The sequence below is a fragment of the Phyllobates terribilis genome, unplaced genomic scaffold (assembly GCF_046119375.1).
Source record: "Phyllobates terribilis strain yellow unplaced genomic scaffold, ASM4611937v1 Scaffold_4__5_contigs__length_816908805, whole genome shotgun sequence".
In the NCBI taxonomy this organism is placed as follows: Eukaryota; Metazoa; Chordata; class Amphibia; order Anura; family Dendrobatidae; genus Phyllobates; species Phyllobates terribilis.
In genome coordinates, this window is record NW_027362764.1 from 463,051,753 (window position 1) to 463,123,841 (window position 72,089).

Here is a 72,089-nt window from a genome sequence, read left to right on the forward strand (position 1 = left end):
CCTGCCACTTCACCGGCTAAAATGCGATGTGCCTACCCGGTGGAATTCAACTCTGCACATGTTGCAGCGACTGTGGCAGCACCGACAAGCCCTGGTGCAATACGTTCTGACGTATAGCCTGGGCCAACGAGATCCAGAGGTAGGGCAAATCACGCTGGAGGAGTGGTCTCAGATCAGGGACCTATGCACCCTTCTGCACAGTTTTGAAATGGCGACGAAGATGTTTAGTGCTGACGATGCCATTATCAGCATGACTATTCCGGTGATTTACATGCTGGAGCACATGTTAAACAGAATTCGGAGTCAGGTGGTGGCACAAGAGGAGGTGGAGGAAGTAGAGGAGGAGGAGTTGTATGCGGAAGGGCTAACATCTGTAAGGTCCAGACGGTCGGCAGCACCAAGGCGGCAGGCATGTGAGGGTGGGGGAGATGGTTTTACCAGGGCGCATGGTAGCAGCCAAACTAGTGAGGAAGGTGCAGGAGCCCAGGAAGAAGTGGAGGACGAACTGATGGAAGACTCATCAGATGAGGGAGACCTTGATCACATTTCTGTTGTGCGAGGTTGGGGGGAGAGGACAGAGGAAGGAAGCATGATTGTTACCGCGCCACCAACACAACAGGGACTTGGTGCTCCTGGATGCGCAACACACATGAGTGCCTTCTTGCTGCACTACCTGCAACATGACCCTCGAATTGTGAGAATTAGAAATAATCCTGACTACTGGGTTGCCACACTGTTAGATCCCCGGTACAAAAGTAAATTTGCAGAAATTATTCCTGCCATAGAAAGGGATGCACGCATGCAGGAGTATCAGCAGAGACTGTTGCAGAATCTTACATGTGCTTTTCCACAAAATACCAGTGGTGCACGTAGTGAATCTCACAGTTCCAACTTGCCAACCGTGGGACCGTCAAGTGTTCAGCACTCAAACCGTAACAGAACCACAGTATCTGCTGGTAACATCAATTTTGTGGAATCATTTCACCACTTTTTTAGCCCATCCTTTGCAAGGCCACAGGAGACAAGAAGTCTGACACATAGTCAACGCCTAGAGACGATGGTACAGGAGTATCTCATAGTAAACATTGAAGCCATGACTGTGTCACTGGACCCTTGCTCTTTTTGGGCTTCCAATCTGGATAAATGGCCGGAGCTAGCCACTTACGCCTTGGAGATCTTGTCATGCCCCGCAGCCAGCGTTCTGTCTGAACGTGTGTTCAGCGCTGCTGGTGGTGTGCTGACAGATAAGCGCACGCGGCTCTCCACTGATAATGTAGACAGACTCACGTTCATAAAGATGAACAAATCATGGATCCGAAACGACTTTTCTACCCCTGTGTCATCCTGGGGAGAGTAAAAGCTTGATGATTGGTTAAAATCACACTACCAACCGTTTTAAGCTTTCAAATTACTAATCATGTTTATCTGTATCTTGACTGGAAAATAATTTGGGCTTTGTAGCAGTGTGCAGCACTGATCCTATTAGGCCATCTATACTAAAGCTTCACCAGATTTAAAATTAAAAATAATTTTTAGCTGCATCTAGCCCGGAAAATAATTTTGGGGCTCCGAGATGCGCAAGACACATAAGTGCCTTCTTGCTGCACTACCTGCAGCATGACCCTCATATTGTCAGAATTCGAAGTAATCATGACTACTGGGTTGCCACACTCTTAGATCCCCCAAACTTTTCGATCAACCTTTTCATTTTAATAAAGACCAAAAAAATGGTCATTTTTGAAATTATAAGCATTAGCAGGTTGTTAGAAACTGAAATCAAACAGTTTTCAACTCAAAACTTTATTCTAGGTGATGTTACATTTTCACATAGGACCCCTTGTTCGAAAGGAGCTTCTGAACTCTCTCGTCCATTGAATTTGTCAGGTTTTGGATGGTTTCTGCTTCAATTGTTTTGCATGAGGACAGAATACCCTCCCAGAGCTGTTGCTTAGATGTGAACTGCCTCCCGCCATCATAGACACTCCTTGTAATGATGCTCCAAAGGTTCTGAATGGGGTAGAGGTCAGGGGAGCATGGGGGTCACACCATAAGTTTGTCCCCTTTTATGCCCATATCAGCCAGAGATGCAGATGTTTTCTGTGCAGCATGAGATGGTGCATTATCATGCAAAAAAATGATCTTGCTGTGAAATACACGGTTCTTCTTCTTGAACCATGGCAGGAAATGCTGTTTGAGAAAATCCACATACATTATGGAGTTCATCTTTAGCGCCTTCAGGGATCCTAAAGGGGCCGACAATCTCTCTCCCCATGATTCCAGCCCAAAACATTACTCCACCTCCTCCTTGTTGGCGCTGTAGCCGTGTTTGCGTGGGGTGTCCATCAACCAGCCATCCTCCACTCCATCCATCTGGACCATCGAGCGCTGCACGGCACTCATCCGTGAACAAAACAGTTTTGAAATCAGTCTTCATGTAATGTTTGGCCCACTGGAGCCGTTTCTGCTTGTGTGAAGTGGATAGAGGAGGTCGACAGGATGGCGTATGCACAGCTGCAAACCTCTGAAGGACCCTGCATCTTGTTGTTCGGGGGACGTTGGAGGCACCAGCAGCTTCAAAAACTTGTCTGCTGCTATGACAAGGCTTTTTTGCCGCTGCTCTTTCAACCTGACGTAATTGCCTGTAGGAAAGAGTCCTCAATTTGCCCTTATCAGCACGCACACGTGTGTACTGTGAATCAGCTACATACTTCTTGATTGCCAAGACACTTCATCCTGATCATCGCACAATGTTGATTGTAGTCATGCCTTGACCTAAACACTCCACAATTTGTTGCTTCTCAGCAGCCGACACATCCTTTTTCTTTCCCATTTTGGCAGAAAATGTAGGCTGCTTAATAATGTGAGACAGCCTTCTTAAGTAGTCTTGCCTTTCATTGGACACACCTGCCAAACTAATTAGCACAGGTTTCTGCAATTGCTTACAGTGATATAAAGAGCCCTGACACACATCACCATCAATGAGTTTAACTGACAAACAAACAAATTCTTCCCTTATCACTCCTAAACACTTTTTGCATAATAATTTGGAACACAGTGTACTTGTGCTTTTCCACAAAACACCAGTGGTTCACGTAGTGAATCTTACAGTTCTAACTTGCCAACCGTGGTCTGTATGGAGTTGTTCAATAAAGGGCCCAAAATTAAGATAACATAGATGGGAGAGGTCTCTATGAATAGGAATTCCTAAGTATTTGATACCCTGTGAGGGCCAGGCAAAGGGAAAGTTGGACTGGATGGAATCCTATATGGATTTGGGGAGGGAGACATCGAGGGCCTCAGACTTCGCTGCATTGATTTTAAAATTTGACCATGTAACAAAGTGATCTATTTCAGCCATAACAGCATGGATGGATATATGTGATTGAGTGATATATACTAGGACATCATCAGCAAATAGAGAGCACTTGTACTCGGTGCCTCCCACCTCAATCCACCTAATATTGGGGTTATGGCGAATTGATGAGAGCAGGTGCTCCGTCACTAGGATGTATAAGAGAGGGGACAGAGAACATCCCTGCCTTGTCCCATTGGTGATTGTGAAAGGTGATGAAAATGTTCTGACGCGCCCCCTGGGCCTTGGGACACCCGGAGCCGGACCCTTTTTGGTGGATGCTGGTGGTTGTAGTCTCCGTGGCGGCGACCCGGTTCCGTGGCTCAGGGCGGTCAAACCAGTGGCGGAACTATTTATGTGGTTTTGATGTTTAAATGTCCGACTACGCCACCCGTGGATTGCGGTCAGAGTGAACCGCCGCTCCAGGGCAGACCGCTGAGGCTGGTGTTGTGGGTGCAGCAGAGCGTAGCATAACTCCCCACGGGAGGAGTATAGCCTCAGGGCAGTGTATGCGGAGGATGGGGGTGATGGTGCAGGGCAGCAGCAGTAACGAGACGGAGTAAGTGATGCAGTCCAGGGCCTTTACTCACAGTTCTTATTATCCAGACCACGTCTGCAGGTAACGGCTGCCCACGTCGTACTGTGCTCACCAGGTGAGGGGCTCAGACAACTCCCAGATAACTTTGGAGCGCTTCACAGGACCCCCTTTGTCTGTCCTTTGTCTGGTCTTTCTTACCAACCCTTCTGTCCTGCTGCCTCAGGCCTCCTCTTGGTAAACTTGGCGCCAGTTTCCCTGACCCTATGTGGTGCCTTCCTAGCGGGTGTAGCGAGGGGCTGCGCCACATAAAATGTCACAGCCTCCTGTTTCTAGCTGAGGGTCGTTTCCTGCCTCCACTAGTTTCGGGGACCGGTCTCCCCCTTTGGCCTGACCCCTCCACGCAGGTGGATTCGGGCGTGCGGTGGCGACTCGCCCGTCCGCACCCCTGGGATCCCTTCGTTCCTCGTTCCTGGAGCCTTCTCCGCTCCTCTTCCTTCCTTCTCCCTCTTCCAGGCCTGGGCCTCTGTTACTAGGCCCGCCTCCGGAGCAGAGCTCATGCAGAGCCCCTGCTCCCTGCCACTTCTGCTCAGACTTCTCTGCACTGAACTAAGATGGTGCCCACCTTTTATACTCCCTTCTCAATGCACCCAGGAACTGCTTCCTCCCTGCTCCTGCACTACAGGGTTCCCCTTCCTCAGTGTTCCCTCCCCCCACTCCAGCCAGGGACAGGGACTGTCGTGCCCATCTCAGGGGCATATTGGTCGCCCTGCCCCACGGCAATGTGGTGTAATGCATGCAGGTGTCGGGTCCTGATCCACACTGCATCCTTACCTGAGAGTGAGATATCACACCTCTGGGTGAGGTGCAATACCTCTGTAGCAACCGAGCCCTCAGGGTGCTACAGTTCCATTTATCTTCAGCCTAGGTGACGTATTGCGATACAGGGCCGTGATTTTGGCTATAAAAGGGTCCCCTAGACCCCTACCCCAAGCTTTTTAAGAGAATCATATATGGCGTGCCAGGAGACTCTATGGAATGCTTTCTCAGCATCCAACGAGAGTATCTAATTACAAATTTTTAACTGCATCTAGCCCAGAAAATACTTTGTGCCTAGTAGCAGTGTCTGCTAGTCAGCGGATTATCCCGGCTGTTAAGCAAGCTCCACCACCTGTAGTTTGGACACTTAATTTTTTCAAAGGAAATGCTTCGGGACCATGGGATACTCAGTGAAGAGCATCAGGAGGCACCCCAAGGCATAGGAGCTGGGACTGGCAGTAGGATGCCTTGCGGTGGACAGCCGAGCTCGATCCTTATAAAAGCTTTTTAACTGCAGCAGCTTTAGTGGACTCTACTGGAGCTGGAATTACGCGGCTGCTGGCATGAGACTTGCCCTCCAATAGATCCTTGTAAATGGATTTAAAGTGTATTCATTCAAATTAGAGAGACAATTTAAATTAAAAAGCTTAGAGCTGCCTCCACCACAGGGGGGCTCGCTCGACCCACCAGCGGACAGGCACCAGTATTGGGAGAGGGGGGCTGGCCGTCAGGGTTCACCGCGGCTCTGGCACAAACCCGGCGACGCGGAGGTGGCACGGGCAGGAGCGGACTGAACGTGTCGGCTTCTCATTTTTTGGATTTTAGAAGGGCATGACATGCCTATATCTGTGTCTCCCCCTCCTTTTACTCCTCCACCTCTTTTCTTTTCGCATGACTATATGTACTTGTCACTTTTCCATGTGTTAGTTGTGTCTTCTGAGCAGTTTGTCAGCTTTTGGACAACTTTGAAGGTGTTTTCTATGTTTTTCTATGTGTTTTTGTTTGCCTGCCATTGGTTTTAACGGTGTTCGAAGGTGTTCGACGAACAGTTCGACGAACAGTTCGGCGAACACACGGGTGTTCGACGAACCGAACCGAACTCGAACACTACGGGGGAGGCTCAATACTATTAGAGACATATAATAACATGTAACAGACTGATAGGTATATTGATAAGGTTGATAGGGATTCATTAAGGGTAAAGATATAGACCTAAAATGCCCCTAAGATGACCCTAAAAAGCTCACCCTACCTTGCAGTGGAGGTTGGCACCCTAAATATGCAAAGTGGTGGCCCCGTTCCAAGTTGACTGGCCCTTATTGGTCCTATTATATATCCTATCAGTAAAATACAAACACATGCCAAACAAAAAACTCAGAACATATTGCATCTTCCCCAGGCCTTAGGATCTCCATCCAAAAAAATTAAAGATAACAGCCTGTAATTACTTAATAGGCACAATAGGCATCTTCCCCAGGCCTTAGGATCTCCGTCCAAAAAGAAAACAAGGACAACAGCCCGTAATTACTCAAGTCACAAGACCACAATCAAATGGTCAGTTGCCCACCAAAAATGCATATACACCCAAATAGTATGACAGTATTAAAGTAGTCAAATGTTCACTATATCATACCTAACCATAGCATCTATTATTTTAACAACAGTGTATACACAGCTCAATAATATATTGCTCAAACCCGAGGCAGGGCCTGTAACCCCTGTCATACCCATGGCCCTACCGTACATTCCGGGAGCGAAGTGGCTCCCCCAGTACAGCGGCAAACCAGATATCCTGTCTGGATTTAAAAGGAAAATATGTGGTATACTGGACATGTACTCTATGACAGGCAAGCAAAGAGCCGCTGTTGTATTGGGACAATTGACTGGTGCTGCGGAGTGAGAAGTAGAAACCTGGTCGGCCGCAGACCAGAAGTCAGTGTCCGCAATCTTTAAAAAGTTACAGACTGTCTTTGAGAATCATACTGAGACAGACCTTCGGATGAGGTTCTACAACTGCTCGCAGCAACCGGAGGACAGTGTTCGGGACTATGCCTGGCATTTACAAGGATCCCTGCGAGCTCTGAAACAGGTTAGTTCAACCAGCATCGATAATGAAAATAAAATGCTGAAGAAACAGTTTATCCGGGGACTGAGGTCTCAAGAGGAGAGCAGGACTGTGCGTTGGTGGTCCCTGGATCATCCAGATGCCACCTTTGACACCCTTAAGGACATGGCTATAAAAGGACTGCAGCCCCTTGAAACAACTGCTATCCAATGTTACCAGGGTGGGGCCACCCCAGTGCCTGCAGCGTCCACCTTTTCCCCGGTGGCTGCTGAAGCCAAGGTTCCAGCAACGTCCCCTAGTGAGCTGGACAGCCTGCGCTCTGAAGTGCGCCAGTTGAGCAAAACCCTGACCACTGTACTGAGTGCCCTGCAGCTGCGGACAGAGACCGAGGAGGAAGGAAGGATCCTGCTAGCCGACAGCCCTGAGGATGTCCCCTGGATGAGAAGGAGGAGGAGGACAACGCCACCCCCTGGGAGGACCAGCAACCAACGCCACCCGCCGAAAGATCCTGTCTGGCACTGCTGGCACAAGACAGGTCACACCATCCGGAGCTGTCCTTTAAACGAGCAAACCCTGGGGCCAAGGGCCGACACCCAGGAGTAGACCCCTCAGGCCCATCAAACTGGTACCGCAGGTTTGTGGGAGGAAGACCTCTTCTGTCCATCATGCTGGATGGCCTCGCGGCACCTGCTCTGCTGGACACAGGATCTCAGGTAACCATCGTGCCTGATGTCCTCTACAAAAGGTTATGGTCCATAGACGAATTTCACCCGCCAGATCCCAATCTTTCCGTTTATGCCTCAAACGGCCTCCCCCTTAACCTAGTCGGGGTAAAGGATGTGGCAGTAAAGGTGGGAAGAGTGGAACTGAAGGACCAGGGACTAATTGTAGTAGAGACTAATTCTGATGATACAGACTTGTATATGGTACTTGGCACTAACATTGTTAGTAACTGTATGGGAGAAGTGTTGTTCTTGCTCCAACAGATAGCTGAAACTGCCAGACCAGGGCAGGGAAGGGCGCTCCAGAAAGAGATCCGAGCCCTTATGTAAAAGCAACAGGTAAAGCTAACAGGCGGTGAAATTGGTAATGTACGGGTGACAGACCCGGTACCCATTGTGATTCCCCCGATGAGTGAAAAGCTGATTTGGTGTAGAGCAGCAATAGGTCTCAAATGACGGAGCTACCAGGCGGTAGTAGAGCCCCTTAGCTTGGAACATAGGCCTACACTCTTGACTGCCAGAGGGATAGTGGATGTACGCAATGGGAGGGTGCCCGTACGCCTCCTAAACTATGGGGAGGACGAGGTTATATTACCACGCTACGCCACTGTTGCCAAACTGTACACAGTAAATAACAACTCCATACACACAGCGGAGTCCTTAACCTCACCAGACGAAGTGGAGGATAATGACCCGGGAACCCAGGTGGAGGATTGGTGTCAACAGCTCTATGTTGGGACAGACACCACTCCTGCCCATCAGAAGCAGGGTGTACACCGAGTGGTTCAGGAATACTCGCAGGTATTCAGTAAGCACCCACTTGACTTTGGGAGGATTAAGGGGGTTTAACACCATATCCCCACAGGTGACCATCCACCCATCAAAGAACGTTACAGGCCTATACCACCAGCACACTATCAGAAGGCGAAAGAGATGTTGCATGACATGAAGAAGGCAGGGGTAGTAAGGGACAGTTGTAGTCCCTGGGCAGCTCCCCTAGTTCTAGTCAGGAAAAAGGACAGAAGCATGAGAATGTGTGTAGATTACAGAGAAGTAAATCGCATTACACATAAAGATGCATACCCTTTACCACGTATAGAGGAATTCCTGGCTGCCTTAAAGTCTGCAAATTACTTCTCCACCCTTGACCTCACTAGTGTGTACTGGCAAGTAGCTGTTGCTGAGGAGGATCGGGAGAAGACGGTCTTCACCACCCCGATGGGACTCTGTGAGTTCAATAGTATGCCGTTTGGACTCTGCAACGCCCCCGGAACGTTCCAGAGATTGATGGAGTGCTGCCTGGGACACCACAACTTTCATACTGTACTACTATACCTGGACGACGTGATAGTGTACTCCAAAACGTATGAGGACCACTTGAAGCACCTGGCGGAGGTATTTGAGTCGCTGTCCCGGTATGGGATGAAGCTGAAGCCCTCAAAGTGCCACCTGCTCAAGAGAAAGGTACAGAACCTGGGGCACATCGTTAGTCCAGAGGGAGTAGCACCAGACCCGGAGAAGGTCACTGCCATCCAGAAATGGCCGGAGCCGAAGAGCCTCAAGGAGGTACGTCAGTTCCTGGGACTAGTCGGGTATTACCGGAGGTTTGTGAAGGACTATACTAAGAAAGCGGCGCCTCTGCAAGACCTCCTGGTAGGACAGTCCCCCAGAGGCAGAAACCCCCCGTTCCAGTGGGGTAAGGAGCAAGCTGAATCCTTTAATGTGATGAAGGAGATCCTGACCGGCGAAAAGATCCTAGCCTACCCTGACTACAGCCAACCGTTCCTGCTGTACACTGATGCCAGCAATGAAGGAATAGGAGCTGTACTGAGTCAGAAGCAGAATGGCAAAGAGAAGGTGATCGCCTATGCAAGCAGGAAGCTCTGCCCGACCGAGAGGAGCCCAGAGAACTGTAGCAGCTTCAAGTTTGAGTTCCTGGCCCTGCTCTGGGCCATCACCGAGCGGTTCAAGCACTACCTAGCCTCCAGTAAGTTCACTGCCTTCACTGATAACAACCCCTTGACTCATCTAGAAACAGCCAAGCTAGGAGCCATGGAACAACGATGGATGGCTAGGCTGTCAAACTACCAATTCACTATTAAGTACCGGGCAGGCCGCAAGAACGCCAATGCCGATGCCCTGTCCAGGATGCCTCACCAGTCGGACACTGAAGAAGTGGATGACCTGGAAGAGATTGAGCTACCTGCCTTTCATCGGAATGGAATGGTCCACGAGCAACGAGCCTCCAAGAGGCCTCGCGGTAAGACGTTAAACCCCCTGCCTCACCACAGCTGGAAGGAGACCCAGGACAGCGACCCAGTTGTCAGCCATATCAAGGAACTGATAACCCAGGAAGGTTCCTCCCTGGAGAAGGAAGCGTCTCTACAAGCCAAGCAGCTGTGGAATGAGAAGAGCCGGCTGTTCATCTATAGAGAGAAGCTGTGCCGGAGGTACGTCAACCCCAAAACCCATGAGATGGTATGGCAGATAGTGGTGCCCAAGACAGATATCCTGATGGTGTTGGAAGCCTACCACGATCAGGCGGGGCACTTTGGCTGGAAGAAGCTAGAAACCTTGCTGAAGTGTCGGTTTTATTGGGTAGGAATGCGCAGTTCCATTGAGAGGTGGACCCTGTAGCCTCAGAAGAAAAGACTACAGCAGCCAGAAGGCACCCCTGCAACCCATCAAGACAACTCGACCTTTGGAGATCGTGGCCCTGGATCATGTCAAGCTGTCACCCAGCAGGTCAAGATATTCCTATGCCCTGACCATGGTGGATCACTACTCCCGGTTCCTGGTGGTCGCCCCCATCAAGGATCTGACGGCAGAAACTGCGGCAAAGACGTTTCAGGCGTACTTCTGCAGGCCCCACGGATACTCGGAGTAGGTGCTGACAGATCAAGGCTCAGCCTTTGAGGCCAAATTGTTCAAGGAGTTCTGCCATCTGTACGGGTGTAAAAAGATCAGGACTACACCGTACCACCCCCAAACCAACGGTCTCTGTGAAAAGATGAATAACATCATCATCGACCTGCTGAAGACCATACCACTAGAGGAGAGAAACCAGTGGACAGACCTACTACCTGACCTGGTAGATCTATACAACCACATACCTGTGAGTTCCACCAATTGTACTCCATCATATCTCATGCGAGCCAGACCCAGGAAGTTGCCCATGGACCTGGAGCTTGGTGTAGTAGAACCAGAAGCAGATATGTCCACTGAGGACTGGGACACGACCAAACAGACAGGAGCAGTACAGAAGAGTACAGGCCTGTGTCGAAGACAGTCTCACTCGGGTGAGGGACAAGCAGGAAGCCCACTACAATAAAAGTGCGCCCGCAGAACCCTTCACACCAGGAGAAGTGGTGTTAAAGAGGAAAAGGAGAAACCACAAACTTGATGACCAGTGGGAGAGAGAACCCTACATTGTGTTAAATTCAAGATTTGATAACAAGAAGACCTGTTTAATTAGTAGAGACGGAGGAATAACGACTGCAACGGTATCTAGAGACCATCTGAAGTTGTGTCCAGACCTGCTAAAGCCCCAAGAAGAAGTCCTCTCACCGTACCGGAGGAGCCTAAAGAAGCAGTACTCCATACTGACTTAGGAGATTTCCCGGCAGATTGGCCTCAACTGGGAGGAGCAGTAATAGTGCCTGTGATCCTCTTCTTTCAACAGCCAGAAGACCCTCCACAGCAAGTAGAGCCTGTAAGTTCTTCAGAAGAGCCTGCTCAAGAAGAATCCCCGGAAGAAGGATCCCCAGTTGGAGCAGAGCAAGAAGGCCCAGCCAATGGTATACTTGCCAGTCCTGTAGAGAGGTTAAGGCAACCCTGCAGTTCCCCAACACTTAGAACTGACAGAATGGGAGGTAGTGCAAATACTAGTGCCTCACGTATCCCAGTACGACATAGGTCGACACATAGCACACGAGGTCAGACCCCTGTCAGATACAGAGAGTAAAGAAGGAAACTCTGACAGTGTAGATAGTTGCCCCTGGGGTATTATATTGTGTATTTTCATGTATATGTATTTATTAACTTGTGTTTTGCTTTATAATGGACAATCTAAGTGAAATGGACACTTTCCCTTGTTGCCTCTAGTTACCCGTCAGGGTACATAAAGAACTCTGTGGCTGAGGACTGTGTGCAGCCCAAAAACTGTTGCTGTAAATAATTGTACTTCCTGGAGTGCCCCTTTAGGTGACCTCAGAAGAAAAACCTGTCTGGTGTGGCACAAACGGAGGTCCGACTCAGGATCACCATGCCCTGCAGCCACCCCAGGGCCTACGTGGAGGGTTTGCTTTGGACAGGTCCCTCAAGCTACCAAGTACTCTACCCTGTGAGATGGACATCCTGTCGGGGAACCTCACCGGAAGAGACTTGAATTCTGGGGTTGCTTATTGAATTGTATATATATATTTATTATTTATAATGTTTTATATGTAATGTTCAAGCAAAGTGCCTCCCATAAAGGGAAGAGTTATTGTATTGTTGTTATAAAAAGTACTTCAGTCCGGGAGTACTGAGCTTTGCTAGGGGGGAATGTGGCGCCCTGCTGCGCATTTGTGCCACAGATCCTAGAGGGGTGTATGGACGGATTCCTCAAGAGGCCCTCATAGAAAACACACACCTCCACCTTCCACCTCAGACCACCGGAGGGAGCCCAGATAGGGATATAAATAGGGAAGGTGGAGCTAGGCAGTGGAGTCTAGAGTCAGAAGTCTGGAGTAAGTCTGAAGTCTGTAAGGAGTCCAGTTACAGTCTAAGTCTGGAGTCTGCAGTCTAGAGTCTACAGTCTTCTGCAGCCAGAGAGAGGTTGTGAGCCCAGCTCAGACTCATTGAGCTCAGGTTAGCTAGCCTAAGGCGTGCCGACGCCATAAGAGCGGTGAAGAGTAGTGAGGCCTACTGCCAGTGTGAAGCCTAGTGAGGGCCCCGAGCGCGGCCGAAGGCAAGTGGAGAAAGCGAGCTACATAGGGGGCAGAGGAGCTTAGCCAGCTCACCCCAAGACCATATACCGGACACCGGGTCCGTGTCTGCAAGAATCTTTAGGGCCAGCAGAAACTTCCGGAACCTCTGGCGAACTACATGTCCCAGGAACACCAAAAGCTGACCGTTATCCCAGGGTCAGGAATCACAGAGGCCCAAGAGACCAGGGAGTGTGATCTCCAACAGAAGGCCCTACCACCAGGTCAGCCGGTGCAAGACAGAGACCAAGTTAGGCCTAGCTCCAGGCAGGTCATAAACTTATCAGGAAAAGGCAAGAAACAGGAGGCCCCACACCCGCTCACTGGGGAGAGTCCTGAAATGCACCCTTCACCCTACAGTGCCCTGGATCGTGCCTGAAACACCACCAGTAAAGGTACTGAAGTGAACTGTTGTGAGTGTGCCTATTCTTCTTCCGACCCGGCTGGGTCCCCTCTGTCCTGCATCCCTTCTCTTACGCTGCCCTGAGGCCCTGCTCCACCTGTGGGGAGCCGCAACAACTAAGCTGCCTGATCACCGGCCTCAGAGGACTGTAGCAGCGCTGGTGATCCTCACCAGACACCACGGGTGGCGTCACAAACTTTCCCTTTCCCATACACCTTTCCCCCAATTCCTTGCTTTTAAGAGTGACCCCAGGGTACGGCCCCGGGAGCCGGCCACCGCGGCATCCCCCAAAACTAGCAGCAAGGCCCGGGCACCGAGTCATCCCCATCCCCTGGGCGCATCATATCAAGGCTTGTTTTTTGCAGTATAGACTGTAGTTTTTATCATTACTATTTTGGGGTTATAATAACATTCTTATCTATTTTTAATATTTTTCTGGTAGGCAAAGTGATCAAAAAACAGTAATTAATTTATTTTTTTCATTTAGTTGTTCATCATTTGGGATATATTATATTTTATAAATTTGGACATTTGTACATGTAGTGATACTACATGTGCAATTGTTTTCCGTTTTTAGATTTTATTTAGAGTAAATCCTGGAAAAAGCAGAGTGATATTAAAAAAAAAAAATAGATATATTTTATTGGTCTCACTAGCGGACTTAAACCTGCAATCACTTGCTTGTTGTACAATACACTGCAACACAGTAGTATTGTAGTGTATTGTCAAATTACTGGCCTCTTAGGAAGCAGGACCCCAGACTGGGCTACATGGGTGTACAACATGACAAACACAGGGCATTTAGCAGCGGCGTTGACGGCGGTCGCAGCTACGGTGAAGTGTATCGCGGCGCACAGACACAATGGGTCAGCGCACCACAATTCAAGCTGCCAGCCAATCAGAGGCCAGCAGCTGACATCTCCATGCACATGATGAAGCGCATGGCAGTGACGTCACGTTCACAAGAGAATTTGTGTGGCGGGGGACTGAAGGAAAGGTGAGTATTTTTTAAAAAAAATAAGTGACCATACTAGTAAATGGATGACTATGGGGGTGCATTATACTTTATGAATGACCATGGGCTGTGCATTATACTACATGGATGACTATGAGCTGTGCAGTATATTATATGGAGGACTATGAGATGCATTATACTATATGGAGGAGTATGGCGGGTGCATTATATTTTTTCTATGGATCCCCATGACTTCTATGTACACCCCTTTTAAGTATAATGGTTTATTTTCTTCTATGAGAAAAGACCAAAAAAAAAGTTTGTACACCAGCTAGGTGTCAGTTAAAAAAAAAAACATAAAAATCCCCTAAAATCAAGCAATACTTTTTTATACATTTTTTAAAAACCTAATTATATAGGTATATACTTCCAATTAGAGACATATAATAACGTGTAACAGACTGATAGGTATATTGATAAGGTTGATAGGGATTCATTAAGGGTAAAGATATAGACCTAAAATGCCCCTAAGATGACCCTAAAAAGCTCACCCTACCTTGCAGTGGAGGTTGGCACCCTAAATATGCAAAGTGGTGGCCCCGTTACAAGTTGACTGGCCCTTATTGGTCCTATTATATATCCTATCAGTAAAATACAAACACATGCCAAACAAAAAACTCAGAACATATTGCATCTTCCCCAGGCCTTAGGATCTCCATCCAAAAAAATTAAAGACAACAGCCTGTAATTACTTAATAGGCACAATAGGCATCTTCCCCAGGCCTTAGGATCTCCGTCCAAAAAGAAAACAAGGACAACAGCCCGTAATTACTCAAGTCACAAGACCACAATCAAATGGTCAGTTGCCCACCAAAAATGCATATACACCCAAATAGTATGACAGTATTAAAGTAGTCAAATGTTCACTATATCATACCTAACCATAGCATCTATTATTTTAACAACAGTGTATACACAGCTCAATAATATATTGCTCAAACCCGAGGCCCAAGGAGAAACCATAAGTAGGATATATATATTTCTATACCCTCAGGTATATAGGGGGGTGAATGATTGAACTTATGTATCCTATTAATGGTTTCTCCTTTTGTCTCGGGTTTGTGCAATATGTTTTTGAGCTGTGTATATGTGGCGCCCCTGAGGGTTCGGTCGCCACAGGGGTACTGCATCTCTTTAATGAGGTGTGGTATCTCTCCTTTGAAGTAAGGACGGTGCAGCTGTCAGGACCCCACCTCTGCATCCAACACTACACCTCTCCCACCTGAGGGGGGCTTTTATATGCACCAGGGTGCTGCCCCAGCCAGGATAAGTGGAGATGGGGGAACCAAAGTAAGGGGGAACCTAGTAGTGGGTGAGGGTGGAGTACACACTTAGAGGTTACACGTACAAAATTCATATTTAATAGCCAGCCATCTTAAGTTCAAGGTCTTTTGATTGTGATCTTCATCGCTGAACGTGGCTGACATGGTCCTCGTACTCTGGCCTTGAGTTAACGACTGTCTCTACCCGGTCAAGGTCCTTACTTAAGAAGGCCTGGAGGGGAGCGGAGGAGTAGAGCTCCACAGGCAAAAGGATCCCAGGGGGATGCAGACGGAGCGGTATACGCCACCTGTCCTCGCTATTCTGGCCTAGTCAGAGGGATTCCTGCTGCAAAAAGGGTACCGGCCCCCGATATCTGACTCTGTCACTTCAAGTCTTAGTCGGAGAAGCCCAGAGGCTCAGTGGATCCCACTGGGTAACGGATGGAGCGGAGTCGCCACCCGTACCCTTGTTCTGTGCATAGTCCAGAGGGAGACCCGGCCTTAGTACACGCACCACATACGGACAGGAGAGGACCTAGTGGGAAAGTCTAGGAACACTCTGGTGCGGGGTCCTGACCAAAGCACCTGAACTACCCGGAGGTTGTCGGACCCCCGGTTCTGGTGGCCACAGCGTGCCGTGAGGAGCAGGGAGAAGCCTTGCAGCTGTGCATTCTACCGTGAGTAAAGCTTGGAAGACTACCCCTATGGCCTCCGGTTCCTTATTGCAACGCGGCACCGCACTGCACCGCACCACTACAACTCCCATCCTCCTGTTCTCTCTGCCCTGAGGCCCTGCTCCGCCTGTGGGGAGTAGTACCATCTTCTGCTGCCACTACATCCCGCCTCAGGGAACTGCCGCAGCGCTGGTGGCCATCACCAGACACCACAGGTGGCGTAGTCAATACAACCACTCGATTAACACCAACTCTGAAAGCCCATTACATCTTTTAATGTGACGGCCCTGGGCATGGGACGGGTCCAGGCCACGGCTACATCCCCCAACATCTGACCCGGCTCCGAGTACCCCCCATCTTCCCAGGGTGGGCTGTGAGCGTCACATATACACTGTTGGACTGTTGGTAAATTATAGAAGATAAGGTTATGTAATGATATAGCTAACATTTGACTACTTTAAAGGTGTTGTCCGGTCAAAAGTGATAATTCTGTGTGACTGCAGACTTATGAATCCCCCAGCGCAGGCACTGTGCTCTCTGTACACTTGTATTGAGTGAGGCCGCACCCTCTAGTCGGACGCGCCCACTGGCTGTCCACGTCACTAGACGAGGCGTGGCCTCGCTCCATACAAGTGAATGGAGAGAGGCGGCGCTGAATGGCCGGGGTTAAGTATAACAGGTACATAGACTCCGGTCCCAGGTCTCATACCGGCGACTGACTGCAGACAGACTGACTGCAGACTTATTACTTTTGATCAGACAACCCCCTTAATACTGTCATACTATTTGGGTGTATATGCATTTTTGGTGGGGAACTGGCCATTTGATTGCAGTCTTGTGACTTGAGTAATTACAGGCTGTTGTCCTTGTTTTGTTTTTTGAACGGAAATCCTAAGGCCTGGGGAAGATGCAATATGTTTTGAGTTTTTTGTTTGGCAAGTGTTTGTATTTTACTGTATTTATAATAGGACCAATAAGGGCCAGTCGACGAAGAGTGGGGGCGACACTTCGCATATTTATGGTGCCAACCTCCGCTGCAAGGTAGGGTGAGCTTTTTATGGTCATCCTAGGTCTATATCTTTACCCTTAAAGAATCCCTATCAATACACCTATCAGTCTGTTACACGTTATTATATGTCAATAATTGGGAGTATATACCTATATTATTAGGTTTTTAAAAAATATACATATACCAAAATGGGGAATATATACCAGGATAGAGCCCAGGATAAGGGACATATAGCAGAATGGCTGATATATATATACACCAGGATGGGGCCAGGATGAGAAACATTATATCATTTATTCAGGGTGGGGATGGTCAAAATCTTAAACCAGGGCCCATCATACTCTAGTTATGTCACTAGCCTTTAATATATTCTCCCCCTTCCTCCCTTGGCTACTATGCTAATCGTTAATCGTTGGGGGGTGGGGTGGGGGAATTGCGCATTTCCCATTTCCAATGCCACATTCACAACTTAAAGTGCCATTTTAGAGGTTAAACTGCAGTATCAGAAGCCTGAATTTTTAATTTTATAAATGGGATCCTTCAAATCTATTTTTGAATTTATACCAAAATTTCTGCAATCGTTTTTGTAGAACTTTTATGAAAGGTAGCCATAATGATAGTGCGAACAGAGCCTATGTTGGAAGACATTCCAGACAACTTTAACAGGAAGCTCTGCTTTAGCAAATGATCTTTACGTCATGAGCCCTACGCTTAAATGTCCGCTAACTGGTTATTTATCTGAAGTTTTATATGAAATCAAGGGTTAAATCAGTTTTGGACATAATTCTTATGAGTAAAAAAAAAATAAAAAATAAATTGCAGCACCTTCACCACCCGGCTTAAAGTCTCTAATGTGAGTGCAGAGGTTGTTTGCTTTAAATGTTAGCCCAAAATTATTAGTATTAATCACAATTTTAATTATATACTTTCCAAAATGTCTAAACCATAAACAGTTAATGGAGCATAACCGTTTCCCAGTAATGTGATGTTCTGCAATATAGCAATAACACCACATTATCCCTTGGGAATTAGGAATTTCTAGACTTCTGTTTCCAGTATTTGTGTTTACTGAACAGATTCCTCTTGGTACGGCCTTAGGAAATGATTAACATATTTTCCAAACCACATTTTTCTAAAAATAATGCACTCATAAAAGGAGCATGGTTCACTATTTAAATAAATACATATGCATTTTAAAGCAAGATATTTGCATTCTACAAAATAATGCATTATATGTTTAACCTCCCAATGTAGTATCTATAAGCAAAAGATTTAAAAAAAATGTTCCAACTTGACAACCCATTTTCTAAATAGAAACCCCCTGTGGGCTTTTGTTGCTGTATCCCCGGTTATGATAAGTGGAAGTTGCTTGTAGCATTCATAGTAAACAATCAAGTATAGGTGATCAGGTTATACCTGCTACATGCCCCAGCCATTATACCACTCATTTTCAGTTGCAGATTTATTTAGATAAAAAGGCTTTAGGTACCGTAGCAGAATAAAATGTGGAACATAACAACCATTCACCACAATAAAATTAAAGTAAAAATGAATTAAAATATTTGTTTTTTTACAAGAAATGATAATCTCCTCTCCATATCTTCTTCCAAGAGCCTTCTCCTGGTGAATCTATTCTTGCAAATGTTAATTTTACCAACAAAGATCAAAACAACTTTTTCTGGACAAACTCATATCTAAATCTAGTCATAAACCTAATGGCTACTTTTGCAGCCAGGCAGAACTATTTTGAGAACTGTTTAGAATTTTCTAAAATAACTAAGGAAACTACAGTATACTAATCTTACTGATCACCAACCCCCTCTGGTGGCTACGCTTCCTAGGTCCCTTGATGGTTTCCATATCCACCTCTAAGGCTATGTGCCCACGATGCAGAAATGAAGCAGAAAATTTCTGCAGCATTTCTGCATCTCCCTGACAGAAAAAATGCATGCGGATTGTACATGCGTTTTCCTGCGTAATAAATGCGGATTCACATGCGTTTCCGCATGCGGATTGACAAGCGCTTTCAAAGCGATTTTAGCATCACTTTGAAAGTGCTTGACAACTAGGTCACACTATATAAATCCATGCAAACAGCATGGATTTATATAGTGTGACCTTTAAATGGTTAAAAATAAAAAAATAAACCTGATACTTACCTTCCGATGGCCCGGCGTGTGCTGCTGCGCTCGATCCTGGCTGCCGGGATATCGCGATGCCGTGTACTGAAGGACCTACCGTCACATGACTGTGACGTCACCGCAAGTCCTACAGTACAACGCGATGTGCCGGCAAAGGAGAAGGAGCGCAGCGCGGCCCATCAGAAGGTAAGTATAATCTTTATTTTTTATTTTATTCTTTTTTTTACAGTTTTTATGGTACCTGGGTGTGGATGAGAGTCTCCTCTCCTCTACACCCGGGTACCATCCGCACATTAGAACGCACCAATTACGCAAGTACAGATGCAGCCTTGCGTTATTGGCGCATTCTAATGCAATTCAATGGCGGCGAAAACTCTGCGCTTCCGCAAAATTAATGGACATGCTGCGGATTTTTGAGTGGAGCATAAACGCTGCGGAAAAATGCGCAGCATGGGCATTGAAAGTGCAGAATTGCATAGGGGACCATGGCAGAAGGCTTACCATGCGTTTATCATGCGTTTACGCTGCGGAAATTTCCGCACCAAAAACGCATGGAATACGCATCGTGGGCACACAGCCTAAAAATCACGTCTGTGAAATGAACTGTAGCAATGAATGGCTCCAAAGGTCATTTATCCAGGTTGACTCAATATTGCATCTGGAAGTAGGGACCATTGGGGAAAGCAGTAAATATCGGAGCGCGTGATCAGTAAGGTCTCTATTCTAGACCATTCTGATCAGTTTTCAAACTCATTTTGATCAGATGAATAATCTCTTCAAAAGGTTATAAATCAGATATCTCTAACATACATGGCAGAGAATGGACTGACATTTTTATTCTAAGAAGATATGGTTGTGATCCACACCTTAATATTTTTCCCGAAACCCTTTATCCTGTTCACACTTGGCACATGGTAAAGACATGATAGCTAGATGACTGACAGATCTGTTTTAAATGGACACCACCAAATCTGGAAAGACCTAATTGAATTTAACCCCTTGCAGACAACCCAATTTTTAGTTCTTGACCATGGCTCATATTATGACTACCCAACTGTTTCTCGCTTTCGTCCCTGACTTTGACTTTATGGATTTGATCTAGCGTCATGACGATTTTTCTAACTTGCTCCATCGGCCAGGGGTGAAAGAGTGACGGACAGGGATCGGCTAAACTGTGGGAAGCGACAACTCCCCCTCACACCTCCTTCTTTTCTAACCTCTTAAATGCCACTGTCACGCTGCTGCTAGTTTTGATCGTAACAGTTAGTCTCGGATTTGGCTGTATGATATAGCTGATGAGTACAGAGCACACTTAGATCCTGAGCTCATTCCATACAGTAAGAACGAACATTCACCGTAAATGTATGTCAGATGTCACAAAGGGGTAACAAGAGTTGTTCAGGTTTCTGTTATGGTTCCAGTATTGTACAGAGCCCTGTTTTTACCTTCAAAATAAAATCAGAAGAAAACCTCAAGAGATTCCCCTTAAAGGGAATGGGTCACCAGAAAATGATCTATTGTGTAAATCTGGTTTTTATGTTACATTTAGAGGAAAAAATTCCAGATCATTATCTATCTTAAGACAAAAAAAAACCTTCAAACTCTTGTAATTCATACATTGGCACCTAGGCCTTATGCACACTTCCTGTTTTGTATAATGAAAGATAAGAAATTGATGAAAAAGATCCATCACAATCGGTGATGTCAAAGCTCCCCTCCTCCCTCTTCCTACCCAATTGCCTTCACCCAGATTAGAGGCCCAGAAAGCTTCTATACAAAAGATGGGGTCTAAATCAGTTTATTGCTGCTAATGTCTATGTGCCCAATACTAGGAGTCTTAAATTAGGCCTCATGACCAGTTTGACAATTGCAAACTTTCCTTAATAAAGATTGTGATATGAGAGAAAAAATCATCAAAAATATATTTAAACATGAGAACCTGATTTAAACAATAAATCATTTTCTGATGACCCATTCCCTTGATGCACATGTCAAAAGGACATTATACTTGAAAAAGAGTCTTCAGCCCACTTGAGTCAGGCCTGTATTTTGTTACACACCTATCCCGGGTATGGGCTCTGCTCCCTACACCCCGGTCCGCTAAACTTTCTTGTCAAGTAGCCCAGCGTTCTTCCATGTGTTGATCTTCCTAGGACTATATAAGGCTTCCCAAGACACACACCTGTGTCTTGGTATTAAGACTTTATACTAAGACTTTTAGTTTGTCTGTGCACAGTTTCTGTCCATATGATATCTCCTAGCTGCTTGAGTCCTTGAGTTTCCCGTCCTTGAGTTTCCTGTCTGTGGCTTTCAGTACCACTGTTAACTGTATTCGGTCTCCACAACGTCTCCTGCCTGCTTGTGGCTTCCATGGTTTTCAGACTTTCTAGTTACTCCAAAGTTCTGTTTGCCACCTGCCTGCGGTTTCCAGGACGTCTCCTGTCCACTTGTGGCATCCAGGACCTCATTAAGACTTTTAGTATCTCTGCTACATGTCCATCTGTGGCTTTCAGGATGTGTCTTGTGTGCTTGCAGCTTCCAGGACTTCTGCTACAAGTCCGAACCATTAATGTATCCCTATGGTTAATTAGAAAAATATAAACCCAGCATAGTTAATCCATTACAATAATATAAATCTTTATTAATCACAGCAAACAGAAAATTAAAAATTCATAGCCCCTAAAAAACCCTTTAAAACCTAAAGGTCAGTGCGGTACAAAGATGGTGGTATAACAGCAAAACATATATAAGAACAATTGCAATCAATTATGTATAACTGCCCTTAAGTCACTATTGCATATAAGTATATAATATACTTCCTATCACCAAACAAATTAGTAAGTTAGTAAAGCCATATAAAGCTGTGACTTATGGCAGTAATCAATCTATTAAAGTTTTAGTACCAACCATGTGCCATGTTTACAGTACCACACTGCCCAGTACCCATTGTGCAGTTAGTAATGGGGGCGTCTTATAGACACCCTCCATTACTAACCTGGGCTTCACGTCAGCCGCCAATACAAGGCTGATGTAAACCCCAACCCCATTACCCCACCGCTATAAGGCAGTGGGAAGAGCGAGGCTAAGCGCCAGATTTGGGGCATTTTATGGATGTGCCATTTCTGGGACTGCTGAGCGGTGATATTAATAGCCGCAGAGTGGGCTAGTATTCATGGCCCCTTCCCTGGCTATTAATATCAGCCCGCAGCTGTCTGTTTAGCCTTTTCTGGTTAGATTTTATAGGGGGACCCCACATCAATTTTTTTCTGGGATCCTGTAATCTAGCCAGTAAAGACTAAACAAACAGTTGTGGGCTGATATTAATAGCCAAGGAACATTGTTGGCTAATGGCCCCTTTCCCGGCTACTAATATCAGCCCCCAGCGGTCGGCTTTCCCTGTGCTGGTTATAGAAATGACGCGGGAGCCCATGCCATTTTTTTAAAAAATTTTAGGCTCTGTGCCCATGGTCTGGAAGTAACAGCGCCTTGGAGGCATATTTTTTGCTGCATCCAAAATGTTGCATTCTATTGAACGCAGGTAAATCCACATGTGTTCACTGAACCATGCGTATTTACCACATTCAATACATTCTAGTGGTCAATTTTCTGCTGCGGAGACTAGCGACTCCGCAAGAGAATTTGACATGCTGCGGTCCTGAAAGACGCATCGCATGTCAGTGTCCACGGGTGATTAGCAGCCTCTGATGCACACATAGTGGACATGGGATTTCTAGAGATTTCATCCACTATGCTGTAACATCTGGACGCAGCGGGTTTGACACTGTATAAACAAGCAGCGTCAAATCTGCAGAGGCTCCTGATCGTGGCCACGTACCCAAACTCACCCGCAGCATGTCAATTTCTGTAGCGGACACTAGTCTCCACTGCAGATTTTGACTAATTGAAGTGTCACTATTTGCGGTGGATTCACATGTACCGACAACAAAAGTGCGACATCAGAACACAGCATTTTGGAGGCAGCAAAAATACGCTGTGTCCAAAGTGCTGCTGAGTGCTGATCGGGGGGACGTAGCGGATAATAAAATAGCTGTGAGCTGTTAATAATGGCCAGGGACCATGTTTGCCTAATGGCACCTTTCCAAGGCTAAAAATAGCACCTCACAGCTGCCCCAGAAATTACATGAATGGAAATGCTAATGAGATTGGGTGAATGGGATTAGCTGACACCTAGCTCTTTTGTTGGTGACGACAAAGTGTCAATCAGACCCTTTCATCACCAAACCTAATTAAAGTAAAGTAAAGAGTTAAATAAACACACAGACACTGAGTAAACACTTTATTTGAAATACAACAGACACATTTTTTAATCATTTAAATTAACCAATATACTCACCCCAGTTCTGACAGTAATCCAAGGGTTTAAGCAATGTCCCACCAAATAACTTTATATAGCTCCAAAAAGCATTCATTGATGTACAAAAACGCTTAAAAAAACACTTAAAAAACGCATTAAAAAAATGGCAAAATCATGGCAAAATCGCACGTTTTTTCTGCAGCGTTTTTCCTGCCAAGGAGATGCAGAAACCCTCAGGAAATTTCTGCTTCAAATCCTGAGCGTGCGCACATAGCCATATATGGCTTTACTAACTTACTAATTTGTTTGGTGATAGGATGTATATTATATACTTACATGCAATAGTGACTAAGGGCAGTTATACATAATTGATTGCAATTGTTCTTATATAGTTACATATAGTTACATAGTTTTTAAGGTTGAAGGAAGACTAAGTCCATCTAGTTCAACCCATAGCCTAACATGTTGATCCAGAGGAAGGCAAAAAAAAACAATGTGACAAACACTAAGCTCCACATTGGGGAAAAAAATTCCTTCTCGACTCCATACGACAATCAGACTAGTTCCCTGGATCAACGCCCTATCAAGGAATCTAGTATTTATAACCTGTGATATTATACTTTTCAAGAAAGGCATCCATGCCCTTCTTAAATTTTAACAGTGAATCACTCATTACAACATCATGCGGCAGAGAGTTCCATAGTCTCACTGCTCTTACAGTAAAGAATCCCCGTCTGTGATTATGATTAAACCTTCTTTCCTCCAGACGTAGAAGATGCCCCCTTGTCCCCGTCTCAGGCCTCAGAGTAAAAAGATCAGTAGAAAGGTCTTTGTACTGTCCCCTCATATACTTGTACATAGTAATAAGATCACCCCTAAGCCTTCTTTTTTCCACAGTAAATAACCCCAAGTGTAATAACCTGTCTTGGTATTGCAGACCCCCCAGTCCTCTAATAACCTTGGTCGCTCTTCTCTGCACCCGCTCTAGTTCAGCTATGTCTTTCTTATACACCGGAGACCAGAACTGTACACAGTATTCTAAGTGTGGTCGCACTAATGACTTGTATAGAGGTAAAATTATGTTCTCCTCATGAGCATCTATGCCTCTTTTAATGCATCCCATTATATTATTTGCCTTTGCAGCAGCAGCCTGACACTGGCCACTAAACGTGAGCTTGTCGTCCACCAATACACCCAGGTCTTTTTCAGTTACAGTTTTGCCCAGTGTTTTACAATTAAGCATATGATTATACATTTTATTTCCTCTGCCCAAGTGCATTACCTTACATTTATCCCCATTAAAGCTCATTTGCCATTTATCAGCCCAAGCTTCTAGTTTACATAGATCCTCCTGTAATATAAAATTGTCCTCCTCTGTATTGATTACCCTGCAGAGTTTAGTGTCATCTGCAAATATTGAAATATTACTCAGTATGCCCCCTACAAGGTCATTAATAAATATGTTAAAAAGAAGGGGGCCCAATACTGACCCCTGTGGTACCCCACTGTTAACTGAGACCCAGTCTGAGTGTTTTCCATTAATAACCACCCTTTGTTTCCTATCACTGAGCCAATTCTTAACCCACATACATATATTTTCCCCTATCCCCATTGTTCTCATTTTATGTATCAACCTTTTGTGTGGAACCGTATCAAAAGCTTTTGAAAAGTCCATATACACAACATCCACTGCATTTCCTTGGTCCAGTCCAGAACTTGCCTCCTCATAAAAACTGATCAGATTAGTTTGACAGGAACGGTCCCTCGTAAACCCATGTTGATATTGGGTCATGAGATTATTCTTCTTCAGATACTCTAGTATAGCATCTCTTAGGAAACCCTCCAGGATTTTACCCACAGTAGAGGTTAAGCTTACCGGCCTATAATTTCCAAGTTCAGTTTTTGTCCCCTTTTTGAATATTGGCACCACATTTGCTATACGCCAGTCCTGTGGTACAGACCCTGTTATTATGGAATCTTTAAAGATTAAAAATAATGGTCTATCTATGACGTTACTTAATTCCTGCAGTACTCGCGGGTGTATCCCATCCGGATCCGGGGATTTGTCAACTTTAGTGATTTTTAGACGCCGCCGTACTTCCTGCTGGGTTAAGCAAGTGACATTTACTGGAGAATTTTTGCTATCACTAATCATGTTTTCTGTCATGCGATTTTCTTGTGTAAATACGGTTGAAAAAAAATCATTTAGCATATTGGCTTTTTCCTCATCCTCATCCATTTCACCCAGACTATTTTTAAGGGGGCCAACACTATCATTTTTTAGTTTTTTACTATTTATGTAGTTAAAGAATATTTTGGGGTTATTTTTACTTTCTCTGGCAATGATTCTCTCTGCCTCAATCTTTGCTGCCTTGATTTGGTTTTTACATAATTTATTTAATTTTCTATATTTATTTAATGCCTCATCACTACCTACTTGCTTTAGTTCTCTAAATGCTTTCTTTTTGTCACTTATTGCGCCCCTTACAGCTCTATTTAGCCATAGTGGTTTCCTCCTATTTCTAGCATGTTTATTCCCATAGGGTATATATTGTACACAGGTCCTATTCAGGATGTTAATAAATGTCTCCCATTTGCTTTGTGTAGTTTTATGTCTCAGGATATCGTCCCAGTTTATTGCACTAAGATCATCTCTTAACCGTTGGAAATTTGCCTTCCTGAAGTTTAGTGTCCTTGTAACCCCTCTACTACACATCTTATTAAAGGTTACATGAAAACATATTATTTCGTGATCACTATTACCCAAGTGACCCCCAACTCGTATATTTGATATGCAGTCTGGCCTATTGGTTAATATTAGGTCTAGCAGTGCCCCCCTTCTTGTTGGGTCCTGAACCAGTTGTGAAAGGTAATTGTCTCTCATAGTAGTCAAAAACCTATTTCCATTACTTGAACTACATGTTTCTGTCCCCCAATGTATTTCAGGGTAGTTGAAGTCTCCCATAATAATGACTTCTCCTTGAGTCGCTGCTTCATCTATTTGCTTTGCGAGGATATACTCCGCTACTTCCATTATTTTTGGAGACTTATAACAAACTCCTATCAGTAATTTATTATTTTTTCCCCCTCCCCTTATCTCCACCCACAGGGACTCTGCATTGTCATTAGATTCACATATATCCTCCCGCAAGACAGGTTTTAAGGATGATTTTACATATAAACACACACCCCCCCCTCGCTTGTTTGTACGGTCATTTCTGAACAGACTATAGCCCTGTAAATTAACTGCCCAGTCATGGCTCTCGCCCAGCCACGTCTCAGATATCCCTACCATGTCATAATTATTTTCCAACAAAATTAATTCTAATTCCTCCATTTTGTTGGTGAGGCTTCTGGCATTAGTGTACATGCATCTTATGTATCTCTCTGTACCTCTATTACTTCTTACTTTATTGACTGTTCTAACCTCACCCCCAATTTCTTTATTTGTGCCCAGGTCACTATCTGCACTATCTTCCCCACCTATAAAATGAATACCCTCCCCCCCAATCCCTAGTTTAAACACTCCTCCAACCTTCTAGCCATTTTCTCCCCCAGCACAGCTGCACCCTCCCCATTAAGGTGCAGCCGGTCCCTAGCGTAGAGTCTGTAGTCAACTGAGAAGTCGGCCCAGTTCTCCAGGAACCCAATCCCTTCTTCCTACACCAGTTCTTGAGCCACTTATTTATCTCCCTAATCTCCCGTTGCCTCTCTGGCGTGGCACGTGGTACCGGAAGTATTTCATAGAATACCACCTTGGAGGTCCTTGCTTTCAGCTTGCAGCCTAATTCCCTGAAATCATCTGTAAGGACCTTCCACCTACCTCTAACTTTGTCATTTGTGCCAATGTGCACCATGACCGCTGGGTCCTCACCAGCCCCTCCCAGTAATCTGTCAACCCGATCAGCGATGTGCCGGACTCGAGCGCCAGGTAGGCAGCACACTGTTTGACGATCCCTGTCTTTGTGACAGATTGCCCTATCTGTTCCTCTAATAATTGAGTCCCCCACTACCAGCACCTGCCTGGCCTGCCCTACTCTCCTATTTCCCTCTTTACTGGAGCTGACACTCCTCCGGCTTTCAGGGGACATGCCTTGCTGCAGTAGTGCTATCCCTGTACTATCACTCCCCTCATCTGCCAACTTTGCAAACTTATTGGGGTGTGCCAGATCAGGACTAGCCTCCCTGGCACTCTTCCCTCTACCACCCCTTCTAACTGTCACCCAACTAGCGACCTCACTGTCCTGCAGCTCCCGACTACCACCCTCCCCCACATCTACCCCAGTGAGCTGCTGCTCAGTGAGCAGCAGACTCCTTTCCATGTTGTCAATGGATCTCAGTGTTGCAAGCTGCTCATTTAGATCCAGTATCTGGGCTTCCAAACGCACAACGTGCACACATCTCGCGCAGCAGTAAGCAACCTCGACCGGCTGTTCAAGGAATACATACATGTGGCAAGATGTACACTGGATAGCATTGTCAATAATGGAGCTCATTTCCTAATGGGGACTGCAATATACAGAATGTTAAGTAAAAAGTAAAGTAAAGAAATTAATGAAATACAGTCAGCAATTCAGTCCAAAGTCCTCCCTTCCAAACTCCCTGAATACAAAGTCACTGAAAAACAAGTCACACACTTACTTTCGTTCGCACTTACACTCCGGACACACGCAGCTCGTTCACACTCGCAAACTAAGAGATTTAAAGAGGTTTTTTTTTTTTTTTTTCCCTTTTCCAGCAATGCACCCTTCACCTCAATGCACTTTCAAAGTTGTGCTGTTATACCACCATCTTGGTACCGCACTGCCCTTTAGGTTTTAAAGGTTTTTTTAGGGGCTATGAATTTTTAATTGTCTGTTTGCTGTGATTAATAAAGATTTATATTATTGTAATGGATTAACTATGTTGGGTTTATATTTTTCTAATTAACTATGGGGATACAGTAATGGTTCTTATTTAATTTTGGATATTCCCTTTATATTGGTAAATGGATCTGTATATCCAAATTGTGTTACTAACTTCTGCTACGTGTCCGCCTGGGGCTTCCAGGACATCTTTTGTCTGCTTGCAGCTTGCAGCAACTCTGCTATACCTGTCTGCGGTATCAAGGATGTCTACTGTCTGTCTGTGGCTTCCAAGAAAGCAGCTACCTGTCTGCGGTTTTCAGGACATCTTTCTGTGGGTTCCAGTAACTCTGCTACCTGTCTGCGTTTTGCTGGATGTTTCTAGTTTTGCTGTGGCTTCCCATAACTCAGCTACCTTTCTGGGGTCTCCCAGATGTCTCCTGTCTGCCTGCTGCTTTCAGTAAGTTTGCTACTTGTCTGCGGTCTCCTGGACATCTCTAGTCTGCCTGCAGCTTCCTGGAAATTTGCTACCTGTTTTCCAGATGCAACACCTGCCTGCTGCACCCTGGCCGTGTGCCCATCCGGACCTTGGGCTTCGAGGATCCACCTCAGCTAGCGAACCCTCATGACATTTTTGTCATGAGCTTCAGTCAATTACAAATTACCAGACTCAAACTTTTAATATCCCATTCACACATGGTCTTAAAAAGTGAAGCTGTTTATTTCAAACTCACAGAGCAAGAAGTAGTATCAATCCAGACATTTTTTTCATTTCTTTTTAAATTATTTCAACAACATTTTCATAAATCAATAGTAAATATGATAAACTGTGTTGGATCAGAAAAATTTGCTTCTTTTTCCACTTATGAACCACTTGTCACCCCCCACCACCCACCTCCTAAATGCATCATTCATTCTGAAAAACATCTGAAATATATCTTGGTCTAAACAAGGTGAACTGCCAGCTCACTACATTGTCAGATTTCATTGCCTAATAAATAAATAGAGAGGGGAGAGGAGGAGGGAGGAGCACTGATACACACAAACAATGCTGCATCGTTTAACAAGTGATTTAGCTCACTTTCAGTGCTGGAGTCACAGTCACACAGCTCAGTGCTGTTGTATATTGTCAACTGTGGTGCTGTTGCTTCTCTATTTTCTACAAAGAAAAAGAAGAGCAGGAATCCCTCTCTCAGGTGGAATACGTTTCTCCATCAGTGGATGTTGCAGGCAGATCAAGGTATGCAAAGGCAAGAAGAGTTGTTTTCTATCAGTTCATCAGCATGGCTAATAAAGGGGGAGGCCAAAGCAAGTAAAATATATTTTTTTTAATCATAGTGCGGTATATAGTGAGGTTGCTTATCATACAGTTATTTTATTTAATTTTATATGTAATTATTTTTGTTAAATTGAATATCGCATAAGATATAAACCATATAAAAGTAAATCCACTCAGAGAATTTATGTATTCTGGTTTAATGTGTACTTGGAAAATAAGAATCAGACTTAACAAAGTAAAATATATATCATAAAAAAAATCCCATTGTTTTGATTTCTATGGGACCATTAGCAACCTTTATTGTAAAATACATGATTTTCTGTATTCCTGATCTAATCCATACACAGATTTTTTTTCTATGTAATCCCACATGTAATTTACCAAGCAACAGAATATATTGGATATATGATTAATTAAACTATAAAAAGGCAGCCCATGTGCAAAAACATAAAATGATATAGAATAACATTTTTTTTATAATTATAGCTGCTTAACATCGCCATATATGAACTGTAATATATATAAAATTGAACATAAAATATTACAATTAAAAGGTAATGTTTAAAAAAAGTCAATGAAATATCCTTTAATGTCATCCACAATAACAATACAACGCAATGAATCTCATTTGCAAAATGACTAATAATAGTCAGATGAGCCCATTTCATCATTTCATCAAGCTCAAAAAAATATATTTTTGTTCATCTAGTAATTTAGCATCCTGTGGATATTAGATTAAATATTTTTTCAAGACTTGGATCTTGTATTGTAATCTATGTTCACGTAACATTCTTTTTCCCTTAACCTAGAATATTCTATTATTCTCTCATACAATTTACAAACATAACTTGGAACCCATCAAATATCTTACCGGACTTCCAACAGTGCATGTAATGTTTAAATATACAAACCATGGCATCTCTAGTTTTAGCACATAAACACTGCCACTCTAAGGATGTCCCATGACATGCGGAAAAAAAAATAATATTGCAGTTTTCTGGAGGAAGAATTTGGTAAATGTAAGAAGAAACTAGTACTTCCGGTTTAGCCATAACTTCATGTAAAACATTTTTTTAGATATATTACTCTCATACACCAATAATAACAGGGCTTAGTTATTGCAAGGTGATGGGTATTTTTGCATCCATGTTTTTTCATGTGCATCACCATGATACAATTCTGTGACGTAAGCCTGCAAAATGTAACTGTTTTCACATTGCACTTAATAATAATGAACATTCAGTATCACCTGCTTTGTAGGCACCTGAAAAATACATGATATTGACAGATAGACTCTAAGACAATCAGTTTAAAGAATGAGTAAGTAAAATGCTATCTTCATACAAGAGCCACGTAAGTCTAGGACCTGAGAGGTATGCAGATATAGGTTACTGAAGTGCCAAAGAACTCGTCTGATAAAAAAAAAACCTCTATACTTTTATGATCTTCTAAAACCCAACTGCTTTTGTCTCGTATTCCTGTTTCTATTCATTTTAAATGTGTTTCTTCATCAAGAAAATGTTATTGGGTCAGTCTGGTGAATATGGCCATAGCACAATGAGCTAGAGTTAAGTCATCTTACTATCCTATAGTCGAATGTACCACGCAAGTCCTGTGAAAGAATGATGACTGCATGCAATCTTCATTAGTTCTAACCGCACTGTAGCAGGGTGTCCACACAGCACTCTCATGGGTCTTCCAAAATTACGGAGGCTTTCAAGTTCCCACCCTTGGACAGTTGAGATTTCTTATGTTTACAAGGCTGCTGTGTACATTTGCTTCTATATTTTGCCAAACATGTACAAAGAAAATCCATAGGACCCATTTCAGCCACATGAAATCACAGTGAATCGCTTTGAAATACACGACATGTTATGAAGGACAATTCCAAGTAGGAAGACCAAAACACATGCAACTAATATGACAGTGCAAACTCCAGACCATGTAGAACTTTTAACAACTCCTCTTCTCTCGTGTTCCTCCTCTCCTATGTCATGGGTCATTGCACCTTGGAGCGGTTGTTGTTCCATAGGCACAGTCACAACAGTGACTGGTTTTTGCTGACTTCCCGGTAGTAATCTGCAGCCTATATCACCAGGCAACAAAGCTCTTTCTTTGGTAACAGGAAGTGGCCACATGTAACATCCGTTGCTTGGCAATTTAATAAAGACCGGGGTGTTTTCTGACGTGTGAGGGATTGCAATGACTGCAACAACATCTGGGTCATCAGGCAATTGTGATACAGAATATCCAGGGGGTAGCCTTGTAACACCTCGGCACCAAGGGCATCTAAGGTCTTTCTGACTAGCCCTCATTTGCTGTAGACACACCGAACAGCATGTATGTTTGCAATCAAGCAGTTTCGGTCTTCTTCGAGGACTATAGTAATTAAAACAGATTTGGCATTCTAACAGTGAATCCTGGGAAAGAGTTTCCATGATCAAATTGACCTAATTATTCAGTGAAATGGTTATTAACCTTATTTTCTGTATGTAAATGCGTTTCGGGCAATAAGTAAGACGTTGTAAAAAAAGATCTGCAAAAGGATATAGAAAAGAAGAGGTTAGATATTGAGTTGCAGTCATTAGCTGAGATCATAAACTATTCTGTACACATTACAAGCGGTGTAACCATTTAGGCAATCAGCAAGGAGAGGCATAAAGGTCGCCTATCTTCTAGTAAGAGACCTCATAAACCTTAAAGCAGCTTGAAATTATGTAACTTGCTAATATAGTGCTATGCGATTGTCCAAATCCTCCTGTAGCTACTGCAGTCCCTGCAGCTGCGCTTCTGCTCTGGTTCTTGACATAGGACAGAATGTGCCCTCAGCACTGAGTGAGGGGGGCAGCTCACTTCTCATCTCAGTAGCTAAACTCACGAAGCCAGAAAGGGCGATTGGCTTATCTATTGGGATAAGAAGTCAGCGGTTCTGTGATTAGCACAAGGCTGGAAGTGCAATGGCAGGGGCCTAGGACCAGGAGGAGCACAGGAAGATTTAGGCCCCTGAACTAGATGAATAAATATATATATATTTATTACATACATACACATACTATATAAATATACACTGACACATTATATAATTTACTATTTGAAACTTTTTTCACCTAGAAGAACATACTGTATCTGCATGGAGCAAGTATGGCATCCCCACAGCTCCCTAGTACAGAGATTTATGGTCGGCATGCATTGCGGTACAGGAACATGGAGCTAGTCTCTTCTAGAAGCAATGTTTCTATGTAGTAAACTTCACTACATTATGGATTCAATGGAGTGAACTACAAAAAAAAGCAAAAACCTTTGCTTCCTTCTGTATAAAATCAGCGTTATAAGAAGGTAAAAGAAAGGCTCCATGCACTAAAATGAGATCTATAAAAAATGAATTACCAGTACATAGTTATTAAATATCTTGCCTAATCGAGCAATTACTATAGAAAATTCTGAGTGTTATATATTAAGACTATCCTTGCTGTTAACAGAAAACAAGGTTTAGCTTTTCGAGACTGCATTGAAGGATGACCTCTGCTTTGGAGCAACACTAATGCTTTCTCTAAGACAGGAGGCCCATAATATTTCTTTATATTTTCAAACATGTTCCTGACTAAATCATTTTAAACAATTGACCCACAAATAATACTCTTTACAGTTGAAATCTAAAGTATAAGTTTTCTTTTTATTTACAAATATAAAATAAATGCTCATTATAACAGATATTCTAGGGATGGTTTTAGAATTGCTCCCCACTGCTGTTTTCTATTGAGGAGCGTTTAATGCGTGCTCCTATATACAGTAAATGTGCCAATTTGGAAACGTCTGCTCAGTCTTGCTTTGCTCTCTGCTCCACAGGGTATATGGAGGCTTCTCAAACTGCAAATGCATCTAATCTGGCAAAAAAAGAACACATGGCAGCTTCAAAAGCAGTCAGCGCACCATGCCAGGGATCCCCGCACACCCAGGGGAGCAGAGAGCAACGCAAAAAACAACATGCATGTCCATCTCCTCACATTTACTTAGATGGACATAGTTAAAGTCTAACTGTATTTTTTGTTAACTGGTAAGGATAAGTTGTCATGTGTGTATGAGAAATAACACCATTTCTTGCCATCAGGTGACTTATAGCCTCCATTTTTAGCAGACTTTTCCATTTCTCTAGACGCCTCAGCAGTTTATCCTTGTGTCTTTCTGCTGTTTCCTTCCAGCTTCTGTCCCCTCTCATTAAGGGTTTTAGAGAATGTAGGGGTAATGTGATCTCTCACTGCTGACAGATTTGTGGAGGCATTTTTCTCTAATAAGATTACAAAGTTTAAGGCCCATTTGCATTATGTGATCTGCACATTAAACGACTGCCGATCAGTACATATTTGTCGATTGGAGGTCGTTTTATAACCTGTTTAGACATAGGGATCGCATAATATTATGCACGCAGAATAATCAGTAATCGTTGAGAGCATAGGCTGCTATTGTTCTTGGCAGCATGGGTTCTGTTCACACAGGACGATGTGCTGCCGAAAATGACGCTTTGAACCAGCCAAAAGATAATTTCACTCAACAAAAGAGGATTTTGATCATTCGTTGGGTGATCGGCAGCCTGTGTACACAATTATTAGGAAAAAAGACGGTTCCTAGGAACAATCGGTCATGATAATCATGCAGTGGAAATGCACCTTTACTTTTGCTTGTACTGTTAAGTATAAAAAATAAAAGGGTGTTCACTATTTAAGGTTATTTGACACAGAGTTAGGAGTGCTATTCCTACATTCTTGGAATCACTAGAGATATAAGCATTTTTTTTTTTTTTTTTTAAACCGTGAAAAAACAAAAAATGTTTATTGTTATAGTCTGGATTTAAAGGGTTTTGTCACGGCTTCCTTTCCTCCTGGTTCCCTCTTTGTCAGGGGCCAGTGCACTCCTGAAGAACGACAGTTTAGACTAGTGGCTGGTGGTCCAAACTGAGCACTCTCTCAGGCTGCTAGTACAGTCAAGTTAGCCTCTGCAGCATGGAAGAAACGCATGGGGACTGAAGCTGGCCAGATCTGTTCAGCTTCACAGCAGTGCAAGTGTGACACCCCAGGGGTCTGGTTGCCACAGTGATAGAGATATTACGTCTGAGAGCAGGTGGGAGGTCTCTTGGTCAGGGATCCTATGCATGCCACACCTCCTGCCCAGTCCTGGGAGGGGAAGAACTTCCCCTATATAAACCTAGGGCTGAGGCAGGGTTAGTGAGTAGAGAAGAAGTAGAGAAGAGAAGCAGCATAGGAAGAAACAACAGGAGCTCTGTGGGAGCAGTGTTACAAGGAGTCAGGGGCTGGCAGCTGCAGAGCTCGCCCTGACTGATAAGCTATCACCGGACCCGGAGTCCGAGGCTGTGGGGACTAATCTTTACCCAGCAGCAGAAACCACCCGGCAGGGGATTTCAGGTCCTCTGGCCAAGAAACCCGAAGGCACGGTCACACGCGTGGGACCAGCACCGCCGTCGTGGAGCGGACGCCACTAGAAGGCCCCGAGTCACCGGCCATACGGGTGAGCACCACACGGTACACTCAGGGACGTGGGCTACTTATACCCGCCTCTAGCAAGGTAGCCAGAAGAGTACAGTCAGTTTGGGAGGCCTACAACTCCGCCTGGCCAGGGGAGATCCCATCTGCTCGAGGACTGACCAGGCCCCAATCGCTAGCCAGTACTCCGGGAGGGTCTATCTTTGTCACCAGTAAAGACCCTGAACTACACCGTACCGTCTCCGAGTGGTTCCTGCTACCCCCATCATCCACGTCGGCTGCCCTGAGGCCATACCCCTCCCGTTGGGGGTTATACTATCACGCTGCACAATCCTACCACCGGCCTCAGCGGTCTGCCCTGCAGCAGCAGCTCCTTAGCTGCACTCAACGGGTGGCGTAGTCGTCCAACATCTACCGCTAATACAGCGCCACTTAGTCTGACTCCCTGGGCACGGACCGGGTCACCGCCACGAGACTACAACCCTCAACAGATCCGGCTCCGGGTAAGCTCCCGCGTGCGCAACGCAGCGCGACACAGGCCCAGGGGCGCGTCAACTTTTGGCGTAGTCGGCAGGATCTCGTGCCCGCAACCACCGGGTACTGCGTGCCTGAAAAAGACTGTTCAAACTTACCTGTGGTGAAGATTCCCGTCATCCGGCGCCATCTTCAGCCTTCTTCCCGCCATACGTGGAGTTTTCCCGCCATTGGACGCCATCTTGAGGACGCCGCGCGGGAAGAAGACGGGCGTGGACTCCGAAAGCGCGCGAGAACTGAAGCCCCGCCTCACGTCCGGACGTTGCGTAAGGTCCTGGAAGGAGCCCAGCAGACGCCGACGTCACAGGAGCGCGACGGAAGGTCCTCAACCCTGACGATCCACTGCGGAGCCGCGGCCTACGGAAGAGGATCATCGCAAGGTAGGCCACGGTCCACTAGGGGGGAGAAGGATGTCGGATACGGAGAAGAGCTTCACCGCTTCAACCACCGCTGTGGCGGTCATGCCTTTCACCATGCCCTATATCCCGGGGGCAGCCTGGCTACCCCAGTACTCGGGGGAGTCACATACCCTGCATGACTTTAGAGAAAAGCTGGATAGCCTCTTCCAGGTGTACCCCCTCACAGAGGAGCAAAAAGTGAGCATCCTGGTGGCCCAATTAACCGGGGCAGCCCAAAGGGAGGTAAAGTCCTGGCCACCTGGGGGGAGGACTGTCGCAGGGATACTAACCCGGCTGAGGGACACCTTTGATACCCGCACCTCAGCCGAGATCAAGCTTAGATTCTACGGGTGCAAACAGCGGGCACATGAGAGTATAAGGGACTATGCCCTAAACCTACAAGAAGCCCTGAGAGCCATTAAGCAGACCGACCCTGACGGCGTGGGAGACGAGGACAGGCTGTTGACTGAACAATTTATAGAGGGTTTATATTGCAATGCCCACCGAACCCAGTTGCGGGCAATGGCCTTACAGGACCCTCATCTGGGATTTGCACAGTTCAAGGACAGAGCCATCCGGGTGCTTCGAGAACCGGCACCAGGTGGCGTTGTGATCCACAGACGCCCCACTACCACTTACCACCAGGAGGCGGCGCCCTTGTCGGCAGGGCCTGTGGGAGCTGATGCGCAGGCTTTGAACAATGACCCGGCTCCAGACCTGCACCATCAGGTCCAAGAGCTAGCTAAAAGCGTTGCTGCGCTAACCCGAACTGTGCAGTCTTTACAGGTTTCCACTCCAGGGAAGATCCAGCTGGCATCCGGACCGGAGGACATCCCGTGGCGTCGACCAAGGAGGACCCCACCGGCCAGAGGAAGACCCAGCGACCGATACAACGAGGACGGACGACCCATCTGCCGCCGCTGCAATCAACCCGGACATATGGCAAGGTACTGTCCTTTAAACTGGCACAACCTGGGGTAGAGGGCCAACCCCCAGGAAAAAGATCACCAGGCCCATCGAACTGGCGCGACAAAGATGTGGGAGGACGTCCAGTCTTACCCGTGGTACTGGATGGCATTCCTATGAGTGCCCTGCTGGACACCGGGTCACAGGTCACCACCATCCCGTACGTGCTCTTCAAGCAGTACTGGAATGACTCGGATATCACCCGCTACCCTGACGACGACTTGAGCATCATCGCCAGCAATGGTCAGCCCGTGCCACAGATTGGATTTAAAGAGGTGACCATTAAAATCGGTAGAGTCGAATTGGCGGCACAGGGACTGATCATTGTAGACATTGACAAACACGAGAGTCACCCAAAGATAACTCTAGGAACTAATGTAATTGAAAATTGTCTTGCAGAGGTGATTTTCCTTTTACAGCAGGTTGCCAAGAACGCCAGCTCCGGCCAGCAGCGAGTGCTCCAGAAAGAGATCCGGGCACTGATGCGACGGCAACAGCTAGAACTCTCCGGTGGTGAGATTGGTAGCGTGCGAATGTGTGACCCTTTCCCTATTGCCATGCCCCCAAAAAGTGAAATGATGATTTGGTGCCGGGCAGCTATTGGTCTGAGAGGTAGAGATTACCAGGCAATGGTAGAACCAGTTTACTCAGACAGTAGGCCCACCATTTTGACAGCACGGGGGGTGGTCAATGTACGCCATGGGAGGGTGCCCGTTCGCATAATAAATATCGGGAAGAGGGAAGTGTACCTGCCCCGGTATGCCACGCTAGCCAAATTGTATACCATCAATCAAGATTCCATACAGTCCGTAGAACCCTTGCCTCCATCTTCCCCGGAGGAAGGTAACGGCTCTAAGAAAACGATGGAGGACTGGTGTCAGCAACTACATTTGGGTACTGACTCCACTCCCTCACACCAGAAACAGGGAGTCTATCGGGTGGTTCAAGAGTACGAGAGAGTGTTTAGTAAACACCCGTTAGACTTCGGGCGAGTCAAGGGGGTAGAACACCACATCCCCACGGGAGACCATCCTCCCATAAAAGAGAGGTATCGACCCGTACCCCCTGCACACTACCAACACGCCAAGGGGATGCTTAGAGACATGAAGGAGGCTGGGGTGATCAGGGATAGCTGTAGCCCCTGGGCAGCTCCACTAGTCTTAGTCAAAAAGAAAGACAACACCATGAGGATGTGTGTAGATTACCGGAAAATCAACCGTATCACACACAAGGATGCGTACCCCTTACCAAGGATAGAGGAGTCTTTGGCTGCTTTAAGATCTGCTAACTTCTTCTCTACCTTGGATCTCACTAGTGGGTACTGGCAGGTTCCTGTAGCAGAGGCGGACCGGGAGAAGACCGCATTCACCACCCCGATGGGACTTAGCGAGTTTACCTGCATGCCGTTCGGACTCTGCAACGCACCAGGAACCTTCCAACGATTAATGGAGTGCTGTCTGGGCCACAGAAACTTCGAGACGGTCTTGTTGTACCTGGACGATGTCATCGTATATTCCAAGACGTATGAGGACCACCTGAAACACCTGGCGGAAGTGTTCGAAGCTCTGGCAAGCTACGGCCTAAAGGTGAAACCCTCCAAGTGTCACCTCCTGAAACCAAAGGTGCAGTACCTGGGACACGTGGTGAGCGCTGACGGAGTGGCTCCCGACCCTGATAAGATCACCGCAATTAAGGAATGGCCAAGTCCCTCCAGTGTAAAAGAAGTGCGGCAGTTCCTCGGGTTGGTAGGCTATTACCGCAGATTCATCCCCGGTTTCACCAAAAAGGCAGCTCCTATGCAGGACCTCCTGATAGGCCAGTCCCGGAAGGCCAAGAACCAGAAGCCACCCTTCAGATGAGAGAAGTTAGAAGAAGAGTCCTTCCGCCAGCTGAAGATGGCCCTCACGGGGGATGAAATCCTGGCGTACCCTGATTACAGCCAGCCCTTTATCCTCTACACCGACGCAAGTAACATCGGGCTAGGAGCCGTGCTGTCCCAGATCCAGCAGGGGAAAGAACGAGTAATCGCTTACGCCAGCCGAAAACTGCGACCCACCGAGAGAAACCCTGAGAATTACAGCTCATTTAAGCTAGAGTTCCTGGCAGTGGTGTGGGCAGTCACCGAACGCTTTAAGCACTACCTCGCTTCTTCCTGGTTCATCGTGTACACGGATAACAACCCGTTGACACACCTGGACACGGCAAGACTCGGTGCCCTAGAGCAGAGATGGATGGCCCGTCTGTCCAACGCTCCAATACCAAAGCGGACGCCCTGTCCAGGATGCCAAACCTACCGGACGTAGGAGAAGATCCAGAGGGACTGGAAGAAGTTGAACTCCCCGCGTTCCACCGTCATGGGACTATCCAGTATTCCCATCGGGTAAAGAGTAAGCAAGCCGCTACGTTTAACCCCTTGCCTCACTACAACTGGGAGGAAACGCAAGACAGTGACCCTGCCGTCCGACTGGTGAAGGAGATGCTGACTCGGCCAGAGGCTCGGCTTGACCCAGACGCTCCGGAGGAAGCCAAGCAACTATGGGCTGAGAAGAGTCGACTGTTCCTTTACAAGGGGAAGTTGTGCCGCAGAATGGTTAACTCCCGGATGCATGAACTAATCTGGCAAGTAGTGGTGCCACGAAGAGACGCAGCCATGGTGATGGAGGCATACCACGACGGGGCTGGACACTTCGGATGGAAGAAGCTGGAGTTCCTGCTGCGCGAGCGGTTCCACTGGGTAGGCATGAGGGGAACCATCGAGAGGTGGTGCAGAGACTGTGGCCCGTGCAACCTAAGAAGGAAGGACCGTGCCAGCCAGAAGACTCCCCTGCAGTCCATCGTCACCCGGCAGCCATTGGAACTGGTAGCCTTGGATCATGTAAAACTGACCCCAAGCAGAAGTGGCTACGTCTACGCACTAACCATCGTGGATCACTACTCCCGGTTCTTGGTTGTCGTCCCCGTCAAGGACTTAACAGCTCGAACAGCAGCTAGAGCCTTCCAGCAGCATTTCTGCCGTCCACACGGGTACCCGGACCAAGTGTTGACAGACCAGGGACCTGCCTTTGAAGCGGAGGTCTTCCAAGAATTCTGCACTCTGTATGGCTGCCGGAAGATAAGGACAACACCCTATCATCCGCAAACTAATGGGCTTTGTGAGAAAATGAACCAGGTGGTAATGGATCTTCTGAAAACGTTGCCCCTGGAAGAACGCAGTCTGTGGCCTGAGAAGCTGCCGATCTGGTGGACCTATACAACCACATCCCGGTAGGTTCCACCAACTGTACCCCGGCTTACCTAATGAGGGCGAGACCTGGTAAGTTACCTGTTGACCTGGAAATTGGAGTCCTGACACCCGAGGACACTTCACCAGAAGCAGACTGGGACACAGAGAGGCAGCAGCAGTACCGGAGAGTACAGGAGAGTGTGGAGCGAAGTCTCTGTCAGGCTAGGGAAAGACAAGAGAAAACTTACAACCAGTATGCTCCCGCTGTTCCCCTGGTACCCGGAGAGCAGGTCTTGAAGAGAAAAAGACGGCTCCACAAGTTGGACGACCAGTGGGAGAAGGACCCGTACACCGTACTGCCCTCAAGCCACGACAACCCAAAGGTCTGTACCATCAGTAAAGACGGAGGGGAAACCACGACCATTGTATCCCAGGATCACCTGAAGAAGTGTCCCGAACAACTACGGAACCCTGAAGAGGAACAAGAAGACCCTCGATCCGTAGAGGAAAGGGAAGACATGGTTAGTACTGTGCTCGGAGACTTCCCTCGGTCTTGGACTCAAGTCAATGGCGCAGTTGTGGTACCCGTACTCACCTTCCTCCAACCAGCATCCCAAGCACCTACGGAGCGACAGGTAGAGCTGGAAGAGCAGCCGGTCCAGGAGGCAGAAGACTCCACACAAGCAGAACAGGAGGATCAACCCTCTGCTTATAGTGAGCCTGCCGTACCCCTAGTGAGCCAAGGAGCCGGTAGACAGCTGCCCAGTTTACCCTTGACAGCTCCTACACCCTGTAGTTCAGGGCTAGACAGTCAGCTCCGTAGGTCCACTAGGGCCACTAGAGGCCAGTTACCCGCACGTTGGAGGATTTGAAGTGTATAAATTGTTTTATTTGTGGTTACCTGTTTTTCTTGTTGCTTGTGTATAATTATGTGTTTCTAGTTGTTTATAGGAGTCTTTGGTGGATTTACCGGGAATCCTGTGTACATAGTTGGAGCGTAACCCAGGACGGACTAAAGACTGTTAAGGACTCGGGGCAGGACAGACCCCTACCTGGTTACGTCTCCTTGTTTTGGTGAAATGGACACCTTGCTTTTCTTCAAAGACTGCACCCGGTTACGGACATGCCGTGACCACCTTTATGTGTTTTTCTTATTGTATCATTATTGTTATACCTTGTTATGTTTTCCCAAAAATATGTTTAGTCCCGGAGTACTAAATTTCACTAGGGGGGAATGTGACACCCCAGGGGTCTGGTTGCCACAGTGATAGAGATATTACGTCTGAGAGCAGGTGGGAGGTCTCTTGGTCAGGGATCCTATGCATGCCACACCTCCTGCCCAGTCCTGGGAGGGGAAGAACTTCCCCTATATAAACCTAGGGCTGAGGCAGGGTTAGTGAGTAGAGAAGAAATAGAGAAGAGAAGCAGCATAGGAAGAAACAACAGGAGCTCTGTGGGAGCAGTGTTACAAGGAGTCAGGGGCTGGCAGCTGCAGAGCTCGCCCTGACTGAGAAGCTATCACCGGACCCGGAGTCCGAGGCTGTGGGGACTAATCTTTACCCAGCAGCAGAAACCGCCCGGCAGGGAATTTCAGGTCCTCTGGCCAAGAAACCCAAAGGCACGGTCACACGCGTGGGACCAGCACCGCCGTCGTGGAGCGGACGCCACTAGAAGGCCCCGAGTCACCGGCCATACGGGTGAGCACCACACGGTACACTCAGGGACGTGGGCTACTTATACCCGCCTCTAGCAAGGTAGCCAGAAGAGTACAGTCAGTTTGGGAGGCCTACAACTCCGCCTGGCCAGGGGAGATCCCATCTGCTCGAGGACTGACCAGGCCCCAATCGCTAGCCAGTACTCCGGGAGGGTCTATCTTTGTCACCAGTAAAGACCTGAACTACACCGTACCGTCTCCGAGTGGTTCCTGCTACCCCCATCATCCACGTCGGCTGCCCTGAGGCCATACCCCTCCCGTTGGGGGTTATACTATCACGCTGCACAATCCTACCACCGGCCTCAGCGGTCTGCCCTGCAGCAGCAGCTCCTTAGCTGCACTCAACGGGTGGCATAGTCGTCCAACATCTACCGCTAATACAGCGCCACTTAGTCTGACTCCCTGGGCACGGACCGGGTCACCGCCACGAGACTACAACCCTCAACAGATCCGGCTCCGGGTAAGCTCCCGCGTGCGCAACGCAGCGCGACACAGGCCCAGGGGCGCGTCACAAGCAAGCTCTGAAGCAGTGATTCCCAAACTCCAGTCCTCACGGCCCCCCACAACAGGTCATGTTCTCAGGATTTCCTTAGTATTGCACAGGTGGTGAAATTCTCACCTGTGCAATACTTTGAAAATCCTGAAAACAACCTGTGGGGGGCCGTGAGGACTGGATTTGGGAAACACTGCCCTAAAGCATTGAGCTGGCAAGCAGTGCGTGCTCCTTGCGTAAGGAACCAGCAGCGGCGTAACTAGAGTCTGATGGGCCCCGATGCAAGATTTTTACCGGGTCCCCCACCATCCTGGTATATATGTCCCTTATCCTAGGTTACATCCTGATATATATCCGGCCATCCTGGTATATGTCCCTTATCATGGGTCTCAACCTGATATATATATATCCCCTATCCTGGTATATATGTCGCTTATCCTGGACCCCTTCCTGGTATCTATATCCTCCATCCTGGTAAATGTCCCCCGCTCTTCCGCTGTTAATACATAGAAAAAAATAAACCATTATACTCATGTTCCCTCCATGCAGCGTCCTCTTCTGAAGCCGGCAGCTGACTTCAGCGTGCAAGCGACGGGAGCACATGACATCACTGCCATGTGCCCCTAGTCACACGCACTCCAACGTCAGCTGCTGGCCTCTGATTGGCTGGAAGTCTGTATTGCCGTGCACAGACCCGACGGGTCTGTGTGCTGCAATACACTTCAGCTGAAAGTGTGTCCAAAGACGCACATCTAGATGAAGTACTTGCTGGTGTCGGCGGGCCCCTCACCCGCCAGGCCTGGTCGCAGTGGTGACCTCGCAACCACATTAGTTACACCCCTGGGAACCAGCCATTCCACGACTGCAGAGTGGCTAGTAACCTAGGCATTGATCTGTACACAATAGAATTAAAAATCCCTCTGTTCTTGAGAACAAAGAGGATTGTTAATGAGAGGCAAATTACAAAGTCTCCTGTTTTTACCAGCACTTTGCAAGTTTTCCTATCACTGAAGATGAGAACTCCTTTAGCTATGAATAATGTGTATTGGACAATGCCTTTGAAGATGACCGCTGTAACAGTTATGTACACTCACAAACCACATCCACTACTTTTGATAACATTTTAGATTTGTATGGCTAGCGGTATCTCCAATAAATATCCATCTTTCACCAGACCTATCAGAAACTTTAGAAAACTTTTCTAGTAAATTATTATTTTGGCTTCTGCTGATGTAAAAGGACAAAACCCTAAATAGTGTCGTTATCTAATACTTATCCAACTTGTATGCAATTTGTGTTGTCTAACTGTAATATTTGAAAGTATTCCAAACTTTTCTTAAGCGTTTTATAAATTTGTATAAACTAAATTCCATGGAAAGCACCTAGCTATTCGGGTCTTTCTAGGAAAAGCTAGTTTACCTTATTATTCTACTTATTTCTTGGGACCGCAAGATGATGAAAAAACTGGTTCTGCTTTACATGATAAAATCAGATCTGAACAAACACAATTTGCAACAGGATAAAAAAAATCTGAATATTACTGTGAACCAAAATAGTTTATAATAACCCATATTTTCAAGCTCCTTCCATCTAAAGTTCATGCATGAAAGCACAAACGAATACATATTTATGGTCTGCGGGCCTGCAGTCCTAAAAATATATACACACTAAATATGCTAGGAATGCTACAGGAAATTCTTCAGCACATGGATATTTGAAAACAAGTACCGTAAATTTGTCTAACAGTATTTGGTTTTCTGTGTCCGAGCCCTGAAATACAGTATATGCTGGGAAAATCTCTCGGCACACACATGAAGCATATCCATAGGGGTCCATCCAGCCAAAAGAGGCCAAAAGTGTCCTTCTGACTTCCATTACACCAATATATATTTTTTTCCTATATAGTGTATTTTTTTTTCTTCTACAACTTAAGCAAAAAGGGCAACATACACCTGTGCAGTGCCATACCTTGGGGCCTTTCAACTTTGGTATGATACTATGTTCACATAGTGTTTGCCCCTATGTTCATTCTTCAGTGGCTCTGTCGGGGCTTATGTCCGAACCTCCATGTACCCTGCCAGGGCCATTGACTATAATGATGCACACGGAATCACAGTGGGATCTGTAGTGCATCATTTTCAGCTGTATACGTCTAATTGAGGGGGGCAGCAAGACATAGTTGACTACATCTTGCTGCCTGCCTGAACTAGGCATATATGGCTGAAAATGATGCAGCAAAGAGCACACTGACTTCATCTGCATCAGCAGATAACAAGATCCACCATTTATAGTAAGATATATTACTGCTGACTCTGCTTTCCCTCTCTTCATAATGAACTTTGCACAGGCTCATTAGATACTTTGACCATATGTTTTGTATTGAAGGCTGACCATTGTGGCTATGTACTTGTGTTGTTTCTTGAAACAACAGGAAGTATGAGTCTACAAAAGCCCCAGTGGCCAGTGTGAAAATTGGATTTATATTTATTATTACTACAGATTGTGATATGGAAAAAATAAATAAATAAAAACCATTGGCAAAAATTTTACTAAAATACATTTAATTCTAATGATATCTTCCCTTTAAGATCCACAGATTGTCAATTTATGCTGCAGATGTATGTGGGAATTTTACCCTTGACCCCCAACACTCCTTCTTTGAGTTGATATCTGCAGTGACAAATGCCACTGCTGGTACATAGCCAATACTACCGTACATTTCCCCTAGAAAATGTCAGCTTTTGCTGGAGATAAGAGGAGCAAGATAGGAAATAACTTGATTTCAGAATTTCAAAATGGACTGTCTCTGACGGAACGACCCCTCTAAGGGGCATTTCTAAATGCCAGAGACATAGCTAAACTAGTTAAGCTGGGTGTAGCTGATGTACATCGATCCTGGAGCGTTAAAGGATTTGTGTATAGACACAAATATTCTAAATTTCATGAAGCAAGCTCAGAGCCAGCGCTGTTAGAGATTTAGCATTGGAGTCCAGAAGCTTCAAGTTACACCTCTGCTTCTAAGGAAACATCACAGTACACTAAACACAAGGATTAAGTAATGCGAAAATTCTTCAAACCATGTTGTATTATTTATGACAGTAAATCAAAGAGATGAAACGCTTTGAGGAAGTATATCTTGACAGATAAAGTATATCTTTGAAGATATGGCGGCAGGACACACAATTTTCCCCCTGCATTACCTTCCTCTCATCAAGCATAGCGGTGTACTGCACCATCATTTCTTTGAAGAAAGCAAGCGTCTTTATGTAGCTCCTTCTCTCCTTTATTCATAATGTACAAAAATAGTAGAAAAGTACTGTAAGTAAAAAAAACAAACTAAGTGCCGACAAGGCAAAAAATTATTTGACTTATCCTGCACGATCATCAGATCACCCTAGATTTATATCTATCCATCCATATAGTAAAAAATACCGGGACAGCAACAAACTGGAGGTGTCAACGTTTTGGCTGTTTTCAAGTTTGAAAAAGGCAGTTCACAGCCAAAACTTGCCACACCAGATGGGCTAATAAAGTTCTCTTTTTTATCTATTTTTTGAAGTGCTGCCTGCTTTTCTTATACAATATTTATCTATCTATCTATCTATCTATTTATCTATCTATGTAGATTACCTTTCACAGGCATACACATATATAATAATGCCCTATAAAAAAAACTCCTTATGGGCCCTGTCAGTACATTTTCTGACAGATTAAGACATTTTTATTAAGTTAAGGAAGCTGTCTACTTTTTTTGTTAATGGTCATAAGGTCATTTAAAGGAAATATGCCAGGAGGTTTTTGCTATGTAATCTGAGAGCAGCATGGTGTATGGGCTGAGACCTTGATTCCATCAATATGTCACTTTCTGGTCTGCATTCTGTCATTTTGATACAATCACTGTTTTTTCTGCTGTAGATCTAGCAGTGCTCAGAATGCTGAGCTCTTTATAACTTCATCCACACCTCCGATTGCCAGCTTTCTGTGTATACTGTACATTGACAGAAAGCTGCTAATCAGTGATGGGGCGGGGTTACACAGAGCAAGTGACTAGAAGGCATGAGACACCTAGTCCTGGAATGATAATCTCCTGCTAATAACATCACTTATATTGAAACAGTCCAGTAAGTGACAAATTGCTGAAATCAGGCTCTCATCCACTACGTCATGCTACTCTCAGATTACATAGTAAAAAACTGCTGACAGATTCCCTTACAAAAAAATCAGAGATTACAAACCCCAGACATGACAACATTTCTGCAGCAAGAAGTGGAGACCAGCAGAGGTTACATTTTACTTTTTTATTCTGTTAAAAAAAAAACTTCCAAAAGAACGGAAAACCCATATAATGATCATCTGAATTTTTCTAAAAAGGGACAGTTCTGTTAATACTGTTAGAAAGTGATGTGGCAGTATCCCCATTTCTGTGCAGCAATCAACAGATTCTTCAAAAGAGCACACACCCTGTTAATGAATATGGCTTTGGCTAAAAACACTAGTCTGCACCTTTTCCAATACATTTCTAAATAGAACAATGAAACATTTGTTTTATTAAAAGAGCAATTTGCACTGCATTTCATCTACTTTCCTCGATGGAAAAAGTTAAATAGGTGCTTTAAAAATATGAAAGTAATTCTGAATATCATCATGTTTATACATGAGATAACTGGCATATATACACTGATAAATCTCTATTATAAAGCTCCCATTTCATTTTAAGCGGCACATGATAAAATAGGTAGAATTCTGCCACCACTAGAGGGAGCACAGTGCACTTGGATTTCAATTGAACTCAGTGGAAGCAGAAAATATGTCTATGTACTGAGACTTAGTGAAGGCTGCAGGAAAATGCTAGGACTATATACATCAGAAAGCAGGAGAAAGTTCATCATCAAACCCCCTCTTCCCACTTCTCATGAAGGTGTGATGTTTATGATAAGTATACCCTAAACTTTCAAGGAGTGGTTGACTACAGGACTACAGGTTGACTACAGGACTACAGGTTGACTACAGGACTACAGGTTGACTACCGGACTACAGTAGTTGACTGTTTCTTAAATGGTGAAGTGGCCTCAATAAAATTTAAAAACAAATAATACATACTCACCTTCTGGATCATCATCGCCATTCCAGCAATCTCTGTGCTGTGTCTCCCGGCGAACACATGCCATTATTATGTTACGTGAGTGCTGCAGACAATCAGAGGCAGTTGATGGGCTGGAGCCTTCACAATTCAGTCTGATTGTTATGTCCCATGAGAGCTTCTCCAATATTACATGATTGCCCAGAGACACAGCACTGGACCTGGCGATGAGTATGAGCTTTTTATTTTAACGACACCACCCCCTAAACTCATATATCATTAAGTAGTTTCAGTAGTATCTGAGGAACATGGATTTAATTGTACAAGAACTGATTGTCAGAATTTGGGTCACAATTTATTTTAAGTCCTTGCAATCCCATGATGCCCATTGGAGGATTCCTCAGTCGGGTGGCCCAAGGGTAAAGGAAATGATTAATACTTGGTGGTCCAATGGACTGAAATGAGATTTATATAGTAAATACTATTTTTCCAGGGGAGATAAATATCAGTCCGCAGAGGATTGCAGTTATCAGGAATGAAATCCCTCTGGACTATTTGCTTACCTCAGCACCTACCCAGAAGGCCAAAAGTAGCAGTCGCTGACCCTGATTAATGCAACTACAAAGTAAAGTTGCCCATACATGTTCGATAGCTGGTCCCCATGCACACAGACACTTGGCTAAGAATGTACTTGTTCTGTATGGGGAAAATTAAATCAGCCAATACCATACAGCTATAGTAGTTTTAATAGCTGAAGAACAAAAGGATCTGAAATTTGAATTTAAGCTTCCTAATGATGCTCTTTTGGAAAGAGTTGGGAGTCCCCCATAAAAAAATTTGATGATTGGCGGGTTTGGCTGAATTTGAATGTCTATGGGGGGCCTTAGAGGTGTTTTTCATTAGTTTGATATTGATGACCTATCTTTAACATAGGTCATCAATATCAGATTGGTGGGGATCTAATACACGGCAGCCCCACAGATCAGCTGATATCAGCTCTGGCACAGAACACTCTAGCGCCTTGAAACTGTTCAGTGGCCGCTGCTGGGACTGCAGATTAGGTTCTGTTCAAGTAGAAGCTGGTTGGGAAGCGCAGGAAGGGTCGAAGTGCACAGAATCTCCACCAATGCAACCAAAGTAGAAACTTTGGAATTACAAATTCTGAAAAAATCCTAAGCAGTTTCTAAAATGATCTTAATATACATGAGCAAGAGCATTGGTTATCTGGTGTTATTCATTGTATAGTTTTCAGAATAAATGGAGCTCTCTCTATATTGTTGATAAAGAATGCCTAAGCAAATTACCATGTCTTCTATACAATAATAACCTGTGAATGCAGTAAAGTCACAAGCAAAACAAGTCATTGTACTGCAGAGAACAATGGGTCATTATGGGATCTACAATAGATACAGTCTGTATAGTGTCATATAGGACTTATTAAAGCGTGACTACATTCTTACTCATCAATCTAGCTGCTTTCAGCTGAGATTCTGCGCTCTTACTTGTCTCATGACAATGCATGTCTATGCCATTTAGATGTGATGGGGAAAATACTGGAGGTCGCATTAGTTCTAGTTTTGTTCTCGAAGGTCATACACTATTTAACCAGTACAACTTGTTAAAGGGAACCTATCACATTTCACATGGTGCCCTACTTGCGGGCAGCATGTTATAGGCCAGGAAGAGCTAAGAAGATTAATGCATGGTATTTTGGGCAGAGACAGAATATTATTATAGTTATGAATTCACAGCATTTATTCAGGAAGAGCTGCCCCCACCTCGTCCCACCCCTCTCACCAGTGATTGACTGGCTGCGGTGTATCTGCATTTATACATGCAGCCTCTTAAGAATTATTGAAAGGGGATTAGAAGTCAGGGGGGCACTACCTTCAATAATACAGAAAACTGTCTGAAGATTACTGATCCTCTAAACTACTGAGTTTTGAGGTTACTATCCTGTCTTTTCTAAGAGAGAAGACAATTTAAGTTTATCACCTATCCACAGGAAAATTAAATGTATGACACTGGGACCCTCACCAATCCTGAGAATGGGGGTCCTCTAGTCTCTTGTGTGAATGGAGTGAGACTGCATGCGTGTTACTACAGCTCCATTCACTTCTCTGGGACAGACTATCTCTATCAGTCCTATAGAAGTGTATAAGGCAGTCGCCTCACCCCGCACCCACCAATCTCAGGATTGATGAGCAGCCTAGCAGTTTGGACACCTGGGATCATGTATCTAGCACTAATCCTAAGGATAGGTGTTAAATGGTTTTTCCCTATAAACACATTGAATATAGAATGTTAGTGAGGACATTTCTTTTTATCTTAAATGCATGTATTTGGGGCTGAAAAGATATTTTTGCAATTGGGTTTCATTAAAAATGTTGCACTGATTGGCTTTTACAGGCTTTTTGTTTTACTGTACATTCAACTTTGATGTGGTCATAAATCAGTTAAGAGGAGCTCAGGAAAAGTAAGATAAAGAGTTACAGAACCTCTGGACAGTTAGTCTGACTGACGGATTCTCAGTTAATTCACTCTGTAACCAGCAGTGGACAGTGCAACACAGCGGCTATAGAAGGTAAACCGTACAAAGGTTTTAATGAAACCCAGATGCAAAAATGCTTTCAGCCCCTAATATATGCATTTACGTATAAAAAATATGGTCTAGAATAGTGTGGAAATTAGTCAGGGGGTAAAGGGGTTGGGGCATTTTTTTTTCCTATAATTTATCATAAGATCAAACAAAAGTTTACAATCATTGAAAAAAAATTGTTATTGAAAAATTTGTCAGAGTTAAATTGAATATGTCAGCAGGTTTTGCTATGTAATCTGAGGACAGCATGAGGTAGGGACTGAGACATTGATTTCAGCGATGTGTCACTTATTAGGCTCTGTGCTGTTGTTTCAATACAATGAGTGTTTTATCAGCAGGAGATTGACTGTCGGACTGGTGCCAGCGTGCTCCTGGTCCAACTCCACCCCCAGCACTGATTAGCAGCTCACTGTCAATATACAAAGAAAGCTGTGGTGTGGGAGGGGTTAGCTTTCTGAGCTCTGCTGGATCTAAGAACTCTGATTGTGTCACAAGTGCTGAACGCAGTAATCTAAGTGATACATCATTGGAATCAGGGTCTGCTTCCCTACACTATGAAGCTCTCGATTAAGATAGCAAAAACCTGGTGACAGATTTCCTTTAAATCCTCATGTAAACAGGCACCTCCTATATATTAGCAGATGAGACAGGAGGACAATGACAAGAAATATCAAAATGACAAAAAACATATGATTACTGTTAGACGTAAATGAAGGTTTTTCGAACCAACAACTTGTTATAGCACTTACAAATAAGGACCTTTGCTTATCTGTCCAGACTCCCATTGCCTCTGACCCTGGCTGCCCATAGTCAGCTTCCTCTCTAGTACAGGCAAGACCCTACTGTTGACCTCTCACCTCTTGATCTGAGTCTGCTCTTCTCCGGGACAAAATGCCTTACAGAATACACGTTAGAAACAAAGCAGCCATCACTGTCATCTGATCCAAGTGGTAATGTGTTTCTTGGACCAGTGGTGCTGATCATTTAGAATGACACACTTGGAGCTTGCATCTATAAATATCTGACATCAGATGTCTTTAATGTCTTTAACTGACATCACAATTGCTACATTAGGAAATGTACTATGGCCTATAAATCACTACTACATTAACCAGAATGGCAATGAAATACAGTAATGATAATAAGTAGTAATAATACTAATAATAGCCATCAGTCCAACAACCACACCATTACAAATCCTGTAACAAAGCTCTGAATAAACTAAACTGCACATACGATGTATTTATCCTGTACAGACACACCCCAGTCTTTGCTACACTTTTATGCACTGTGTGTCTGCTATTGTTGGGACTTGTTTTATTAAACTGTGCTGACATATTGGCCATTCTTCCCAGTCTCAAAGTTGAGTCAAAAGCCAATATACAAAGGACATCAATTTAGCAACAGGAAAAGGAATTCAATTCACCAAAAAAGCAACTGTGCACATTATATAACTATATCCTGCCTTAGAGAAGTCTATAACACTGTATTTATTGTAATTGAGCATATTCCCATTTTTTTTCTCATTAGAGCTTTAATTATGTAAATGAACATTCCAAAAATGGTCCAAGACACAAGATGGACACATACACTGTGAATGCCAATAAAGCCGAATTTGCTAATTATTTGCACATTTGACAGCCACAAATACAATATATCAATCACCCTGGTAAGCCAACTACTTAATGATCAACTTCAATGATAAAGTGGATACATGTAAACTTAACTCCGTATAGTCAAATGATACAAAGAGTTAAATCTTGCAAATATTAACTAAGCACACACTTATTTTTACTTTGTACATACTAAACCAAAGGTCTTAGGTATTAAGAAACACAGAAAAGTCAGATCCAAGTCCAGTATTTGTCTGTAGAACATCTATGGTCATTGACACACAAAGCCATAATGGGAAACAATAGGATATCATTGTAAGTCAGAATACATGTTACAAAACAACATGTTCCTGTAGTCCACCTGTACCAGCTAAAACTAGTTTACGCCAAACTGACATCATAGCCTCTGGTCAATCTACAAACAGTATGATGTAGTGCATTAGATGAGTGCACACACATATAGGAATTGTGATGCATTTGCTAGAAAGTGCCTATCAGTTTGCCTGCAAGTAATAAATGCAGAACATCTCGCTGGCAGCAGCAGGCAAAATATATAAACTGGATTCATTAGTCCACATTCCCAGACAAATTCTTGCAGTATGACATCAGGCAAATCTCTGTCCCCTGTGGATTTAGGTATACATCCACCCCAAAAAATGCAGCCAGTCCCATATGTAAGCCCAGCTACTATACAGACTCCCAGAGCTCTGCAATCTACAGAGAAGATCCATGAGCATTCCCCTTTGTTTGTAGCTTCACATAGCACAGAGCCTGTAATGATGCAGCAGCCCACAATGTATCTGGAGATGTCCCACAGAGAGTCTGGCTGTCTATGCCATGCTCCCCAGTGATCACCAGTGGACATTACCTGGGTCTTCCTGTGGTCTGATGCTCCCCAGTGATCACCAGTGGACATTACCTGGGTCTTCCTGTGGTCTGATACTCCCCAGTGATCACCAGTTGACATTACCTGGGTCTTACTGTGGTCTGATGCTCCCCAGTGATCACCAGTGGACATTACCTGGGTCTTCCTATGGTATGATACTCCCCAGTGATCACCAGTGGACATTACCTGGGTCTTCCTGTGGTCTGATGCTCCCCAGTGATCACCAGTGGACATTACCTGGGTCTTCCTGTGGTCTGATGCTCCCCAGTGATCACCAGTGAACATTACCTGAGTCTTCCTGTGGTCTGATGCTCCCCAGTGATCACCAGTGGACATTACCTGGGTCTTCCTATGGTATGATACTTCCCAGTGATCACCAGTGGACATTACCTGGGTCTTCCTGTGGTCTGATGCTCCCCAGTGATCACCAGTGGACATTACCTGGGTCTTCCTATGGTATGATACTCCCCAGTGATCACCAGTGGACATTACCTGGGTCTTCCTGTGGCCTGATGCTCCCCAGTGATCACCAGTGGACATTACCTGGGTCTTCCTGTGGTCTGATACTCCCCAGTGATCACCAGTGGACATTACCTGGGTCTTCCTGTGGCCTGATGCTCCCCAGTGATCACCAGTGGACATTACCTGGGTCTTCCTGTGGTCTGATGCTCCCCAGTGATCACCAGTGGACATTACCTGGGTCTTCCTGTGGTCTGATACTCCCCAGTGATCACCAGTGGACATTACCTGGGTCTTCCTGTGGTCTGATGCTCCGCAGCTCCTGCAGAATGCGATCAGCTGCTTGTGCTCAGTGTTATGCAGGCAGAAGTAGGAAGCAGCACAGGGCTTTGTTCTGCCAGCACTGAATCATACACAGGCAGCAAACCCAATCATAACATCCTTTTACTGGTCACAAAGTAAATCACTGCTGGGATCTAACATACCAGTGGCTGTCACCTATCTCATACCCATAGTGGCTTTGTATGTATGGATAATAAACACATAGACACACATTCACACTGGCTACATGTTGTTTACACAGCTCCCTGCTACATAGCATGCTGCAACACACAACAACCAGGAGCATCCAATAACATTGTAGCCATTCATGACAATGCAGCAGAGTCAGCCTCAGCCAAGGGCTATGCTATTTACACAACATGCAAGAGGGGCAAGGAATAACCTACAAGCTATGCCCAAATTATATGCACTTCTGTGCTGTCACCTAGTATGGTGAGGACATCCAGGAGCCAGGACTGAATCATTGCCAATCACTAAGCAGCACGCACACAATGAAGCCAGGCAGAGACATCAACAACCAGGAGTCTACAGAGCAGTGCCAGGAAGCCACAGAGGATGAGCCACCCACCTGGTACTGGAGAGCCTGGTCCCTGGGATGAGCAGAGTCCTGGTCCCAGCACTGGCAGCTCCACCACTGCGTTATGTTGTGTCTGGGCTGCTCCCTTCTTGTCACGCTGCTGAGCAGGGAGAGGAAGGGGAGTTTCTAATGCCTCTGCCTGTTACAGAGGAGTCAGAGAAAGTAGTTACACTTCCCACTCTCCCCTCACCTACACAAGGTAACCCCTAAAATCTACTGTGTCCTGTGAGCTGCTGGGAATCTCACTATTTTATTACTGGGTTCATGTGACTGTGTTTTATAATAAGGCAAATGGGTGGAATTGGTCTGAAGGGAAGCACCACTCCCCTACAAGGGACAGTAACATATGGTTCTGGTTAAAGGATCTAAAAATGCAATGTCTAACTAACTGTAAGATATATTGCAATTTAAAAAGTTGGTAGCGATTTAAAGAATGTGGGAAAATGTGTAATTAGCAAGTCCTCCAAGCATGCAGCATAAGACTGGGATTCCAGGTCATGGAGTGGTTTTGTTGTTTTGCGGAGTAGAAAAACTGGTGACTTTTATGGTATTGAAGCTCAGTTCTACAGTATTTATTATTATATATTATGCATTGCTTATATAGCACCATCATATTCCTCAGCACTTTACAGACATTATCATCACTGTCCCTATTGGGACTTACAATTTGCATTCCCTCCCAGTGTGGAGTGTGGGAGGAAGCCCACACAAACATGAAGAGAACATACAAACTCCTTGCAGATGTTGTCCTTGGGGGGATTTGAACACCGGACCCCAGAGCTGCAAAGCAACAGTGCTAACCACTGAGCCACCTGCTGCCCACAGTATATTATGCTCATAAAAATGAGGGGACAGGAGTTTATGTAATGTTCACCTTAGTCAGCAGGACAACTAAAATGTAGCACACCCAGATACCAGTAACCAATGACATCAAGGCCAGACTACTGGTGGGCCAGTTAGCAGACTGGAAGAAGTGGTACTGTTTCAGGCTGTGGCCCAAGCAGAACTGGCACAGAGCACACAAGAGCAAAATGCACAAAAGATGTTAGTACTGCTGCAGATGGACCCACAAGATACTATAGACAGTATCATCCAACATCTGGAGGCATTGTATGAAGACTCTACCCCAGACATAGGGGGCATATCAGACTGGAGAGAAGCTCCAGAAATTTGCTATCAGACATGAGAGCATATGAAACAAGCCAGCTAAGCTGGACCCAAATGAGGCAGAAGTCAGAGCAAAAGGCTGAGTTCATGTTGGCATTATGAATTTCAGTATGCCAGAGACCGATCCATCACATGATGAACACCATCTGTGCCAGACAGAGCCAATTGACAGCGATTGAAAGGCCGATGTGAAACTAGCCTAATAACGAAATCAAGACAGTGTTTTTAAGGAGCTAATTACTGTAAGCGTTTAGTGTTGAGCGAGCACTAAAATGCTCGGGTGCTCGAAGCTCGGGCCGAGCTCGCCGTGATACTCGGGTACTCGACCCGAGCAATGAGCCCAATGTTAGTCTATGGGAGACCCGAGCATTTTTGCAGCTGCACCCCCGGCAGTCTGTAGAAAGCCTAATAAGTGCCCAAAACGATAGTGACAGTGCTCAAAAGACATGGGGACAGCATGGGTATCGCCCCAGGAAGCATTTCTGACCCCCAGGTCACTGCTGTCAACAACGTGGTCAGAGGTATTAAGCCACTTTTAAGGGCTCACAATAAAACGTTCAAAAACGAAACTGAAACAGCTTTCCTGTGAAATATGTTAAGGAAGTTCCTTTCCAGGGTAAAAACTTGTGTATAAGGTAAAATAAATAACCAAAAACAAAAATACTCCTCCACACCTTGGGCTATGTTCACAAGTAGCATTTTTTATGCGTTCTTGCACTTTTGTATTTCTTTCAACCGTGACAAATGCATTCACCGGGAAATGTCTTTTTAACATTTTACAATCTTACCTGGCCATGTGCTGTGTGACACATGCATACAGTGCTGAAAAGACATGGGAACAGCATGAGGAAGACCCCTGGAAGCATCTCTGACTCCCAGGTCACTGCCTAAAAGTGTGCCCATCAGAAGTGATCCTTTCCGCATCAGAAGATGCAGACTTGCAACTATCCCCGTGCAAGTCCCTGTCCCAGGGCAGTGTTCAATTGTACCTCCCCCATTCCTTGCAATGCAAGCGCAAGTATGCAGCCTTCCACCCACCCACCCCCAGGCTGCAATACCATACTGCTAGCTTGCTTGCACTTGAAATGGGGCCTTTTAGTTTGGAGGAGGCCGAAGCTGGCCACTACCTCATGGCTGCTTCGGCAGCGAGGTATCCATACTCAGTCCCCAGCCGCCCGGCGGCCGGGTGTCCACGCTCGGTCCAGAGCCGCCAGGGGGCGGCCGGGTGTCCATACTCAGTCCCCAGCCGCCCCACGGCCGGGTGTCCACACGTGCTCCCCAGCCGCCTGGGGGAGGCCGGGTGTCCATAAACGGTCCCCAGCCGCCCCTATTTCTCCTTAGAACATCCCCTCACACACTTTTCTAAGCCCGGCCTGCCTTAGGGCAGCATTGGAAGAGCCCACCAGAGAACCAGACTCCTCCGGTCCGCCCTGGCTTCTCCATCAGGGGAGTTGAGAGTGCCAAGGTGAGGAGCATGATGATGATGATAGAAGTTAGCATCTGCTTTGTTTTCTTGGAATGCAAGCGCATGTATGTAGTAGCGGCAAGGCCTGAGGTGGTCAGCGTTTTGGCGCATATCCTACCTCCTCCGAGGATTGCTGGATGTTTTCCTGCTACTATACCAGTTCTATGACTCCCGTTAAAACAAAGCTTCAGGTGATGAATGATGGATGAGGTGGTGGCAAAGGAGAAAGAGCAGGAGGAACAGGGACCATTCACATCAATATCAGGCCAGTCAACCACACATGACTAGTAGGATATGTTTCTGTACCAAAAGGAGAGGTTCGGCTACACAGTTATAGGGCATGCAGTGAGTGCAATGCCTACCAAAAATTTCGAGGCACTCCAATGCCCCTTGGAAGTGACATGGAAGTCAGAGGGCCTTAACTAAACCATTTTTTCCATTTATAGCAACTGGGTCTCCTGTGCACTGTTGGCCTAAGTAGTGAATGGAAGGCTTTCCAAAAATTATGAGGAACTGCAGTGCCCCTTGAAACACGTGGATTACAGCATACTAAAAACCTTCTACCCATTATTGGGGAGTGGGTCTCCCTTAGTGTTCGCCTATGCATTGAAAAGCAAAAGCTGACTAAAATTAGGAGGAAATGCAATGCCCATTGGAAGAATGGTGGAGTTCGCAGTGGAATAAAAAGACAATATGAATGCCCCTTGAAAAGGTGGTGGAGGTCGCATTAGCTTAACAAGACGGTTTTAATGCCCCTTGAAAAATTGGTGGAGGTCGCATTAGCTTAACAAGACTGTTTTAATGCCCCTTGGAAGAGCGGTGGAGGTTACAGTAGCTTAACAAGATGGTTTTAATGCCCCTTGGAAGAGTGGTGGAGGTCGCAGTAGCTTAACAAGATGGTTTTAATGCTCCTTGGAAGAGACGTGGAGGTTGCAGTAGCTTAACAAGACAGTTTAAGTGCCCCTTGGAAGAGGTCGGACTGGAATAAGAAGACAATATCAATGCCCCTGGGAAAAGTGATGGAGGTCGCAGTAGCTTAACAAGACGATTTTAATGCCCCTTGGAAAAGTGGTGGAGGTCGCATTAGCTTAACAAGACGGTTTTAATGCCCCTTTGAAAAGTGGTGGAGGTCGCATTAGGTTAACAAGACGGTTTTAATGCCCCTTGGAAGAGCAGTGGAGGTCGCAGTAGCTTTACAACAAGGTTTTAATACCCCTTGGAAGAGCGATGGAGGTCTCAGTAGCTTAACAAGATGGTTTTAATGCCCCTTGGAAGAGTGGTGGAGGTCGCAGTAGCTTAACAAGATGGTTTTAATGCCCCTTGGAAGAGACGTGGAGGTTGCAGTAGTTTAACAAGACGGTTTAAATGCCCCTTGGAAGAGACGTGGAGGTCGCATTAGCTTAACAAGACGGTTTTAATGCCCCTTGGAAGAGCGGTGGAGGTCGCAGTAGCTTAACAAGACGGTTTTAATGCCCCTTGGAGGAGCGGTGGAGGTCGCAGTAGCTTAACAAGATGGTTTAAATGCCCCTTGGAAGAGACGTGGGGGTCGCAGTGGAATAAAAAGACAATATCAATGCCCCTGGGAAAAGTGGTGGAGGTCGCAGTAGCTTAACAAGACGGTTTTAATGCCGCTTGGAAGAGACGTGGAGGTCGCAGTGGAATAAAAAGACAATATCAATACCCCTGGGAAAAGTGGTGGAGGTCGCATTAGCTTAACAAGACGGTTTTAATGCCCCTTGGAAGAAACGTGGAGGTCGCAGTAGCTTAACAAGACGGTTTTAATGCCCCTTACAAGAGCCATGCAGTGCAGCATATTAAAAACATTATTCCCATTATTGGGGAGTGGGTCTCCCATAGTCTTTGCCTATGCCTTCCAAGCAAAAGCTGCCAAAAATTAGGACGGAGGAACTTGCAATGCTGGCAACACGGACCACGTTCACCCTGGTGGTATAGTGGTGGTGGAGGCTGAGGATAAGGAGAAAAGCAAAAAAAAGCCAAATTGAGGAAGCATATATCCAAGTGTGGGTGTGAAGTGGTGCATGGGAATACACCTCCCGAAATAACACAGTGGATTTGACTTTATGTTACTCTGTTGTCATTTGGTGGTGATGAGAAGTCTGGCCCAATCCAGCACTAGTTCATTTTGATAAGGGTCAGCTTGTCAGCATTGTCAGTTGACAGGCGAGTGCGCTTATCAGTTTTAATTCCCCCAACGGCACTAAAAACACGCTCCGATAACACGCTAGCGGCAGGGCAGGCCAGGACCTCCCAGCTAGGATACCCAAAAATTAAAAGGCACAGAGGAATCACGGAGGACGCTTGTACGGTCGGCAAGGTACTCCCTCACCATCTTTTGAAACTTGCCACTCCTTGTAAGAGTACCCCGCGCCTCAGGGCCTGTAAGCTGGGCGGGTCTCAGAAAACTGTCCCAGAACATTGACAGTGTTCCCCTGCCTCTTCTGGATTGGAGTTGCATCTCTCTCACCTGTATGCCTTGGTTGGGCAATGAACTGTGACCTCTGCTGCTAGCGTGTTTAGATGGAAATTTTTTTAACAATTCTGCAGCAAGGGCATTCTGGTACTGCCCCATTTTTGTAGACCTCTCCACCTCAGGAATAAGAGAGTGAAAGTTCTCCTTGTAGCGGGGGTCTAAAAGTGTCACCAACCAGTAATGACTGTCACCCAACATTTTGACAACGCGAGGGTCACGGTTAAGGCAGCGTAACATAAAGTCAGCCATGCGTGCCAGACTGGTAATGGGCAAGACTTCCGTGTCCTCACCAAGATGACGACTGACCATGCTCTCCTCCCACCCCCCTGTCCTCAGGCCACCCACGCTGAACCGACGGTATGACAGTTGTACAGGTACTACCATCTACAGTGCATGATACCAGCTCCTGTTCTTCCTCCTCCTCCTCCTCCTCCTCCCCTCCCTCATTGTTCCCCAATGCACGTTGGGATGAGATGAGGCTGGGCTGTGTGTAATCGCCCGCTACGGCTTCTTGATCCATCTCATCATACTCTGGCTGCAATGCCTCCTCTTTAATTCTCTGCAGAGAGCGTTGCAAAAGGCAGACAAGTGGGATGCTGATGCTAATGATGGCGTCATCGCCACTCACCATCTTGGTGGATTCCTCAAAGTTTGTCAGGATGGTACATATGTCAGACATCCAGGTCCACTCCTGAGGTCTTATGTGTGGAGTCTGACCTGAATATCGACGGCCTTGTTGCAGCTGGTACTCCACAACTGCTCTCTTCTGCTCACAAATCCTTTGCAACATGTGGAGGGTAGAGTTCCAACGTGTGGGGACATCACACACAAGTCGGTGTGCCGGAAGCTGCAAACGCTGCTGCAACACAGCAAGGGTGGCGGCAGCTGTAGCCGACTTGCGAAAATGAGCTGACAGGCGGCGTACTTTGACGAGCAGATCTGGCAACTCGGGGTACAATTTAAGAAACCGCTGAACCACGAGGTTAAGCACATGAGCCAGGCATGGTACGTGTGTGATCTCGCCTTGCCTCAGTCCCGCCACCAGGTCACGGCCATTGTCACACACGACCATGCCTGGATGTAGGTTCAGCGGTCTCAGCAACAGATCTGCCTACTCTTTCACAGCTGTCCACAACTCACAAGCAGTGTGAGGTTTATCACCTAAGCTTATGAGTTTCAGCACAGACTGTTGCCGCTTGGCTGAGGCAGTACTGCAGTGCTTCCAGCTTGTAACTGATGTGATATCTGAGATGGAGGCTGAACATGAGGAGGGGGATGAGAATGATGCGCAGGAGCTGTACACTGTGGGGGCAACTTTAACTGACATAGGGCCCGCAATCCTCGGAGTGGGGAGGATGTGTTCCATCCCAAGGTCCAACTGGGTCCCGGCTTCCACTGTGTTTACCCAGTGTGCCGTCAGGGAAATGTACCGTCCCTGGCCACAAGCACTTATCCACGTGTCCGTTGTCAGGTGGACTCTCCCAGTAACTGCGTTGTTGAGGTCACAGCAGATGTTTTGGGACATGTGCTTGTGTAGTGTGGGGATGGCACAATGGGCAAAATAGTGTCGCCTGGGGACCGAGTACCGAGGGACGGCCACCGCCATAAGGTTGCGGAAGGATTCCGTCTCCATCAGCCTAAAAGGCAGCATTTCCAACGCAAGCAGTCGTGAAATGTGCGAATTTAGGACTGTGGCCTGTGGGGCGTTGGCTGCAAATTTCCGCTTTCGTTCAAAGCTCTGGGATATGGACAATTGAACGCTGTGGTGGGACGTGGACGTGGATGCTGTTTCTTGAGAAACTGCCATAACAAGCGAAGACTGAGAGGAGGGGGCATCTTTGCATGCAGTATGGACAGGGGATTGCCTTGCACGCACAACAGGGGGTTCTATTACATGCACAACAGCGGAAGAAGCAGTGGTGACACCCGCTGACACTGGTCGTGGACCCTGGGGTTCGCCCCACAAAGTCGGATGCTTTGCTGTCATGTGCCTGATCATGCTGGTGGTGGTCAGGCTGGTAGTTTTGTCACCCCTGCTGATGCTGGCATGGCAGGTGGTACAAATGGCCTTTTTGGGGTTATCAGCAGAGTCTTTAAAAAAATTCCAGACTCTGGAAGACTTACCAGTTGTACTGGCAACGTCCCTCGTGTTGGTGTTACGGGGAACTGTTGCCTTCTGTGTGCGGCCACCACACTGCTTCTTCCTGCCTGTTGGGGTACTCTGCCTCCCTCCCCCTGTGTGCTGCTGGCCTCGCTCTGCGTGTCCTCCTGCCACATTGGGTCAGTTACTAGATCATCCACCACCTCCTCCTCTTCCACTTGCGCACCACGATCCTCCTCCTCACTTCATGGCAATTGCGTCTCATCATCGTCCACCTCTTGTGACAAATTGCCAGCATCGACTTCCTGTGGCCGTGGCTGTTCAAATATTTGGGCATCGCTGCATGGGATCTCCTCTTCCACCACTTCAAGCGGAGCAGGCGAGGTGCACAGATATGAAAATGAACCAGTGAACAGCTCTTCAGATTGTCCAAGTGTGGGATCAGTTGCTGTCTGATGACACTCGGCATGTTGGGAGGAAGGAGCATCAGGGTGAGGAGGAGTATGCGGTCGAGACTCACGGCTACTAAAACTTGACCATGTGGAAGACAGACCGGAGGTGGTGGTGCCCAGGTAACTGGAAGTATTATCTACTATCCAAATAATAACCTGTTCACACTGATCAGTTCACAATACTGGTGTTGTAGTGTGCTTCCCTAGTAATTTGGTCAAGAAGTGGGAGCGAGAAGATGTGGCTGTTTGTTGTGGCACATTTTGACCATGGCCACAGCCACGTCCTCTACACTCACCATCACCAGAACATCCAGTTCCACGTCCCTTGCCACACGCCTTGCCCATTGTAAATTAAGTAAAATAGCTTACACTCGTACTATCAATGGAAAAAGGGAAATAAAAAGGAGATTAGAACCGTGGAAGAGGAAAACCACAGTTCTCTTTCTCTGGCCTACACCAGAATCTTTTAAACAGATATATTTGTGACTAAACAGACAGGGAGACACTATTACAGTTTTTTTTTTACGTAAAACAGGCCAAAAGCTGGATAACACAGAGATTTGAACCGTGGAACTGCAAAACCACAGTTATAGTTATGTGGCGTACACCAGAATCTTTCAAACCGATATATTTGTGTCTGAACAATCAAGGAGACACTTTTGCTGTTTTTCTTTACGGAAAAAATACCAAAAGCTGGATAATACAGAGATTTGAACCATGGAACTGCAAAACCACAGTTCTAATTTACTGGCGTATACCAGACTGTTTTAAATAGATATATTTGGGGCTGAACAGTCAGCGGCACACTCAAACTGTTTTTTTTATGTAAAAAAGGCCCAAAAGTGGATAATACAGAGATTTGAACCATGGAAATGCAAAACCACAGTTATAGTTATGTGGCGTACACCAGAATCTTTCAAACAGATATATTTGTGTCTGAACAATCAGGGAGACACTATTACTGTTTTTCTTTACGGAAAAAATACCAAAAGCTGGATAATACAGAGATTTGAACCATGGAACTGCAAAACCACAGTTCTAATTTACTGGCGTATACCAGACTTTTTTAAATAGATATATTTGGGGCTGAACAGTCAGCGACACACTCAAACTGTTTTTTTTATGTAAAAAAGGCCCAAAAGTGGATAATACAGAGATTTGAACCGTTGAAATGCAAAATCACAGTTATAGTTATTTGGCGTACACCAGAATCTTTCAAACAGATATATTTGTGTCTGAACAATCAGTGAGACACTATTACTGTTTTTCTTTACGGAAAACATACCAAAAGCTGGATAATACAGAGATTTGAACCGTGGAACTGCAAAACCACAGTTATATTTTCTGGCCTACACCAGACTTTTTAAACAGATATATTGGTGTCTGACCAGTCAGGGAGACACTATTACAGGTTTTTTTACAGCAAAAAATGCCAAAAACAGGATAATACAAAGATTTGACCCATGGAACGGCAAAACCACAGTTATATTTTTCTGGCCTACACCAGACTCTTTTAAACAGATATATTTGTGTCTGACCAGTCAGGGAGACAATATTACAGGTTTTTTTTACGGCAAAGAATGCCAAAAACAGGATAATGCAGAGATTTGACCCGTGGAACTGAGAAAGCACAGTTATATTTTTCTGGCCTACACCAGACTCTTTTACACAGATATATTGGTGTCTGACCAGTCAGGGAGACACTATTACAGTTTTTTGTTTACAGCAGATATGCCAAAAACAGGATAATACTGAGATTTGACCCGTGGAACTGCAAAACCACAGTTATATTTTTCTGGCCTACACCAGACTCTTTTAAACAGATATATTGGTGTCTGACCAGTCAGGGAGACACTATTACAGTTTTTTTTTACAGCAAAAAATGCCAAAAACAGAATGATAAAGAGATTTTACCCGTGAAACTGCAAAACCGCAGTTATATTTTTCTGGCCTACAACAGACTCTTTTAAACAGATATATTTGTGTCTGACCAGTCAGGGAGACACTATTACAGTTTTTTTTACGGCAAAAAATACCAAAAACAGGATAATACAGAGATTTGACCCGTGGAACTGCAAAACCACAGTTATATTTTTCTGGCCTACACCAGACTCTTTTAAACAGATATATTGGTGTCTGATCAGTCAGGGAGACACTTCTTTTTTTTTTTTACGGCAAAAAATGCCAAAAACAGGATAATACAGAGATTTGACCCGTTGAACTGCAAAACCACAGTTATATTTTTCTGGCCTACATCAGTCTCATTTAAACAGATATATTGGTGTCTGACCAGTCAGGGAGACACTATTACAGTTTTTTTTAAGGCAAAAAATGCCAAAAACAGGATAATACAGAGATTTGACCCGTGGACCTGCAAAACCACAGTTTTATTTTTGTGGCCTACACCAGACTCTTTTACACATATATATTGGTGTCTGACCAGTCAGGGAGACACTATTACATTTTTTTTACAGCAAAAAATGCCAAAAACAGGATATTACAGAGATTTGACCCGTGGAACTGCAAAACCACAGTTATATTTTTCTGGCCTACACCAGTCTCTTTTAAACTGATATATTGGTGTCTGACCAGTCAGGGAGACACTATTACGGTTTTATTTTACGGCAAAAGATGCCGAAAACAGGATAATACAGAGATTTGACCCGTGGAACTGCAAAACCACAGTTATATTTTTCTGGCCTACACCAGACTCTTTTAAACAGATATATTGGTGTCTGACCAGTCAGGGAGACACTATTACAGTTTTTTTTACGGCAAAAAATGTCAAAAACAGGATAATACAGAGATTTGACCTGTGGAACTGCAAAACCACAGTTATATTTTTCTGGCCTACACCAGACTCTTTTACACAGATATATTGGTGTCTGACCAGTCAGGGAGACAATATTACAGGGTTTTTTTACGGCAAAGAATGCCAAAAACAGGACAATACAGAGATTTGACCCGTGGAACTGCAAAACCACAGTTATATTTTTCTGGCCTACACCAGACTCTTTTAAACAGATATATTGGTGTCTGACCAGTTAGGGAGACACTTCTTTTTTTTTTTACAGCAAAAAATTCCAAAAACAGGATAATACAGAGATTTGACCCGTGGAACTGCAAAATCACAGTTACATTTTTCTGGCCTACACTAGTCTCATTTAAACAGATATATTGGTGTCTGACCAGTCAGGGAGACACTATTACAGTTTTTTTTTTAAGGCAAAAAATGCCCAAAACAGGATACTACAGAGATTTGACCCGTGGACCTGCAAAACCACAGTTTTATTTTTCTGGCCTACACCAGACTCTTTTACACATATATATTGGTGTCTGACCAGTCAGGGAGACACTATTACATTTATTTTACAGCAAAAAATGCCAAAAACAGGATATTACAGAGATTTGACCCGTGGAACTGCAAAACCACAGTTATATTTTTCTGGCCTACACCAGTCTCTTTTAAACAGATATATTGGTGTCTGACCAGTCAGGGAGACACTCTTACATTTTTTTTTAAGGCAAAAAATGCCAAAAACAGGATACTACAGAGATTTGACCCGTGGACCTGCAAAACCACAGTTTTATTTTTCTGGCCTACACCAGACTCTTTTAAACAGATATATTGGTGTCTGACCAGTCAGGGAGACACTATTACATTTTTTTTACAGCAAAAAATGCCAAAATCAGGATATTACAGAGATTTGACCCGTGGAACTGCAAAACCACAGTTATATTTTTCTGGCCTACACCAGTCTCTTTTAAACAGATATATTGGTGTCTGACCAGTCAGGAAGACACTATTACAGTTTTTTTTATGGCAAAAAATGCCGAAAACAGGATAATACAGAGATTTGACCCGTGGAACTGCAAAACCACAGTTATATTTTTCCTGCCTACACCAGACTCTTTTAAACAGATATATTTGTGTCTGACCAGTCAGGGAGATACTATTACATTTTTTTACAGCAAAAAATGCCAAAAACAGGATATTACAGAGATTTGACCTGTGGAACTGCAAAACCACAGTTATATTTTTCTGGCCTACACCAGACTCTTTTAAACAGATATATTGGTGTCTGACCAGTCAGGGAGACAATATTACAGGGTTTTTTTACGGCAAAGAATGCCAAAAACAGGATAATAGAGAGATTTGACCCGTGGAACTGAAAAACCACAGTTATATTTTTCTGGCCTACACCAGACTCTTTTACACAGATATATTGGTGTCTGACCAGTCAGGGAGACACTATTACAGTTTTTTTTACAGCAAAAAATGCCAAAAACAGGATAATACAGAGATTTGACCAGTGGAACTGCAAAACCACAGTTATATTTTTCTGGCCTACACCAGACTCTTTTAAACAGATATATTGGTGTCTGACCAGTCAGGGAGACACTATTACAGTTTTTTTTTAGGCCAAAAATGCCCAAAACAGGATGATACAGAGATTTTACCCGTGGAACTGCAAAATAACAATTATATTTTTCTGGCCTACACCAGACTCTTTTAAACAGATATATTGGTGTCTGACCAGTCAGGGAGACACTATTACAGTTTTTTTACGGCAAAAAAATACCAAAAACAGGATAATGCAGAGATTTGACCCGTGGAACTGCAAAACCACAGTTATATTTTTCTGGCCTACACCAGTCTCATTTAAACAGATATATTGGTGTCTGAGCATTCAGGGAGACACTATTACAGTTTTTTTTACAGCAAAAAATGCCAAAAACAGGATATTACAGAGATTTGACCCGTGGAACTGCAAAACCACAGTTATATTTTTCTGGCCTACACCAGTCTCTTTTAAACAGATATATTGGTGTCTGACCAGTCAGGTAGACACTATTACAGTTTTTTTTGTACGGCAAAAAATGCCAAAAACAGGATAATACAGAGATTTGACCTGTGGACCTGCAAAACCACAGTTATATTTTTCTGGCCTACACCAGACTCTTTTAAACAGATATATTTGTGTCTGACCAGTCAGCGAGACACTATTACAGTTTTTTTTATGGCAAAAAATGCCAAAAACAGGATAATGCAGAGATTTGACCTGTGGAACTGCAAAACCACAGTTTTATTTTTCTGTCCTACACCAGACTCTTTTAAACAGATATATTGGTGTCTGACCAGTCAGGGAGACATTATTACAGTTTTTTTTTACAGCAAAAATGCCAAAAACAGGATAATACAGAGATTTGACCCGTGGAACTGCAAAACCACAGTTATATTTTTCTGGCCTACACCAGATTTTTTTAAACAGATATATTGGTGTCTGACCAGTCAGGGAGACACTATTACAGTTTTTTTTACGGCAAAAAATGCCAAAAACAGGATAATACAGAGATTTGACCCGTGGAACTGCAAAACCACAGTTATATTTTTCTGGCCTACACCAGACTCTTTTAAACAGATATATTGGTGTCTGACCAGTCAGGGAGACACTATTACTTTTTTTTTTTACGGCAATAAATGCCAACAGGTTAATAAGACGCGTATATGGACAGTCTGACTGAGGAAAAAAAAATAGAGGATTTAGATGAAAAAAAAAAAAATTTTCCTGGCCCCTGAGACCGGCGTGATAAGTCTAGCAATTTGACCAACAGGAGCACACAGCACTGTAATTCAGCGTTTGCTGGTATAACCACTGCGTTTGCTATACAGCCTTCCTGCCTGCCTGCCTGATATCTGGGATGGATATTAGTCCTGAGAAGGACTGTTTGTTTGATTTGGCAGGCTTTAGAGACCCTACACTACCTATTTCGCACTATATATCTCTCCCTAACTCTGCAGCACTCTCCCTACACTGTCTGATCCAGAGCGACTGTGTCCAAGAAGGCGGCGCCCGGTTTTAAATACTCGAGGTGACGCTGTGCGGCCAGCCAATCACTGTAATGCCCACAAACAACATGGCTGCGGCATTACAGTGACTGGCTGGCAATCCCTGCATGTTCATTGGCTCTGTAAAGAGCGCCAAACATGCAGAGCGGAGACCCGAGCTCCCGCCCGAGTAACCCGGAAATGCTCGGTGCTCGCCGAACATCCCGAGCAGCGTGATGCTCGGGCGAGTAACGAGTAGTGTCGAGCATGCTCGCTCAACACTATAAGCGTTGATTTCGTTGCTCCCTATCACATGGTGATTTTGCTACTGTGGCAATCCAGGGTACATCAACTTCACTTGTTACTACATTCACCCTTGAAGAAGTGTTACTGAAGAAGTTAGAAAGTAATCAATCAGCTACAGTAATTGAAAGTGACGGAGAACAACTGTGAAACTTAGATGTTCTGCTCTGGTATCACAACTGTTCTGACCTACATGGGCACAAGGCACAGGTCATCTCAGAGAGCCCGTAATAAAAGCACTGAGATGAGGCAGATTTCAAGCAGATACACATAGTAGTTGCAAACAGTACAGAGTGCATGTTACCCAAGTGAAAGGAATAGTGCAGTGGTTTAATACCAGCAGTTTCATCGGCGAAGCTGACTCTGACTATAGTGAAGAACAACTTGAAAAATTACAACCAAGCTTTTAGAGAGAAGAAGCCATAAAGTTTGTTGTGGCAAAAACAGAAAGAGGTACAATAGTTCATGCCTAACTGCAAGATATATTGCCTTTGAAAAAGTTGACAACAATCTCCGCTCTCCTCAGCCAGAAGAAGTTACAGTGAGTGTAACAGCTCAAGAACCCACCATGCGACAATCCATGTGGCAGAGGGACCGACAATCAATAGATTTATGGGATGCTGAGGAATCCCATGGGATCATCAGAGTAGCTCCAATGTAGCCTGTGAAGACACGGGGTCTTCTGTGGGCATAATACTACTCAGACAACACAGGGTGACGGTAAAACAGCTTGGCAATACTTTATTGAACCACAAAACAGGCAATAAACAGATAGAACAGTCCCAGCAAATACCCAAGAGGGTACAACTTACAGAGTCCTCAAACTTCCGCTGGCCTACTGGGAATAGAGTAGCTGCGATGTCAGGGCTTCCAGGGCCGACTACCCCCATCAGTGGCATCCCGCTGTTGGCTTGCCCCCAAAGAGAGGAGGTAACAACGAGCTTAGGAAACTTGCCGAGAGCAGTGAGGTCTGGGGCCAGGTGACCTGATTATCCCAACCTGGATTCTTCAAGACGTCTCTGAGGGTTCAGCAATGGTCAATGGAGTAGATCTGTATTCCTCCAGCTAGGGCCAAAGTCCCCTAAGCTGACATGGTGTAGAATGACACCAAATAGAGACAGAGACCCCCTTTTTATAGTTCACAATTGTCCTTTCAGCCATCATTCACAGGTCAGGGGTCAGGGATGAAGGTGGAAGGGGCTCATGACTCATTGTTTGAGCATTTAATCGACTTGCACAATTTGTTCTCCATTGCTCGGCAAATTACCAACTCCCTGGGCTGGTATAATATGTAATCAGCATATTATCAAACAGTATTGCTCCATGACCCTATCTTGCAATATTTGCAGACGACAAGTTGCAGTACATCTCAACTCAAGTGTCAACATTCAGGATTATTCAAACAATAGTCTGTGTTAATCAACCAAAGAAGAACACAAATGCAAAAGTCAACATGAAGATAAAAGCATATAGCTCCTGGCTTACCTAATTTATATCTGGCATTATTAAGAAGAAAAGCTGTGTTGTCACATAGCCTATCTGCCCAGCTTCCCAACAAACCAATTGACCAATAGTAAATATTCAGCCTTTCCAACATGGAAAAAATGAATGCTAAAGTGTCATAGTCAGCTTCATAAGAGTGGGAGACTGTTACCAAAGCAGAAATCAACACATATTTCTTCTCTTTTTTTTACAGCTGCTGCAACAAACAAGGTTAAAAAAACAATAAAGAGCTTGGACATGCAAGGTTGCTGTGGTAGTCAATGAGATTAGTCAGACAGTGACCATGTGAGTTTTCCCTGAGTGCAGGTGTCACCATTCTGTTGTCAGATTACCTGGGGCCAGGGGCTTCTACCCTTTCCATAACGCTAGGTGTACTCTAGCTATCCCTGCTCCCCAGATTACTTCTGATGGTGAAGATGCAGGGGCCATGCACCTTACTGAACTCCTAAATGAGCCCTATATCTGTCCCCTTCCCCTACCCAAGGAAGTGGGGAGTAATAGTGTATGCATATACACAAATCAGACAAACAAGGAAGAACGTACAGGTATAAAGGAAAATACCAATAATACAAATATGCACTCACAGACAGCAGAGAGGAATACGAGGAATACTGGGTAGAAAAGGAATGGAAACTAAATAGGAGAGTATGAGGATTTGAACACAGCTGAAACACCTAGCAACAGTCAAAGATAAACACTCCAAACACCTCTACCAACAACCGACTCCTCCACTCCTCACCGGGCAGTACAAGACGTAACACTGGCAATCCAGATTGCCAGAAGTGAGTATATATAGGAGAGGAGAGTGGCCAATACTGAACAGCTGAGATCATCCAAGCTGGGAAGCTTCAGAGACTACAAGCTGAACAGATTAATCACTGAGATGAGGGCAGTAGTAATAAATGATGAGCATTGAAACAAACTTAACATTTTTTAATCTACATGTCAACTCTTGTGTCCAGACCGAAAAGATGGGTTGTCTCGGCCACCAGTTGTTAAGCTGAATATAAAACTAAATGGTAATGCTACACACTTCCCAGAAAAATAGGAACTGATTGGCACAGTTCCAGTGTTCAATTTGTGGCTGAACTTTGGAGTGCTGAGGAAACTACTGGTTTAAGCAGGTGAAGTGCGAGGAGGTAATAATTGTTATCCTACTGCATGTTTCATTGTCAGAGACTGTTTCTCTATTTAAGGCAGACTGACTTATTATTTTAACATTTTTGTTTAATACAGGAAATTTAGATATGTGTACAACATATACTACATACTATACTCAGTTGATTAGGTGGCTTTGTTGCAGGAAGGTTATATAAGACACTGACTGCAAGAATAGCTGCCAGAATGGGATTAAATCCAAATAAAGTAATAGAGGAGGCTAAGATCCATCCACTGTGGCATGGACTCTAATGGAGTAAAGGGGGACCAAATGACCAAGATGTCACAGAGAAGAAGATAGGGAGTAGTTTGGCACCAAAGAGAAGGGAATGCAACTAATTCCTGTGCAGTGGCAATTGGTGCTGCTTTTTGTCTGCTGAGATTAGGTATGTGACCTGTGTCATCTAAGAATAATTTAGTTTGTTTTTTTTAGGCCAGAGCTGGTCACAATATTGGAAGACGTGTTGGACTGAAGACTAGAGAATTTTGCCTTTTGAAGCTTAGCAGTATACTAGAGAATGGTTGAGATGGCATTGGCCTAAAAGAAGCTATGAGGAGAAACACCCAACGTATTTTGTCTATTGTCTAAGAAAAAGCAGTTTGGCTCTTTTTTATATAGGAAGACCTGGCTGTCATGTTACTAACCTGCTCCAACACAAGCACCGAGTCTAGCTCCCTTCTTCTATAGCTGCCTCCCTTTGCCTGGTTTCTCAGATAATCCAGTGAAATCATCTGATATAGTCACCATAGGCAGGGTTGGACTGGGGTGTCTGGGGCCCACAGGGGAAATTGATCCTAGGGGCCCACCCTACAGCTTTATGCAAATACCCGTTAGCCATTATCCCTGTTATAGGGGAGCGTTAACTGTAAAACACAGGCGGCTTCTGCATATCTACTGTGCGACACCATAACTGGGATGTACAATTACGGTAATTTGCATTAAAGGGTTCTTTGGTTAAAACAAGTTATCACTGATCCATGGGCTCCACAGGATAGGTGATAACTTATTGATTATTTGGGTCCGACCATTGGAAAATGCACTGATCGGAAGAATGTGGAAGTTTTATCCCTGACAGGACACATTCCTATTTTAAAATGGAGCTGCAGGTGGGACGTCTGACCGCAGCCTCATTCATTCTCATGGGGGGGGGGCTACCCAAAAAAAAAATTGAGCTTTGCTCACAGCCACTGAGGGAATGAATGGATCAGTGGTGAAGTTGCCCATGCCGCTCCAGTCTTATGGCAACAAAAGCTCCACATTCTGCCAATTGGGTCCCATTAGTCAGGCCCCCACCAATCAATAAATTATCACTGATCCTGTGGAGAGGTGATTACTTTTTTTCACCAGAGAACCCCTGTAAGTGCATCTCTGCCGCGGTGTTCCAAGTATTTAATCTCTAAGGCCTCGGCCCCACTATCAGTATTCGGTCAGTATTTTTTCTCAGGAGTGGGAGCCAAAACTAGGTGAGGAACAATCAGAGAAAAGGTATAGAAGAAACAAGTCACCAATTCTGCATTTATCACCCACTCCTGGTTTTGGCTCCCACTCCTGAGAAAAAATACTGACCGAATACTGATAGTGGGGCTGTGACCTAATGGAAAAAATCTTCTCCTAGTTAATATCAGCAAGAACAAATGACCGTCATACACAACACAATCCACTATACCAACACCAATAATACCACATACAAGGAACAAATACTGCCACACCATGACCAGACCACATATTACCACCACATAGTGACTGAATAATACCACTTACAAGGAACAAATACCGCAACACCATGACCAGACCGCGTATTACCATCACAGTGACCGAATAATACCACATACAAGGA

The 72,089-nt window shown here is 45.0% G+C and overlaps 1 protein-coding gene across 3 annotated transcripts; it reads right to left on the minus strand.

Moving 5' to 3' along the window:
* Window positions 1–28,825: 28,825 nt before the first annotated feature.
* RNF152 (ring finger protein 152) lies at window positions 28,826–54,051 on the minus strand. Of its 3 annotated transcripts, none has more exons than XM_073678649.1 (2): window positions 53,773–54,051; window positions 28,826–31,938 (listed from the first exon to the last, which is right to left on the minus strand). In XM_073678649.1, the coding sequence occupies exon 2, from the start codon at window positions 31,838–31,840 to the stop codon at window positions 31,229–31,231; it is 612 nt and encodes a 203-aa protein (XP_073534750.1). In that variant the 5' UTR covers window positions 31,841–31,938; window positions 53,773–54,051; the 3' UTR covers window positions 28,826–31,228. The 3 variants fall into 3 exon arrangements, with proteins under 3 accessions (XP_073534750.1, XP_073534751.1, XP_073534752.1); XM_073678650.1 differs by lacking the exon at window positions 53,773–54,051 and adding an exon at window positions 53,151–53,297; XM_073678651.1 differs by lacking the exon at window positions 53,773–54,051 and adding an exon at window positions 52,386–52,406.
* Between the last annotated feature and the right edge of the window lie 18,038 nt (window positions 54,052–72,089).

Excerpts from the sequence above, each read along its gene's own strand:
- RNF152 (XM_073678649.1), bottom strand. The coding sequence starts at position 31,840 with ATGGAAACTCTTTCCCAGGATTCACTGTTAGAATGCCAAATCTGTTTT.